General features: G+C 38.5%; 2 protein-coding genes across 5 annotated transcripts in view; one reads left to right on the top strand and one right to left on the bottom strand.

Annotated features, from left to right (window-relative positions):
* The first annotated feature begins 17,184 nt into the window (after positions 1 to 17,184).
* inhbaa (inhibin subunit beta Aa) lies at positions 17,185 to 27,873 on the top strand. The gene is made up of 2 exons (XM_043225681.1): positions 17,185 to 18,019; positions 25,120 to 27,873. Exons 1-2 carry the CDS (start codon positions 17,617 to 17,619, stop codon positions 25,890 to 25,892), a joined length of 1,176 nt encoding a protein of 391 aa, XP_043081616.1. The 5' UTR covers positions 17,185 to 17,616; the 3' UTR covers positions 25,893 to 27,873.
* Positions 27,874 to 71,941: 44,068 nt separating this feature from the next.
* The window catches only part of sugct (succinyl-CoA:glutarate-CoA transferase), an 89,192-nt gene continuing 89,044 nt past the window's right edge, over positions 71,942 to 72,089 (bottom strand). For all 4 annotated transcript variants that reach the window (XM_043226532.1, XM_043226536.1, XM_043226531.1 and 1 more), the window contains one exon: positions 71,942 to 72,089. This exon is cut by the window's right edge and continues 960 nt beyond it. The gene's annotated coding sequence lies outside the window, so the exon portion shown is untranslated.

Here is a 72,089-nt window from a genome sequence, read left to right on the forward strand (position 1 = left end):
CATTCGAAATTGTAAAAATGTCTTTTCCCACCTCCTTTCATTGTTTTACACAGTGTCCCATGGAAATAGAGCACGTCTCTAGCAGGCACTGGCAAAGCACATTAAAAAGATTTGCGATGTGCATGACCTTGTGAACGAGTGCATGTGTTTACACACGGCTGTGTTGTAGTTTAGTCCGTCGCCGGGTAATCTTGGGAAGATCTCAGCAGATGAACTGGAATATGCTCTCTGACCTCCTCGCGTTCCCCCTGAGAAGGATTTAGTGGACCTTGGGTCCTGAGCCTTTGACGTGATGAACCCTTCAGTATTTCCCTGGCCGAGGCGGAGAGTGTCCTGAGGTAATCCCTGCAACTGTGCCAGCCACCAGACAGACGAGAGACACACCAGATAAACCCGCCAATGTTTATTTCAGAACTACTGTAAACCCTGGCCCATTTACGAGAGATCTAGACATGTGCGGTGCCATTACAACAGGGTCACTTAGGGCCACATAACATGATTATTTGGTATTACGAACAAATTTCTAAAGAACCCTGAGCTCATCTGCAAATGTCGAATGACTCTATTAAGTCGATAACCTACAAATGGCAAAATCGTGACTTTTATCCACCAATAAACTCTCAGAAATAAAGGTACGGAAGCTTTCACTGGGGCTGTACTTTTTCAAAAGGTACATTTTTGTACTTAAAATATGTACAATTTGGGGTGGTTTCCCGAACAGGGTTTAAGACTATAACTAGTCTAAACTGAAAAAAAGCTTGCATCTAAAAATACATTAGTACCATTGTTTGGTCTTAAAATGCTCACAGGCAATGTTTATTTGCAAGGCAAACTACTTAAATGTCCTAATTTAACAAAGGCCTAGATCTGGCTAAATCTAATCCATATCCAGAAAACTGCCCCTTTAAATACTAATTTAAACCTTTTAGGTACCAGAATGGACACTTTAGGTACAAACATCTAACTTTTTAAAGTGACTGCTTTTGTACCTTTATTTGTAGAAGTGTAATTCATTTAAACAACCATATTTTGATTTGATACATAGTTTGTCTTAAAATATGTACGAATTGCAGTGAGATCAGGTTGAATCAGAATCAAAAGCTCTGATTTACATTTAGTCTAGGACTAGGCTTAAGCCTCGTCTGTGAAACCGCGGGGGAACATGTTCCACAAGTACAATCAGAAACTTTTTAAAGAACTTCTTAAATCTTTTGGACCCCTGATTGGTAATGACTGAGCTAAATTGAATGCTTAATAATTCCACGTAGGCTGTAAACACGCTTGTTCCGTTTCGTTCAATGGCACGACTGCATGAAGTCAACTTTCACTGCCCCTCATTAGCCGCCCGTGATTCACCGCATGAATCAACTCTTTTTACGGGTTGCCATGTTTCATTAGAAACCCCGCAGAGCTCCAGCGTTGTCCGAAGCAAGCCGTTCTTGATCGAGTCGGCTGGTGATCCAGAGCATGAGCAATGCAGGTGTCTTTATGACAGAAACGCCGAGCTACGCATCTGACAAATGCAAAGCGGGAAACACCTCGTCTGTCCGTGATGTCATTCTTTCATGTTGCCGACGTCTGTTATAGCTGTACGTGTTTAATAAGCGAGAGAGTTTTACGTGTTGAGAGTCTCTCAGGTGCGACACTTCTCTATGCTCTCATCAAAGGGTTTGCGTGAATGAGGTATTGTTAGTTTTAGCACAAACAACAGTGTGGCGACACGTCCAGTGGTCTGTTTGAAACGCGCTCCTTGAGGACGGTGTCATAAAGAAAGCATAACGCCTGCCTTACCACAGAGAGTGCTGTAATTTCACTTGGCATCAGAGTCAGGTTAACTTCACTCCGCTACAATGTTGACACAAAAGCTTTGATGTTCTTCCGAACAAAGACGTCTTTGGGTAACCGTGCATTTCAGATGTGTTTTCTTGAATGGGTTAAAAGAGCTCATTCCCTTGATGTTCGTTTTAAATCTTTGATCCTTCTATAGATGAAGGGCATCGGTCGAGAGCATCTCCGCCATTAAAGTGAGGACAGTCAACTTATATTATAAAGTCATGTTTATTGTGACAAATGGGAAGCCAAATAGTATGAAAATTAGATTAATCTTTGGTAGACAACAGAACAATTGTATATTAATTGGATAAACTTTCAGTCGTAAAAGCATTGGTCATTACGTATAATTCAGAATATTTGCAATGATTAATTATGAAGCTATATATTTTCTATTTTCTTTGTGTGGAAGAAACCAATCATTTTAGCAGGAATTCAATTTCACTTGAGGTTAAAAGATTTCCCATATAGATTTAGTCATGTACAGAAGCTTGTTTCTTCAATAGAATACAGAAATAAAAAGGTAATTGCAATTTTATCTCACAATTCCAACAGAAATTTTCTCTGCTTTTATGCATAGTGGAAACTAGCTTTAATAACCATACAATCTCAACACGTGTACAAACATATATTTTTAAATAATTTCTGCTAATTTCTTGGTCTTATGGCCTTTAATCAGGAAGGTGTTAAATAGAATGCATTAAGGCTTTATAAGGAAAGCGGTTTAAAAAACTGGGAAAAGTTCTTAAGTTTGATGAAAGATTGCAAGACTTATTTTTCTTCGGTCTAACATAAGACTAGGAACATGTGTCAATGTAAATAGGGCCAAATGTATGGTCTAATTAAGAGGAAGCAGTACATTACAAGCAAGCCACACTGGATACCGCCACACAAAGGCTTTAGACTGGCCGTAAATTTGATTCCAGACATGAAATATTCACTTACGTTTATTGCTGTAGTATATGTATGTTTGATGAATGTGGAAAAGTCATACGAGGACTGATTCTGCGACACTGACCTTCTTTCAGTCGGCTTGCCCTGCTGCTTTCAGGCAATAATGCAGTAAATTAAGCAAAATAAAGTCTGCAAATTTGTCATTGTTGGCTCTACTGCATCCAACTTGGCACATTCCCTGAGAAACTCCAGGCTTTTCTCTGTACTTCCGCATCTTTATAGGCTGACAACCCAACGCAATTTACATTTATGCATTTTGGCAGACACTTTTATCCAAATTGACTTTTATCCATTCATTATATCAGCGTAAAGTTAAATGGAACAAGTATGAGTCCTACTTAAAATACACTATTAAAAAGACATTCACACTGATGGCGTTTAAATCGTTGGAGGTCACAATGTCTTTGTGCTTTTGGGATCTCTGCATTACAGCATTATGTCGAGCTCAACTTTCACGTTCAGGTCAGTAGTAAACGGGCTCTGGCGGTGAATTGGACTGTGTTACACAATATGTCATGGTTCTGGATCTCTTTGCTGAATCTTTGAATCATAGCTGCTTCCCAGGCTCGTGGAGGTCCTCCTAATGCTGACCCAGAAGAAAAAAAAATACCTATTTCCACAGATCTCAGTGGACCTATGTTCAGCACAGATATGGAAATGTTGGACTGCCATCCAGTCCTGTCACCTCATTACAGAGGTCCCAGCCAGAGTAAACATAATAAAGGTCATTTATTTGATATATATTTAATAATAAATCTAATATGTGATGTAATTATGTATTTGAAATAATATTTAATAATAAAAAATCCAGCTCCATGAACAACTTTCTGGTGCCATATGCTTGTTCCCATTTAGCTAACGCTGCTGACCTGCTGTACAATGACCTATGCAGTTGCGTTTGCATGTGTAAATGCATTTAAGCCAACTCTGAGAAGCATCAAACAATCTGTGTAAAGACACCAAAATGCCACTTAAGAGGTGTTTCCGTGCTTTGTGCATTTGCTATTATTCTACAAACCCTAGCTTAAAAGTGCATCTGTGCAAAGCCTTTGTTTAGAAGTTTTTACACACAGCCAGGTTAAGGCTGCTCTAGTACAAAATGCAGTATTAAGACGCAACGTCGCGTGAAGTCTGGCTAAATATAACATGCTCATCCCCTAGTATCAAAGTATTCAGTGGTAATTGCATCTGAGCAGCACTAAACTGTCTGTTTTAAGACACCTAAAGTGATACCACTTCAAATGCTCTTCTTTGCAATGTAATTTTCTACCTGGTCTCATGGCATAAACACAAAATACGTATCAGCAAGTACATATCACAGCAGTCTGCAAAAGTGAACACTAGAGGCAGTAAAACTCTGACACCTTTTATTCCTTTTCACACAAATTGACAGAGTTTCGATTAATAAAGTGTCATTTTCGCACAATTGCTTCAAATGAGTTCAAAACAATACTAATATACTGGTAATGTTAGTATAATAATATAACAATGTTTTTGTGAACGTTAGCGTCAAACACCTCCAGCTTCATATCTATGGGTTTTTAGAGACGGTAGATTTGTTCTGTAGCTCACGAAGTACAGAGATGATCTGGAGAAGTGAAGAGCTACCGTTCGAATCCCGTGAAATCACACGGTTGCATCAACAAATGCGTTTTTATATGCATTTTGCATTTGCTACCACTATCAGCTAGGTTTAGGGTTGGATGTGATATAGGGCATATTTCCAACATGATAGAGCATTAGCTTTTAGCAGCAGCCCATGGATATTTCAATTCTGAACCATTCCAATACCTCCCTGAAGCAACGTAATAAAAACACAGCAATGTGTACCTATATCAGCGTAATAAAAACGTGCCAGGGTTTGTGTATTGAAACTGTTTTAGCGCCACTCAGTGGACATTTCTCTTTGAAACTGTGGCGAAACTTTCTGTAAGGCGCGTAAAAAAGGTGCTGCACAACAAAGTGCACAGAGGTACGTATTTTTATGAGACCGTGTTGGTAATTTTGGCATAATATTTTAATGAGAGTTAGCTGACATGCAGTTGCGAAGTAACTTTGCAATGCAAATGATTTTTTAATGCTGCTCATAAGTGGCTTAGATGCATTTACGCAACTTTATACTTTGATAAGAGGACTAAACTATGCACTTTCCTCTGATTTTTTTCTCATTGAATTTTGAGTAAAGACACCTTGACATATACTGGCAAAGTTGCATATAATTAATAGAATGCCTAAAGTGGACTATCAGAACGACGTTTTTATGCGCTTCCACACCCCATTCGTTCCAAACAGGCAAAAAGCTCCAGGAGAGAAGGCTGCTGGTGAGAGAAAGATTACCATTTTATAAAGAGCAATAAAACATGACTTGTGAAGAGCCGTGAGTGTCACTTTAAGCGCTTCGGTCCTCTGTTGGGAGGGCGTGTGTCTGGATTAAAAGCAGGGGAGGATGTCCATCTCTTTAGCTTTGTGACAGATTTATCAGAAGAGCCATTTACTGCCAGACATCGTCCAACATAGACACGCTCACAGACTATTTAAACTCAGTCATGGATGACATTATCACAGGTCAGAAAAATGTTGTCGTAAAAGAGCTCAGGTCAGAGAATCCACAGATGCAGATTAAGATGAACTGTTTATGTGCGTTTGGGAAAGCATCTGGACGGCCCGGAGGCTAAACACCTGGAGGAGTTAAGAGAGGCGTTTAGGAAATCGCTTTGAGGGGACAAATTAAAGCCTTGGCATGGGAGACTGTTAAGTCAGTTTTTGGCAGTTGTGTAGTGTGGATGGAAAATATAATAAATAAATGCAATGATTATTATTGGTATTTGTTGTTTTGTAGCAGCAGCACAGTTAAAGTATTGGCAAGACAGATATTTTTCGAATGCATTAACCGCTGCAATAAAAAGAAATCCCAGGACAGGCTTGGGAACGTAAACGTCAGCAAAATCCAGAGAATCTCGAAATTACAAACAGTGATGAATTATTTCGTGCAGTTTCCAGGAATCTTAAAAATCAAGCTAATAATGCAACGCAGATATAACGCACTTGCCAGCAGAAGTGGATCGCATTAAAAGAAATAACGATTTTAAGTGGCTGTCTAGACATGCTTTCGGGACAGCTTGAGAAAAACACATTCATTAAATGGCATAAAGATTTTCCTTTATTTCTTTAATGTAAAGACAAAAAGTCACACTGATCTTTAGTTATTCATAGGGAAACAGATGCAGATGAACTAAGATTTGCAAGAAGACGTAACAAAGGTATAGAATATAACGGCTCGGTTATATCAGGCCAGTTCATAAGAGACACAAAGCAGTTGACCGCTGCAAACGAATGTGAAAAAAATCCATATTGACAGATGTAAGGAGAAATAAAGAGTAGCTTGGAAAATGATTCCTTCATAACAATCCATCTGTTCTGGGTTTATCATCATATTTAGAGGAAGGGGAATGTTTAGAATAATTACAGCGATATAAATCTATGAGCAATTGGTTAATGTGTTGCAATCAGTTTCAATTTGATAAATGTTTAAGTAAATAAATGTACTATTTGCTGAATATACTGTATGTAACCAACTACTGCATACTGGTAAAGTCATGTTAATGTCATTGTGTGTATGTGGTAATTTTTTATAAAATTATATATAGTGGTCTGTACTGTCCGATCAGTTGATACAATGTTTTTAAAGCAAGACTTTAGAAACTGTTATCTGTTTTTGGATGTGTTATTTGTTGGCATCTACAGCATGTGATGAAATAGAGAGCAACAGTATCCTCCCTACTCTTTATTCCAAAGCATTCTTCTCCATTAATATTTACAATAAAGATAAAGAAAAAAGGTATGCACCAAACCATTTACCGTTTGCTACAAAATAACATTTTGAAACGTAAAAATCTATCATATGTAGTCATTAATAAGTATAACATGCAATAAATTTGAAGCAGTGCTATTTTTAAATGAGTGACTTTGTTAATGATTGAGTTCTTTTAATATTTATTTTAATATTAAAGTTGTAGCAATTTTGTTTTACACACACATGCATTGCTATTTTATTTATTTCTATAGTTATTTTAAAATTGAACTAAATGAAAATGGGAAACATTGTCTTGGTATCTAGCTGTAATATAATTATTTTTTAATTAATTTAATTTCAAATAACACATTTTTTATGGCTTGGTTTTAATTGACAGTAAACGAGTGCAGTAAAGTATGAAGTGCAGAACTGGGGCTTATAATGTTCTCTGCTTTCTCTTGAACTTTGAATTCAGTTTCGTGCCGACAGACAGTTCAAGTGCACAAACTTCAGGTGTGACGTACCTTCACTGTTGACTCACAGTGAGCCAGGAACTCGAGAGGAGAAAGGCATCTGGCGGAGAGAAGGAGATGAAGGACTGGGAATCCATCACCGCGTCACTCTTCCTCATCACTCTCTCCTAAAGAGATCACAAGCGTCTGATTCAGTCATGTTCTTACATCTGTAAAGCCCCGGCCGCGGCTACTGTGTCGACTCACGACGTGAATCAGGACACACTCTCTCAGGATGACCTGGATGGGAAGAATGACCTCAGGCAAGTCATTTGCCCCAAACTTCAACCTGAGAAAAACAACATATCTAACTGGGAAAAAACCCACTTGAAAATGCCTTAGGAGTGCTTTTAATTAGTGGTTTTATCACATATAAAATATAATCAGAAACGTACAGCAACACTTTATATAAAAAAAATACAATTTAAAACATTTGTCTACCAAATCAGTCACCTATATGCAGAAACAACAAAATAAACGCAATGCAAAATAAGATAATCTAATAATGTAATAAAAGGATCTCTGCGGACCTGCGCTCAAGGAGCACATTTTTAAGAAATGGCTTTGGGTTTTTGAATTAATAATTCAGAACAAAATAATAAATCAATCAATTAGGAATGAACATCTGCTTTTTGGAAAATCATTGGAAAATGTAGGAAAACACAACCGATGCAAAGGTGATAAAGTCAAACCGAGATCTCTTTAATAATCTGATTAGCAACAAAAGATCCCGCTCTGAGCGATTCATATTTTCCTTCAGGACCGGACATACATTATCGAATTATAAAGCGTGAAAGTCAAAATTTATATATTTGTCTTTCTTACCTTTTGATTGCGTCCACATGGAACGTACTCTTTAGGGAGTGGCTGAAAGCACTTTGAAATATGAAAGATGATTCTGGTGCGCATTTTTGTTGGCCATACACATGGACGGCTTTCAAAGGAGCGAGGAAATCTGATACTATTACATTCCTTGTGTCTATGGATACGTATGTTTGGATATATAAGTTGACTCGTCAGAGGGTGGGAAACCACCAGCACAGCATATGGTTTTCTTCAGAGAGTTTTAGTGGAAACACGTTCAAGCTTTTAATCATTCAAAGCATGGCAAAGTCGTGGAATGACACTGCATTTAAAGTCTCATCTGTAGTCATCTAAACGATAACTTCTTAGTAATAGGAGTATTTCGGAGTGGAGTCCCACGAAAAGTCGTTCCACCAGGACCAGTGACTGCAAACCGGTGTTGCACAATGAGATAAACAGCTTTAAAGTCACTATTTCCTCACTATGACCTCACTGTGGTGTTTGGAGTTACCTGGAATCCTGTTTCGTCATTACACACAGACTCGGGGGTTGGATATCCGTGATGATATACGCTATTTCCAAAGTAAGATGAACTGTACCAGTCGCGTCAATGTTTATACTGCGCATACAACTAACCACAAAAGGGTTAATAAAAGGTTCATGTTTTGCTTCCTCGCACGAGTCATCTGCAACGGAAGATCGAGTCACTGCTCACTGCTAAATGTGGGAATAGACCAGGATATGCAAGAGAGCTTATGACTTATTGTGGAGCTTAATTTCCCATATAGGAACATCAATTAATGTAATAGTCCCCACACTGTTCTGAAGAGAAACAAAAATAGACTCACATAAGACATGCTGGCACACAGTGAGAGTACAGAGCTATAAAATAAAAAGTTTGGAAAGTTTAGCTCAGAACATTAAAGTTAATAACACTTAGTGCTTCGTGCTTGATCTCCTGTTCTGATCATAAAATAATCCATAAAGGTACACATGTGGGATTCCTCACATGTTTTTGTTGAGAGATTTTAAAATGCAAATTAACCAAAAAAGAAATGTATGTGATTGATCACTTACCCCAATTATACTATATTATATATATATAATATATATATATAAATATATATATATATATATATAATATATATATATATATATATAATGTCTTTTACATCATCAAATAAACAGTTAAAATGGCTGGATTAGAATGAAAAAAAAAAAAATATAAATATATAAATAATACAAGTTGAGTGAACAATTTCTTTACCCTCAAGTGTCCATTCACTGTCAATTTAATCCGACTTAAAAGAAAAATCCATCCTAATTTGTGGAAAATCAGACAATAAGCTTGGTTTTCCATTCTCCGACCAAGAGGATATTTTTCATTTTCTATCAACAGAAGATGGAACACCACAGGAATGATTACTTATAAACAGCCAAGTAACAAGAGAATGATAAATCAGTAATAAAATGCGGTGGATGGATTTTATTCTAATTCGTTCTTTCCATACTGTGAGAGCAGAAGTGAAGAAAAAAAGAAAAGCTCGAGAAAAGACTGCATGTTCTCCATACACCAACCCTGCCGGCCAAATATTGTTTCACATCACACTTTCCCGCCTGCCAAAATGAGGCAAGGGGAATTTCTGCAAGCACTCAGCATATCGGTCCTCACACTCGCACGCTGGTCCAATTAAAATGAAAGAACAACACGAAAGGGTCCCGAAACACATTTTTTACTTTATAACCATTAAAGCAGAGAGCGGAGGCACAGACAGTGCTTTCAGACTCATACAGGAGCTGTACTTCTGTGTTTACCCCTGTCATGACTCAGCCACCAACGAAACACATCAGCCCTTAATAATCTCCAACCTGTGGGTCAGTGATTCAGCTGATCAATGAATCAGTCCAGCAGTCATGTGTCTCGCCTCGGAGTGCGTCTGGACCGCCGGAAGTGAGAAGGAGCCGACGGTCCAGCTGTAGCTTCTCACGGAAAGTGAATAGAGTCGACTGTCACCGCCACAAACTACCGTGTGGCTCGGAAAGCTGACGTCACATTTTTGTGGAAGAATGATGACCTTATTTAGTCTTTGCTCACTGCTAAATATGCATTTGTTTTTGGACGGAATCGGATCCTTTTGTTGAAGTAGAGTAGGAATGCAGGAGCGAGTCGGTAAGGAAACAACGTCAAGACTGTCATGCATACGGCGCGTGTTGTTGTGTCAGATACTCTCTTAAAAGGCACTATAACATTACTAAAGTGTAACCAAAGTACGACTTCATGCAGTCAAACTATAAGTAACTGCAACATTAATTAGCTAACTCACATTAATTTGCAACTACATGTCAACTATCTGACACTGTGAGGTCGTACGATTCTGTAGGATTTGTCAAAAACCCAAGTGATGGGTAGGTTTAGGGGCGGGGTTAGGTAGAAGTCATTCGGACAAATTTATACGAATTGGCAACTCGTACAATTTAGCGAAAATCATATGAACGTGAGGTCGTACGAATTAGCCACCTGATAAAATATTTACAAATTGCTGTGAGATCGGTCTCTCATTAGAATATTACTATACTGTTAGATTAGAGTTAGTACGTGTGCTTGGGATTAATCAATCATTTCAATCATTTTTATTTATATAGCGCTTTTAACAACACAGGTTGCATCAAAGCACTGTACAGTATAATGACAGGGATGTATAATGGCGAGAGTGACCAATTTCTTATTAAATGCAGAGACGGTCTCTGTAATCAATTCGACGTTAAATCACTAGAAGTTAAGTGTCCCCAACCAAGTAAGCCAGAGGCGACAGCGGCAAGGAAACAAAACCCCATGCATACAGAATGGAGAAAAAAAAACCTTGGGAGAAACCAGACTCAGTTGGGGTCAGTTCTCCTCTGACCGGACGCCCAGCACTTAACTTCCAATTAATTATAGATTAATAATAGTCAGTGGATTGTCTGTTGGGGAACCATTAAAATAAAGTGTTAAATGGTAAATTCACACAAAAATTACAATTCTGTCATTAATTGCTCTCCTTTATGTTGTTCCAACCTTCTAAGAGTTTCGTTCCTCTTCAGGAAACAAACTATTTTAGAGGTTTTTTATGAAATCTGAGAGCTTTCTGACCCTCCATAGACAGCAATGCAACTGCAATGTTCCTCGGTCCAGAAACACAGCAAAGATAGTGGTGAAAAAGTCCATGTGACATCAGAGGTTAATTGGTATTGTTACGAAGTCATAATTTTACCCCAGAATGTAATCAACGCTGTTTTCGTCCAGCATGCACACTTTATCTTGAACATACAAAAAGCGTTGATTACGTTCATTACATTTTGAGATACTCTCTCTCTCTCTCTCTCTCTCTCTCTCTCATTGTATTAATATAGATGTTGACTGCTTCGTCATGCTAAGGCTAGTTTCAACATAAAAGCTCAAGAAACATTCAAGTGTTGCCGCTCACACGCTACATGACTGAATTAATTTAGGACACAGATATAGACACGGCATGTCCCAAAGAACTACTTGAGACTAATGACACTTTTCCAAACATCTGACTTTAATTGTATTTCAAACCACCTAAGTGTGGGCTGGAATGGGTTCGCAACACAAACTCTGACTTTTCCTTACCGTCTAAACAAGGTTTTAATGTCAACGTGTATAATATGTTAAGTAATTTGTTTAAAATGTCCCTATTTTTATGTTTTCCCATTCCGGCCTGTGATGTTATGAAAGAACCGTCATCTGGGTCCTAAAATGCTTTACACAAGTCATCGCAGACAACCTTTGTAATGACGATATATGCAGCAGAATTATGAGTGCCACACCCGGATACGTGCCGTCTAGCAGATCCACCACCCTTTTCCAATCACCGTCTTGTCTACACACCCACACCCTCTCCCTCCTATTACCCCTCCAATTGTTTTGAGACTACGTCTTAGAAAGCACTTTGAAAGTGCCAGAAGTGCTGGGGAAGTTTCCCATCTAGGCCAAGTTCATCTTATTCTCCACATATTATTGCGCGTTTGAAGGAAGGCTACATTTCCACAGCCGGCTGAGAAGCAGCTGTTTCTGATCCCTGATTAACCAGACTGTACAATCTGAGCTGATATCATTGTATTATTGCATTAATGATTGCAGAGGCACCATAATGAAACCTCCGGGCTGACAATGATAATTGATTATATTAGTTGATTAGTTGCATTTTTTTAACTGAGCGACTGGCACGCTTCTATAATCCAAAAAAGGTGATCTGTCTTGAGAACAGTGTACAGATATGAATATTTTGTATACATTTAACATCTGGAAAAAGGCATATCATTTTTTAACAGCAGAGTGAACTAATTAACATGCATCAACGTTTTTAAATAAACCTCACAAAGTGTCATGCTACAACTGTTTCTTTAAATGTCACGCTTAGACACTAATGCATATATAATGCCATACACACAACACATTACCGACTGCAATTCCTATTAACAGCTCAGAATGACTTTTTATTTGGCGAAAAATTATCTGTACACACCATGAATTACATTTTTGCCTCTCGCTCAGTGCTCCAACACATCTCATGAGACTTTTCATTCAGAGCCGAATATGCTTGATTTAATCGACAACATTTCCTGCTAATAAATATAAAAGCATAATTATTTCAACAGAAGGCAGATTTTTTTTCTTCTTTGGCCCCGCATGTCATCAAGAGCATCAACTAAAACATTACACAAAATCAATTACAAACCTACCAAAGACAAGCGCTCCAGCAGATATACATATCACGTTATTAATAAAGATGCTTTTCGGTTGGGGGGGGGGTGGTTGGTCCAACTTGAAAAGCTGCCATCGAAGAAAGCCAGATTCGCATTAGACAACGCTCTACATTTCAAAACACTCTGGGCTGTTGAGAATACAAATGTCTTTTCGGGTCAGGTGGGTTGCGGAGTGCTTGACGAATGACTGCATAGCGAACATACATTAATAAAGTCTTGTTTGCATATAAAACAACCAGAACACCCAAGAGGCTTAAATATACTGCTGCAATAAAGCATGGTGGAAGATTCTGCCATGGCTGAATATAAGGAGCTTGACGTACATAATGCATGCGCTGTGCAAGTTACATTTCCACTTAGCTGTTATGCAATGCTTTCCAAAGCCATTGGATATTATATTATCAGTGAGGGTTCGCAGATGCTTCCAGAATCTGATGCATCTAATGTAATAACATTGTTGGCTTGGTCGTTCTATCATGTATAGCTATAACATAGGGAAAAAAGACACCACAAAACACCTCTTCCCATAGTTAGAGTAAATATTACGTAAGAGAATACTTATTGTTTTCCACGTTCACTTCCAAGGCTCAGTTAAAGTCTACGGCAGATGTTATGCTTAAGCGGAAGGGCTGTGGATCTCGCCAAGGCCACGGCCTTCTTTCGAAAAGAAAAAGCCATGGGTGGCTTATAGGGTGGAGAATGGTTAATTCTCTAGGAATAAATCAAAGAAAGCTAAAGACAACGTGAATTTACAACCTAATTCACTTCTTTAAATGTAACTTTTTTGTCAGTGAGGCATCTGGAAGCTTGTTTCTGCCACTTAATAAAAGATTGCAAATACTTCTCACAATTAAAATTTTTACTCAAAATAGAAAAATTTTTCCCCCAGAACTATGTAAAACAAAAACTAAAACACAGTTGTAAGTTACAGGTCAAATCTGTGTGACAAACTATCAGTTGTGTACCACAGCATGTTTCTTTTGTACTTTTTATCTCACAATTCTGACTTTTTTCTTTCAATCATGAGTTTTCATTTCACAAATCTGACTTTTTTCTCTGAATTGCCAATTGTGAGTTACAAAATCAGAAATCAGTCGTGTGTTACATCTTGTTCTGCTACTGCATAAAAATAGAATAAAAGAAATCGGAATAAAACGTTTTCGTTTCCCAATTCTGATTAAAAAAACTAAAAAAATGAAGTTAAAATGATGTGATATGTACTCCCAAACACATTACAAAGTCAGAATTGCCAGATATAAACTGAATTGGGAGATGTAAACGCATGAGTCTTTTCGATTACGTTAAGTGAGAAACAAAAATCATATGGAAGTTGCTTGGAGGTTTTAAAACGCATGAGGGATTGATGACATTAAATGATGACTAAATAACATTTCTTAAGACTCACATGGACAGCTGAACCATGCACAAGAAATGTGCATCAGAAAATAAAGTACATTTTTGTGTTGGCTTTTCAGAGACGATTTCACCGGCTATAATGTGAACATCTTGGTCCTTACAGTGATTTGTTTAACAATTGCATAGGGCTATATATCTTGATTTTTTTATTTTATGACGAGCTTGACACAGCTCAACCAGTGGGGAGTGTTTGGATCTGTCTGTCCAACCAATAGAATTTGGGAAAGATTTTAAGATTTAAGAGATTTAAGCCCAAAAATAAATTTAAATCAGACACTTAAACTTTAAATGACAGCATTTAATTAACTGTAAAAGAACGCAAAAGTTTGGACCTCGTGCCTCCAAGTGCAGTATAGGCCGATATACTAAGTATAGGCCACATGGGAGAATGCAACATAATAAGCATGACGAATGAAATGGTTACGCAGATTGCGCGGGAATGTTTTGGCTCTCATTTCGCATCTTCGCACTTCTCCAAAAGCGGAGAAGGTAGGGCAACCGCCGTTAGCCTATCTGACCTCACGACTTGGAGATTTTCCCTGTGGTCTCCAATGAAACTCACACAGGGAGGCAGAGTCGATTCCGGTTTCAGATAGCGCACGGCCCAGACAGCCTGACCTGCAGCCTCTCTCCAACCCCAAATCCTGGAAGGGATAGACAGCAAGAGAAACACAGTGTGCAGTAGAAAGTTTTGAATCCTGGAAACGCTCACATCTGGAGAAAGATTTACTCGTTCAGTCCATCGCCTTCTCTAGGGCTGAAAATACATTTTCCCTGCTCCTTCCTCTCCCTGTTCTCCATTCACGTTTTAATGGGACGTTGTCTCCCTGCCGTGACGGCGAGGAATCATGTAACCCCGTGTCACCAGACTCTCATCCCTCTCTCCGTTATGTGTCCCCCGATGAGAAGACAGAGGTGGAGGAAGGCAATCCATCACCCAATGGCGGCCCAAATCATCCAGACTGTCCCGCCGTGAGACACGACCAGCTAAAGTTAAGAAACAATTCCTTAGACAGACAGTGATTGCGACAATAGGACTTTGTTGACTCGTAATGTTTGGAGAATTGTCATTGATATCTTTATCTCCCACTTTGTATATTCAACAAGTCGGCAAGTTCTAGGTGTTTACTGTCATGTGAAATAGTGTACGCCAGGTCATTGCCAGTCTGTTGCTTGCCGCGCTAAAGCAGTAACAGCTCTCCTGTCTCAGGTATGAAGCGGAGACTGCTATGGCTCATTTTAACAACCCCAATAAAAAAGTCTCCACACAAACATTCGGCGCCCTGAAGACAGAAAAGCTGTCTTGCTCTATCTGTTCGCCATTCCCTGTGCGAATAACTAGCCCAAATTCAAATAAGAACTATAAAAAAGGAAGTCATTACAACAACTGATACTTTTCGCCTCCTCAGACCACAAAAAACATAACGTCATAATTCGCAAGTATCGTGTGCGAATTGAGTGCGGTCGTGATTTGATGGTATTACACAGCATATTTCCTCTTCTCTGCCGTCAAAACAAAAACCATGAGTATTATGACATAATAATTACGATAATTCTCTTTTCCAGTGTAAACCATGTAAAGGGGATTAGCAACAGCTAATCATATTTAGAACCATCTAGTCCAGAGAGCTTTCCAGCAGTTAAGATAAGTTTCTGACATTTCTAGAAATGAAGAGCAGAATAACATTTAACTTCAAACCAAGACAAGCAGTAAACTAACAGTATATTAATTCTTTGCATGGTATGATCATCAGCATAATGATTTCAAGGATCCAAACATCAATTGTTTATTAATTGAGAATTCACCAAAAACAGCAACAACAACAATAAAAATAAAAGAGAGTGTAATATTCAAAATAATACTCAAACATTTACTATCAAATAATGTGAATCAATACTCAGCCTTTTTACTTCATGAGGGGGAATAAAAAATAGAATTCTCGAATCTCTGCAATGAGCAAGTTTTACCACAAGAGGGACTCCTTACAGTGATACTGTATTTAGTGTTAAAGTGATAGAAATGTGATAAAGAGAAAATAATACATTATCCTGCTGTCCGAAACAAGTTATTAAACATACATACAAATATGAAATATTTAAAACCTAATAACATCTATGTTAATAATGTTTACTAAAACATTGGTGTGAAATGTTATCATTTAATTACTAGGATAAAAAAAATGAAGACTAATATACTCCTTGATTCACTATGCCCCAGACGTTCAAACCAAAGGCTGACTCTTTCAAGGCAGACTTTAGACACTGACTTCAGTCGGCATCACTGACGAAAGGGGGGTCTCCTGAATCAGAACTTTGAGTAATCCCGAATTAGTACATCAGTACGTCTTATATGGTAAAAACGTCTACGTAACCCACAGCACATCATGACTCGTATGACTGCGGGATCCCTCATGCATGTTTTGGCTGATATGCAGACGAACGACCCACACATGCCCTCGACGCTGCCTTTGATGATGTCACAACCCCAGCTGCCTGTCTCACTGAGAATCCCAGACATCTGTCCTCGGCCAATTAAACAGGAAGTTAGCCTTCCAGGCACTTCCTGGTGAATCTGCGCACAACATGTGTTGCATGTTGCAGGGTAAAGGGAAGCGTGGAATGTTTAACGTGTGCTGCTTCAAAGTGACGTCAAGATGCCCTTTCTTCAAGGAAACCGTTTAAATAGGAAGAAAAAAAGAAGTTCTCTGAAATTTACCACTTGACCAGAATTGGCTAATGCACTTCCGAGAAACCGCAAAACTCGAGTACCAGTATTAATTTGGTTTGACAACACTCGAATTTTGCCTGCTGAAATGTGATCGCGTCACACAGAGGTGCGACTGTGAAGACTGAAAACTTACAAATAAATGAACTTAGTCTCTTAACAGATAATCACAAGTCACATCTGTCGAGCAAATTCCACTGCGTGCTCCGTAAATCCTGCAGAGGGAAAGTTGCTCTGCCCTGCAATTGAAAAAAAAAAAAAAACAATTAGAAATAAATATTATAAGCAAACGTAAAGAGAGGGAGGGAGCAAGGAAGAGGGGAGGGAGCGAGGGAAGTATAATTGCTCTGTAAGAGAGGAGAAGGGAGCTAGAGCCAGTGAGAGAGTCCAGCCCACTTCTACAAAACCATTCAACTCCTGCACAGTGAGCAGTCCCAGACCTCTTACGAGCACACTGCTTCCCTGGGGCACATCCAGAAGCCGACTGCCCATCCCATACAAACTTCCCAAGGACCTGGAGAGGGAGAAAGCCACTGACAGAACTGCTCCGACCAGCATCTCTTCTCACAACTTACCAGCAAGGATTACATTTTTCCTCACTTTTTTCCCCCCTCTAGTAGTTTAGCTCTTACTTTTTTTGCTCCCCTTGAATTTTTGGTCCGGTTGAGCTCATCCACGGGCAGACAGACTTTACCGCAAGCTCTCGGCGACAGGACGGTTCTTGTCTTACTTTGAAAGTAACTTTTAAAGCAAGTTGTTCATTTTGCAAGCCGGCGCAAGCACCCTCTTCAGCAACTGACACTTTTCATTTAAGGATGTCCCCTCTCCCCGTTCTGAGCGGGATCTTCCTGCTGCTCATCCAGACCTGCTCCCTCAGTGCCATGGTCACCAAAGGGAGCCTGGCAACGTCCGAACAGGCAGCCACGGACTGTCCCTCCTGCGCCCTGGCTCGGCTTCGAAAAGGCGAGGGTGAGGACGAGGGAGCCCAGCAAGACGTGGTCGAGGCGGTGAAGAGACACATACTTAACATGCTGCACCTGCAAGAGCGCCCCAACATCACGCACCCGGTGCCTCGAGCGGCGCTCCTCAATGCCATTCGCAAGGTACACGTGGGACGGGTGGCCAAGGACGGCAGCGTCCTGATTGAGGACGAGGCCAGCAGCCGCACAGACACCGAGCAGGCGGAACAGACGGAGATCATCACGTTTGCTGAAGCCGGTGAGTGCAACTTTCTAACAAAGGGTGATCTTAGTCTTTAGATACTTTAAAGTAAATCGTTCGGTCTTCCCTCGTGGGATGAAACCGGAGAGGTTGGTTTATAAAGCTGTTCAACTTAAGTCTGAAGAGTTCAGGGAAACCTGTTGCCACCGCACAAAGTCAGAGCAGTTAGAAATAAGCTGCGGCAATTCACTCCCCCTCTCTCTCTCTCTCTCTCTCTCTCTCTCTCTCTCTCTCTCTCTCTCGGTTCCTGCAAACCTCCTGCTGGTTTAGAGAATCAGTAATTATCTGCGAGGGCCCCCCAGGCTTTTAGCCGTAAGCTCTGCACAGGAGCACTTCCTTGGGGACTGACAGTCTCCTATGCAGCGTCCCTATGTGACTGAAGAGGGCTGAGATAGAGAGATAAAAAAAAAAGTCATAATGCATAGGAATAAAAAAAGGACTTCTCCGTATTATAGGAGGGAAAAGAAGGCTGTTCTGTTACTGCCTTTGTGTCGGGTTTCAAAGGCAGCTGAAAGAGCATTGTCGGCAGCAGTGAGAGCTGTTCAAAGGTGCTGTCAAGCCCATGATGTGAGGAGAGATTGGGTTCTTCTCTGAGTCATGCAGCTCAAACGGGTCATGAGTGACACAGAGCCGCGGCGTGCTGCAGGAGCTCTCAACAGATGTGTCAGACCTAAAAAGCAGCAAACAGAGCAATTGGATTGCTTGTCTGAAAGATGAATGTTTCATGATTTTAGCGAGCCGAGACTGTAATACTGCGGCCTTGTGGAGAGAATGATTATTTAGAATGACATTATAGGTATAAAAATGAATTATGCATTTTTAAAATGGAATAATAAGTATACAAAGTAGAGTAAGGAATAAATCCTTTAAGACAAGATGTCGCATGAAATAATCCACTCACTGGAACTAATAAAATATACAATATGCAGGGTTACCCGCACGTTTTTGTTTTTTTCTTCTTTTCCATGAGTCATTTATGACTACTGCAAAAGTGTTCTCAAAATCATTTTTTACCGACTGCATTCACAAAGAGCAATAACATTTACATTCGCTACAGAAATTTCCATGACGTTTTAAGATCTTCCACATCTGGAAATTTAAAAATGCACTGATTTTTCCAGGTTTTTCATGACCGTGAGAACCCTGTTTATGAGAACCATTCCCTGATAATCTTTTGGTGCCAGACTACAGCTTGTCACATTACAAAACAAATTTGACTCATGCTTAAGTGATGACAAAAACCTAGTTATGAGACACAGAAGGAAATCTGTTAATAATCAAATCTATAATCAAACTTTTACCACGTGCATTGTGAGCGCAAGTATTTATCCCATCAACCTCTGCTGGTTATCTATGGGCATTTGATAACTACTGGGGGGAGATGGACTGTCCCTCGGGCTGAATGAATAAATCAGGATTACAAGATCTCCTTCAACTGCTCACCTTGCAAAATGCCAGATTATGAACAGTACCTGGCACAAACTGAGCTCATGGTACATCATAGCTCAATTTCTGTGGACAGCAATCGATCTTTTCAACGATATGTCTGGCTCCATCACTCATCTTTTGACATTTCGAACACACCAGAAGAACTAAAGATATTCGCATAAGTAAATATAATACTTTCCTCATACTTCTCATCATTAAAGCAAACAAGTTTAAATACAAGGCTGTAAATATTACAAAATAAGTCATTTGATGGTCTTATTGTTATAATAAGCAGTGGGTGGAATGTTTGCTTTAATTGAAATTATAGTTTGAGACTGCAGTACGTCCTATCAGGCGGTAATTTCATAAACACGTTTCATTATAAGATCTGACCAAAACAAAACAGCCTGCATACTTCTTCTCTCCGTATGGTCACTTACAGGTTTTTGTTACAAATGAAGGGCGATGGTAAGCGTGCAAAAGCATCCATCAACATCCAGCAGAAACCTCGCGATAACCGTTTCACCGTTAGCTCGTGACTCGTGAGATTTCCCGCTCGAGTTCCATTCTCGTGCATGGCGCGAAATGCCAGATTTAGCTGTTATCAAAAGTATTCAAAATAAAACTGTTCTCTAAATCCACCACAAGGGGGAATGCAACAAAGCTTCAGACCCTCGCAAATAAGCGTGTGTGTTTGTGTGTGTGTATGCTAATTTTTTTTTTCCCAAAAGTGGATACGCAAATGTTGCTTTTTAACAACGTCAAAGCCAATATGGCACGCACATTTTATACATTGTTTTGCTATAAATACACTAGAACTGTCCATACATTTATAATACATTACGATTAACTTGAAAATGTGCTGCTTATGGTCCTACTGAATTGGTTACTTGTTACACATATCCTAATTGCACTTCAAAGTTAGCATATTAATAATTAAATTACTTCAGTACAACAATTGTAAACATTGCAATTATAACACTAAAAGTTTACTGTGGCTCCTAGTTGGGCCCATTCCAGTGTTAGTGTTCAAGCATCATTTAGTCTGCAGTGTGGCACCAGGTGATATTTTTCGGCTTTGGCATCACAAGCAGAGACATAACTGTAATTAGATTGATTTTCTAAATACTTTAATGCATAGTTGTGCATGGTGCTTATTTTATACTTGTTTGATTTTTAAGACACATGTTGCTGCACTGCATCACTGTAATGCTGCGTTAAGTGGGTTGTTTAGACAACTGTAATTATGTGTATGATGTAAGTCTCAGACTTCTGCATACACTATCTGTCTGGAATCTTGTCCAAGAATCTGCTGTCATAATTGCCCCACATACAGGTAGACATATATCTTATAAAGATATTAAATATAGGTATACGAAGTAACAGCATTCAGTAAGTCACTATTCATAAATAAATAGGCTGTTTTCCCAATAATTCAGATGGTTTGTTAAAAAGGAAAGTTATTTAATGGAACTGTATTGATCTCAGATTTCTTTGCATGTCTGTTGTCCTCAAATTATGTGCTGATTAGGTTCAGAAATCACACTTGAGATATCAGCGGACAGACACAAGGGCACCAGAATACTGCATTTATTGTTGGACATTGTTTAAATCGTTATTTTTAACATGCATCATTCTATCTGAATGAGCGCGACATGGTACGACTGATTACTCTCAATTTAAATGTGTAGCCTGAAGACATGAGCAATCAGTGCTTGTGTATGTTAGCATGACTGCAAATAATGAATAACTTTAGTCTGCAGACTTTTAGGCAGTTGCATAGAGTAAGAAATGGCAGCATTTAAGCTAATAAACACCAAGAAGCGCTTTTTAAAGCAACTCTATCTAAAGAACTTGCTCTTTCCGTGACATGTCACTATTACTGCTGAACCTTGAAAGTACACCAGAGGTCATTCATAAAATGTGGCCATCAAACGTTGGATAGCCTTTGCTTACAAACTAAATATAACGATTCAACAAATGCAGAGACTAGTGAATAGTATGCAGTATGTTCACTATTCTTTGTCGCTGAATTCCACTGAAGCCATGTGTAGAACTTCAAACAGAAGGCGTGTTGATGAGATCACTGTGGATGCTGTGGATGTGTGTGGGCGTTCAGTGTTTGGCCTTTCTGATGTCATTCAGGCGTGCAGGTTGCATATGCAAAGCTTGACATGTTCTGAAACAATGACTCAATATTTACTTCGTTTCCTCGTTTTGATCTCCTCCTACTAGCAATTTATCACAGGGAAAGCCCTATAATCACTCCCTGCAGTAATGGTTACAGAAAAGGAATGAAGATGTCCCAATTGTTCATGTGCAAGCAGTTATTTTTGCTAGATCAAACTCTGATTTCTTTGCAGAAAATAATATGAATAATATCTTGCGAAATAATATGAAGAATTACTATTTAAAGGCAATAGAAATAAAATAGCAAGAATCTTATTTTGGGGCTGCCAGCTTGCCAAACCTTACATATTAAAAAGCCGCAAAGTATCGCCTTTAAACACAATCCAAATTCGAGGACCACATTAAAAAGCCTCCTTGTTAGCCGAGGATCTCTTGGCATTAGTGTGGTCAAATAGTTTTCTCGGGTTGCAGGATACTTTGCTGCTCGTGACATTTTGTAATATGGTACTTAAAGCTTTCTTGGCTTCAAGGTACAGTACTGTAGTGAAGAAAGGATGCTGTAGCATCATGCCAACTATGCTCATTTATTACTCTGACAGCTGATGCATCATCCAAACCTGTTCGTGAGAGTGGGTTATTACTTGCAGATGTGGGCAGAAGAGCAGCGAGCATCTCAAACCTGTACCCATCATTGATTCCTGAAAAATCAGTCAGATAAATAAGTAAAATGTGAATTGCAACTATCCATATAGGTTGTCCCTCGTGTTTTGTTAAGCCGCAGTCTTGAAAGTGCCCGTCCTTCAGTTATGCAGCATGGCCTTGAGCCATGTTCTGTGGATTCTTACCAAAGGTTAGTAGGGGGGAGGCAGCAGTAACTCTCCTTGTTACCCTCCTGGTTCCCTGGGAGCTGCGTTGGCCTGCAGGGGCTGTCTGAAGCTGGTGATTCTTTGCCGCTGGATGGGGTGCCTGACTTAGATGGGGGCAGTAAATCAGTTCCACTGTTGGTGCCTGAAATGCCTGTGGGTGATGAGGACCAGATAAAGAGGGAACAAGGCAGTTTGGGAAAGAGCATTACAAGCATGCTTGGCCTTTACGGCGCAAGGTGTGGTATCGTGAAGTGTTAGTGACACTTTCCGGAGAATGTATACAAGACTCTACAGTGTTATGGTTGGGAAATAAGGTTTAATTGCACATTTTTGTTTGTTTGCTTCTCATGCTGGGATGTAGGAAAGGCCATGAATGCCGTTGCAGCAACATGCTGTGCACCGAAAGGAATTTTAGTGGTTTTCTGGTCTGTTCAGCGACATTATAATGTCAGAGGATGTTTTATGATCGCAGTGTAGATCTCTGTATATTTTCTCTTGGAGCACCTCTGCTGCATTTTTTGAGGGTTTAGTATCTGATTTGGATCTGCTTTATAATGCATTAGAGTAGCAAGTGATCGTTATCCACTTGATAACTGGTTATTGTTTGAAATATATGAATGTCATGTGATGTTATGGCTCGCAGTAAGCTCTAGCGCAAGAGTTTAGTCTGTGAAATCCATCCTCGCTGCTGACGGACCTGTGTTTGAAATATGTTGCATAACAGGCGAGGAACTCAAATCATTCACTCCCACACATCATTAAAAGAGTCATATTTCCACCTTCAGACTTTTATTTCTAATTTAATATCTTGTTGGGTCAAAGAAGAAAGTCGGTCAAGAGTCTTTAATTCCTGAAGGGATCCAGAAAGTGTTCTCATGTTAGCACCTAGCGTCCTTCCCTTCTGGTGTTTAATGTGAGTGCTTGTCAGCATGACCTAGGGAATATACATCAATGAATGAATTCCTCGTTCCACCTGATCCATTAAGCACCTGTTAGCACTATGCTCTTTGAACTATCATATGTGATCCGCATGGAAAACCTGTTGCCTTTAATCAGCAATGTCAACAAATTAGTCAAAGATAAATAGCGCATTCTATAAGAGTTAACTAGGAAGAGTACAAACAAACTCCATCCAAAGAGGCGTGTTTCAACAACCTTTCAGATTGCGGACTTCTTTACTGCCAAAGCATTCTTTGAGCTTCAAGCACTGGGGCATTGCAAGCCACACAATATGACAGGAGGCCAACAAGGAGATGAAAGAGGCTGATTCCCCCTAAGGTAAACCAGATAGAAAAGGGGATTATAGAACACATTAACTAAAGCCATGTTTAAAGAGGAGTGGACATCCCCTTGCCCCCCCCACAAACACACTTAAGTTCCCAGGTGATTCTACACTACAGCCACCCGCCCCTTTTGAAGACATGGAAGGGGGAGGGGAGGAATGTGTAAATGTTATTCTCCATCTTTGTGTGCAGGACAGCTGTGCAAACTCTGCCCTTGCGGTTAAATTGGTGTTTATTGTTGAGGGATTACCGCATGGCTCTTTAGTCCTTCTCTTCAAATTTCAAAATTTCTCTTTGCTCTCCGGCAAATATATTCAGAAGCATGCGGAGTTGCAAAGCTCCAGTGGCGATCTTTCTTCTTTGGGCCTGGGCCTCTGTTCTGGAGGGGCATTTTAAGAAGGTTTTACCCAGTAAAGCAAATGCTAACTATACTCGTTTCTTTCACTGGGTGCAGATTAAAAAAGAAACAATGCGTTAGCCACTACTGGAAAAAAAGAGCCCATTATTTTTTGACCGCGTTTGTGTTTGGACAGATGGGTTTGGGCCACACTCTTGCACACATACACACTCGTATCTGAATGCCATTGTAATAATGTCGTAACCCTGTAAATATGTTGTGGTACGTCATAGATTAGATAGATTCCTATTAGCAATGACATACAGGATTTGTATGCCAAGCCTTCGACAAGGTGGCCAGTTTAACAAGAACTCAGCTACAGTATAAGTAAGCAATAGTCTACAAGAACAGCCAACAAGGGTTTAGTAGCTTAAAAACTGGTTAAATCAGTAAATGGAGAGGATTTGTTTAGAAGTACCCAAATGATCCGTGAGCTGAAATTTTCCAGAGGCCTTGCCTCTGTCTATAACACGGTGGGAATCAAAGCCAAAGGGAACAGACTTTTACAATCCAATGAGACAGCAAGCCACATGCCACATCACTGCTTCCAGCTGCACGCTGTAAGTTGTCATGGCCATTATGTGTTACCAGGCCAGCAGACTCTTAATTGCTCAGTTAACTACCAGGAGAGGTGATGAAGTTGGTTTTAAACCCTCAATTATTTCAACTCCAAAGGTGGTGCAGGAAGAACCAAACGAGAGGGATTGTTTGCTTGCGAGTGTGCGTGTAGGAACAGCTGATTCACAGATTTGACGTGCAGGAAAAGGATGCACGACTGCATGAATCTATTCCATTTATTAATAGACGCACAAAACAGAAGAAGATTGTTCTGTGGAAACCTTGAAAGACTGGTCGTTTCTGGCACAGAGCTGAAGGGCTCCAGCGATGCCACCACTCCCAGCGCAGCAAAGTCAACTAGAGCCTCAGGCTACAGTGAAACACAATAGCTCATTTGACTAATCTCTGATGTGTCCTTCTCTTCCTGTCTCTCAGGTCAAGCTCCAGGGTTTGTCAACTTTCTCATCTCCAAGGAAGGCGGTGAGATGTCTCTAGTGGAGCAAGCCAACGTCTGGCTCTTTCTTCGACTGCCAAAGGGCAACCGCACCCGAGCTAACGTCACCATCCGGCTGCTCCTGCAGCAAAGTGCTGGGGAGAAGGTCCTGGCAGAGAAATCGTTGGACACGCGGCGCAGTGGCTGGCACACGTTTCCCGTCTCGGCCAGCGTGCAGGCGCTGTTGCAGCACGGGGGAAGCACACTGAGTCTGCGTGTCTCCTGCCCGCTGTGCGCCGATGCTCGAGCCACACCGGTGCTCGTGACTCCGGGAGGCGGCGAGCGTGAGCAGTCCCACCGGCCATTCCTCATGGCCGTGGTGCGACAGATGGACGATCTGTCCCAACGGAGACGTCGCAAAAGAGGCCTGGAGTGCGACGGCAAGGTACGCGTCTGCTGCAAGCGCCAGTTTTACGTAAACTTCAAGGACATTGGCTGGAACGACTGGATCATCGCTCCCTCTGGGTATCACGCCAACTACTGCGAGGGCGACTGTCCCAGCCACGTGGCCAGCATCACCGGAAACTCGCTTTCCTTCCACTCCACGGTTATCAATCACTACCGCATGCGAGGGTACAGCCCTTTCACCAACATCAAGTCCTGTTGCGTGCCGACTCGTCTGCGGGCCATGTCCATGCTCTACTACAACGAGGAGCAGAAAATCGTCAAAAAGGACATCCAGAACATGATCGTAGAAGAATGCGGCTGCTCGTAATTCCACTGCGGGAAGAGGAAGGGTAGGAGGGACATGGCTGGCTGGTAGGGGCGAGAGCCGCAGCTCCAGAATGAATGAAAAAGAAGAGATGTAGAGAGAGGAGAGGAGAGCTCCTCTATCTTTATCTCACTGCCTCAAGACAAACTCTCACGTAGACAGGCCTCTCTTTCTCTCGACCACTTGTGCGTGGTCATCTTAGAATCCAATGGGTATCTGTAACTCAGAGTAATCTCTGTGGCACTTTCAAAAAGAGAAAAGAAATATAATATATTTTTGTTACAAAGCAAAGGGAGCGAGGTCGGAGAGTATTTATGCGGCCTACTTTGCAGCGCAGACGTGCACTGCGGGAAGAGAGATGACGTAGATGAGGTGCCTGAAAAAGAAAAAATCTCAAAACTATGCAACTTGTCAAGTATTACGATATATTTTTCATCGAGGTGTTGTTTTATTTCTTAACTATTTACTTTTACAAACTAAAAAAAAAAGAGAAAAAAAAAAAAAAAAAAGTTAACGTTGTTGACTTTTTTTTTATACCTTGTACGTATGTTTTACGTATATGTTCGATGTGTGTGTCCGTGTACAAAAGTGCGTGTATGTACAGTGTGCCTCTACGGGAGTATTTGTGTACGTTTGTGTGCATGTCTGTTCGTGTGTTGTTGAGAGATACTTGAAAGAAGTTTGACGGGCTGCTGGAACCAAACATTTCTCTTTATTATTATTCTAATTATTCTGTTAATAATGTTATTTTGATTTCTGTACATTTTTTTGTTATCTTAAAAAAAAAAAAAAAAAAGAGACGTTAAAACGTTTACAGTTTTGCACTATATCAACATTTTGATCAGCGTAGCCACATATACAAATATGTTTATAGAGAAAGACTAGAAGCACTTCAGAACAGACGTACCTACATAGCATGAGTCTAACAAATGAGATTGTTAAAAATAAACAGGGAGGTTTGAGGGGAAGGCAGAGATGACTAGCACTATATCAGAGGACCATGTATACACATGCATTTTACAAAATAGTGTTTTGGTTTTTTACTCAACACCAAAGAATTTAGGTTAGCGTTGCCTACCATATTAGGCTGTCTCTGAACAGTTGTTCAGAAGATACCAATTTGTCTTTCAGAAGATTGCTTTGTTCTCCCTACAAAGATGTCCAGGTTAGCAAACCGAAAGACCTTTAAAACCGTTTCTCAATGTCCCACAGCGGCTCACTCCTGTGTGTGCTTTTGCACTGCTGCACAGTCCAATGCGCGACTGGCCATCTAAATGGTTAAAACAGCACTTAAACCAACCTTTTAAAGTTTGTTTTTAATTATGAATTGTTACAAAAGTGAATGTGCAGCATTAATATTTAATGACTTGTGTAATTGGGAGATGAATAACTATTTAGGTATTTGCGATTTTTCTCACCAAATGTTAAAAGGATCCGGAGTGATCCCAAAAAGAAAAAAAAAAAAAGCTTTTGTTTCGCAGATGTTAATATTTCCGCTTCCCGACATTAAATATTTTTACCACTGTGCAATGTTGAAAAAAAAAAAAAATGAAGCAATTTGGGAAAAGAAAAGAAAAAAGAAAAGAAAAAAAGATTTTGTGTTACATTTCGGACTAAGAAAAGTTTACTATTTTAAGTATGATCCTGATGGGAATGCATACAAAACGACGTAAAAGAACTATTAAAATGGAAAAGAAAATACAAATTCAGAAAAAAATATATATAAAGAAAGACATGTTGTATATGTTTTTGTTTGTTTTTGTTTGTTTGTTCGTTGTTATTAAAAAATAATTGACACTGAAATAAGTGGACTAAGAATAAAAAATATATTTTTTATTCTGTATATATGGAAATCAAGATACCAATATGTTGCATTGCTTTGTTGTACAAATCAAAAATGTGCTTGTGGCTATTTTTTTTTTATCTAATTTATTCTACAGTATTTTGTCCTTTGCTTCACCATTAAAGTTAAAATGTTGTACACTAAAACATGAGAAAAGTGTTGGTTGTGATTTCTTTGTGAACTAAAACGATGCTAACAAAGCACAAGCCCTACAATACACAATCACGACGGAAACAGAAGCAACCAAAAGCCACCTAAGAGAAGTCTAGAGCAAAAAAGGAAGACGGTTTGCATGCTAAATTATGATTATCAGGACAGAGAACCAGATGGCGTCTATATAAAGCATGTTGCATGCAGAGGTTTGAGTTAAACCACGGTGGTTTTGGAGGAGGTGGACCAGCCATCATGAACCATTACTAGTGTATGACACATAACCACAGCGCCCCAACACACACACGTGCAAGAAAACATCAACAACCTCGCAAACTCCAGACCCTTCAGAAGCATTTCACACACCTCCTCTGTCCTAAAATGAAAAAGGTGCTAGTTTAGATGACATGAAGTAGTGTGCCGGAGTTCCTGGTTAAATCAGGGCTGTCTCAGGCTAATGACAGAGAGGAGCAAACGGCTGGCAGTGATAATAATTCAGTAGCGAGCCATCAAAGAGCAGCAGGAGCTCAGAGTCTGCGGCCAGACAAACAGAGGATGCTCCTTCATTTATAATGCATTTAAAAAAATTTAATAAAATAAATTGTGCAAGTGCAGCATGCTAAGGTAAGCATCGAGGTGTCATGCCTTTTTTTATTTATATATATATATATATATATATATATATATATATATATATATATATATATATATATATATACCTTACCTTTTTTGCATCCTTACCTTATTTTGCATCCTTAATTCTACCCAGTACTTAAAATTAACAACCTTACTACCCATTAATAAGAAAAGTTGTAGTGAATAATTGTTCACATATAACGTATGTAGTTCCATCTCATAAATAATCTTACCACATCTTGTGAGTGGTTAGGAGTGCCTGGTTTATTTTGATGATATGTTGATATATAAAAAGAGTTGATATAGATATATAAAAAGAGTTTTTTAATCACTTTTATACTTTTTTGGGACCAACCTGTGCATATAATTACCAAAATTAGATTTTTCTTTCAGCTTGTTTTGAAACCGACGTATCATTTATCAGTGCATGTATTGGTCTAAAATTACCATACTTTGCATATGATGAACAAGATTGACAATAAGAGAAACGTTTAGTATTCAGGAGCCTCTGGCCTGTACATGCATGGATACACACATACTTGTGCCAACACACACACACACACACGTTTGTTTTTGTGAATTGTGGAGACATTGCATGGGGTAATCCTTTTTATACTGTGCAAACCGCATGTGATATTGCCTTACACCAACCCTACACCTTACCTTAACTTAGGGTTACTTGTGCACTTTTACTTCAAAAAACATTCACTCTGTATGATTTATAAGGGTTTTGAAATATGGGGGCATTGGGTAATGCCCTCATAAGTCACCTTCCCCTTGTAATATCTATGCCTTATCCATGCCTTCATAAAAAATGGTGTCCTCGTATATGTCACAAACACACACACACACACACACACACACACACACACGTACACCAAAGCACTATTATAGTCTTTATTTTACACTGACATGAACTTTTTCCTCAGAACAATTAGGCCTACAATCAGTTTTAAAAACACACAGAACCATGTCCTAATTGAAAGAAAGCAAGTTGACCGATTTAAGCTAATATTAATAAAAAAAACAGATTGAAGCTCAGATCAGCGTGAGTCCTATCAACTGGTTGCAAAAAGAAATACAAAACCTATCCATATGGAAAGAAAACTACTGACAAAAATTTAAATTACAAGCGATTATATAGCAAAAACAGTTACGAGCAATTTTTGACCTGAATTGCAAAAGGCGCTTTGGGTTTTTTTAATAGCACAGGGGAAATTGAAATAAAAAATAGTTTCGGTGTACAATTTAAGCAATTTCAAATGCATTTTAACATTATTTAACATGCATGTATTCATTCTAGTGAAAAAATATATAGAGCAAAGAAAAGGACTTGCAGCTAACTGATGATGATCCACATAAATACGCTTGGTGGGTTGTGCTGTACACAAACGACTGGTGCATTTTTGATTGGCTGAAAACAAAAAGCGTCTAAAAGTCCTTTAAATAAGCATTTGCGATTGTGAACTAAGTGTAGTGCGCGCAAAGCTCGAGAGGGAGGGAGAAACTAGTTGCGCAAGGTGTTGTCAAACCTAAAACTAGATTAGGATGTCAACTGAGCTCTGCAAACAGAAACGCTGATTCCTGCACACATGGGACAACGGTGCTAATTGACTTGAATAGGAGAATGAGCCACTGACAAACATCTGTAAACACTGCCACCCTTTAAACGGACGACACACCGAACTGCTTCAATTAGTACTTAAAAGTGCGCATGGACAGCGAAAAAAAGTTGTACATTGTACGTAACTAAGAAAGTACTGGGTAACTGCATGGGTTTAGGTTGGTACCTAGCAAATAAACAATTACTATAAGTGCTTTAATGTGTAAATTAGGAACAGGACAGTAAAATAATATATTACATATATTACAACACGCACACAGTGGGACCTAACCTTGTAAAAGTATTAAGATCTGCAGCTTCATATATATTCTGGTGGAATTTGAGCTGCATTTATCTATAAAACACAGCTCAAATATATATTTTTATAAATGAAAACAAGGTTTGGTGTGAAGGAGCACTCGGAGCGAACAATTAAACTTTAACAGATTTAATTCTCTTCAAACGGAGAAAATAATAATATATAGGCAGGCAGGCAGAACATAAAACCCTGACGATCGGACAAAGGTGAACTCAAGCACACACAGGACTTAAATACACAACGTAAATGACTAAATTAACAAGAAACAGCTGAAGACAATGATACAATTAACAGGAACGGAGGGGTAGGGCACACAGAGCACATGGCACTAGACGAAAACGACAACAAAAGAGTCCAAAGACGTGACAGTTGTGACTTTATATCTCACAATTCTGACCTTTTTTCTCATAATTTGCAAAAACGAAGTCAGAATTGCAAGCTATAAAAGTCAGCATCCCAGAACCTTTCCACAGGATTGTAAGTTTATATAAGCTTACTGTAATTTTAATTACAGCTTTTAAAATATATTTTTAGCTCATAACAGCTTTATTGACTAATTAGCAAAAACTGTAAATAAAATACCCAACATTTTATAATGCAAACCCTGGTGAAATAAGGATAAACTATTGATCATCGCTGTCCGGCTGCCTCACGGAAAAGTCAAAGGTTAAAAGAAGCAATGAAGGACGTTTTGATATGCTGCGAAAAATATTAAGGCAGGACTGACCATGACCTTGATCAAACATGACTGAGAACATACTGTTCTTTTATTTCAGAGAGGAAAAACAAGCCAAGGCCAAAATGCTTAAGTGAAGTTACCGTCTGGCTCATATACCAGTGTTTTTATTCATTTAAGTGAAAGCGTATCGCTGATACGAGAGCTTGAAAAATACTTTATGCTAATTCAAGATGACTCTTCAGCTTCCTTGAAGAACAACACATATGATTTCATTTTGAAGAGGAAGAGTTCACGGACGCAGATTCAGGCGGAGCCAAAAGTCTGAGAACACCCTGAATTCGCTTTTTCATTTAGAACCGGTAAATAAACGAATTCATTTGAGACGCGCAACAACAACTACGTAAAACGGCTAAATTAAAAATGTTATTAAAGCGAAGCCAGATATTGATGTGAAATCGAACCTTTCCAGTCCAGTGATTCAGTGGAAATCAGAAGAAAAACATTCATCATCAAAACAACGGGATCACCAGCGATCCCTTCACTTGACATCCAAGATGTTTTCTCAGCCAGAAAGTAAACAGCCTACAACACATTTGTCAAAGCACTTTGCTGATGTCTGATATCAGCCTCCCCACAGTCTGAACTGGACCTCAGTCAAATTCAACAGCACCGCAGAGCTTTTCATGTCGTCTTATGTTACTCCTGCAGAAGAACAGACAGATGTGAAGAACGCATTCCACTGATTCCAGTTCAGCTCATTCCTGACAGCATCGCTGTGATGATCCAGTCTGTCTAAACTGATGGTCTAGGGTTCAAAAACAGACATATTGATTTAACACACACACACACACACACACACACACACACACACACATAAAATAACTGTTACCAGTTGAATATTGAAAATGCAAAGCTGAATTTTCAGCATCAGTCCTTCAGTCTTCAGTGTCACATGATCCTTCAGAAATCATATTGTATCATAATATGATGTTTAGCTGCTGAAATGTTAGCAGTATTTAAAACAGTTGCACATTCATTGTATCAATAAAAAATATAAAAGAACAATTATTTATAACACTATAAATGTTTATAACCAATTTGTTATATTATGTTAAATTGCTTTCTGTTACTTTTTCCCCCAAATCCATCGATACACCATGATGACTACACAAAAAGTAGATTTGCAAATATATTAAAAGCATTCAAATAAATACAAATTACAGTGCATAATTGCTGACCCATATTTAGTTCAGGTGCATTCCAGTTTTTCTGAATCATCTTTGAAATGTTTCTACACTTTAACCTTCAAAACTTTAAGTCAATTTATGGCAAATTAAATTCATTGGACACGATTTAGAAAAAGGCACAACTGTCTATATAAGGTCTAACAGCTGAAAACGAATGTCAGAGCAAAAGCTAATCCTTGAGGTCACAGACAGATTTCAGAAAAAAAAAAATCTGCTGCTTTGAAGGTTCGTATGTGACCCTGGACCATAAAACCAGTCATAAGTAACACCAGTATATTTGTAGCAACATGGCCAAAAATACACTGTATGGTTCAAAATTATAGCAATAATCATGTTCCATAAAGATAGTTTATTATATCCTTATATCCATTATATCCTTAATGGAAGACCGAGCAATCGATGGAGAAGGGTCATGGTTAGAGCAGTGACCAGGAGGCTGATGGTCACTGTAGCTGTGACCCACAATCACTCAGATGGAAGAAGCTTAAAGAACATTTATTGAAATGATAAAACATACAGGTACAAACGCTGCAATACTCCACTGATCTGGGGTTTATGGAAGAGTTTCTAGTCTCAGTCCTCTCTTCAGGGAAGAAAGTCCACTTGGAAAAGAATCATTCAGAATCTCAGACTGGGAAGAAGGTTCACCTTTTAAAAGAGAAATGACCCCAAACATACAGCTAAGACAATGCATAAATGGCTTATAACTTTGTGATTGTCCTTGAGTGGCCAAGCCTGAGCCTCTGCTTGAACCCAACGAAAATAGCTCTCCACTGATGGTCCATCCAACATGGATCCGTTGAGAAGAATAGCAAAATATTTCCATCTGCAGATGTGCAAAGTTGTCCAAAAAAAACCCACACAAACCTTCAGGCTGTAACCACAGCTTCAACTCAGTATTGAGGGTATGAATACTTATGCAAAGTAATTATTTCAGTTTTCTCCTTTCCAAATACATTCAGATGCATGCAGTTATCTTTTTTTCTCATTAAGTGTGTATTGATGCAGGGAAAGGGTCAAGAAACGTAACATAAGGAAGCAACGTAATACAATCAAGTGAAACCAACTTTCTGCAAAAAATAAAATTAAATAAATAAATTAAATTAAAGGCTGTCAGCTGAGTAACACTGGCCAGATTTACTGCACCATTTTAAACTGATCATATTACTACAAAATTTCAGCAAAGTAACATGTTTTATCATGTGAAATATATAAAAGAGACACCACTTCCTTTGACATCGTTATCAACAAAGCATCGGATTGTGTTCATCAGATCTGTCTTGACACAAAACAGCCTTATCAGTTCAGAAACCGGCCTCAGCCTTCAGAAAAAAAAACACTATCTGTTCATTGCTCGGAAGTGATGCTTTCACAGAAAACAGTCATTTTGTGTGATACAGCCTGCAACTTTAACTTTATCTCAGCATTTTACTTGGAAAGCATAAAATATCAGACCTTCATTTCACTGCGCTTCAGCACAATGTGACAAAAATCGTAACAAAACCGATTCTGAGAACAGCTCCAAAAGAGTGTAAACCGTCAGGATTTTCCAGCTCCACTTCAGGTTTTCCTTTTCACACTTTCACATCGCCTGCACGCTCTGGACTGGAAACCTGTGAACGCAGTGTGATGAAACAAGGAAAGAACCCAAGTCCTGTGCTGTTGTACTAAATATAACAATTTGGGAGCAGAGTTCAATCACGCAAATAAGCAATGACTATAGTGACCTTGCTAGAGAAGTGCACATCTTCTATATGTAATCAAATTAATTACATAATATGAAAGTGATTCCAGTTGTCACAGCAATCAGTTAAAGGTAGGATAGGCATTTCTTTAGAGAAGCGCACAGATAGAGCTGTGCATTAAATATGCTAAAATAAATAAATATTGCTCTACCTATCTTTCTATCCGTCTATCCATCGTTGTTAATCTCTGCTCACAATGTGACCTTTTATTACCACACTTCTCCACATTTTCTTTTTTTTTTTTTTTTTTCTCCCCAGTTCTATCAAGAGATAGAGAACTGCACATCAAATAAAGCAAAATGTCACAGCATATTTTTAGAGCGTGTATCTGTTAAGAACCTTTCCCTCAGCCTCACTGTAGATATAATGAGGCACGGTCGCTTTGCATATAAAGTCAGTTGAGCCAAGACACGAGGCTACACGACTGCGCACTGTTTTTTTATCCCATATCCCATCTTTTGTTAATTTAGAAAATGATCCACAGAAAGCGTGCAATGCAGCAAAAAATGTCACATGCTACAGTTGAAGATATTCTCTACAGGACACGTGCATATTTATATTGGCAAATTTGTATATTTTGAGAACCGTTACCTCATTGTTTTAAGCGAAGTCTATAATCTTCAGAAGCACAGAGTGATTTTATGAACTTATTAATGACGTTTGCTTAGACTATCTCTCTATCTTAGATTTTTTTTTACATTTTCCTATATTTCATTGCCAGTTTTAGCAATTAGCTACGTAAAAAGCTGACACAATGTACTGAAGATAAATCTTCTTTTGTGTTCCACTAAAGAAAAAAGTCATACAGGTGTGAAATAAATTGGGGTGACTATATGACTACAGAATTTTCAGCACTCACATTAGTTGTTTTTGTAGCTTTCCTTCAGCATGTGGGCTCATAATGAAATAGTTGAATGCTAAAAGTTAGATTCCACCAAAAAGCTTGTAATTTAGAATGATAGATGATTTTTAAACGCTCTCTGTAATGCGGCACGCTTTTCCTTCCATTCCTTTTCTGTCTTCCAAACACAGGCCAGCTGGGTCACTTTCACACATCCACGGCCACACAGCCTCAGCGCTCTGCTATCAGGTAGCTGGCACTTGCCCCCGTTTTGAGAAAAAGACTCAACAACAGAGGCACGTCAGCACCTGACCCTGGCCCAGTGTTACCTCTCCACACAAGCATCATGGGAAATCAGAGAGAGGTCAGTATAGCTGTGAATTTATTGTCAAAACACTGAGAAAAGATCTGCTAATCCACGTCTCATTTGAGGATGTCTAAACGTTTTTCCTAAGCAAATGATTTCGAATCGCTGGGAAAGCGGATAGTTTTTTGTGGCACGAAGCGCTGGATTCCTCGCTTAACTTGATGTGTTGTTTTCAAGGCCGAGAAAGGCATTTATACATTAGTCACATTTTATGTATGTGTGTGTTTATCTGAAAAGAATTCATTCATGATTCTTTCAGAACAGTTTGAAAATTATAGAAATCCCAGTTATGTAACGCTGATATCCGGACTGCAACCTCTCCAACACAAACCAAGTGCATTTCATGGCTGAGAAATGCCTGATTAAAATCTTTTAAGTCTGAATTACTGAATTTTTGCATGCAACTCCGGTATTGCAATCCAAGGACAACCAAGTAGAAGCATTTTATTATAGAAATATAACACAGTATATTGGAACAGGCAGAAGCATGACATAACTCAGAATACCTTTAAAAAGCATATTACATAATACTTAAGTATATTCTTACTATTAATGTATTATTTAAGTGTATGTTTGCAGAGACATAAATGCATGTTGCAGTTTTGCAGTTAAATATATATTTAATGCATTTAGTTTTTAGAGCATAAAGAGTAATGGATTTAGTTTTAGTTTTTTTGACACACTTAAGTACATCTTTTATGTAATAGTGCTTGTTTCATCCTTGATGTTATCATCATAAGCTAATTTTTCTCAACTAAAATGTACTTTAATGTTTTTTCTATCGAAACATGTATGTCGTGTATTTAAAATATTTATTTACCCACATGTATTGATGGAGCTGAAATGTTTTTCAAGTACATTAGCTTCAAATGCAGTATCGTATTGTGTTTTACATATGCTTTATATGTTAGTCACCACACCAAAGTACTTCTTTTAAGCAACGCGATATTAAAACATAATGATTTAAATGATACACAAAATATAATTTGATTAAAATAAAAGGTAAAAGACTTTCAAATCACACAAGACAATATTTTATTCACAACAGAAGGTAGAGAAGATAACAGATGTTTAAACTGAGAGATTTATACTTTTATCCACTCAATGCGCATGAGGAGCTGTAAAAGTGAAGTCTCAGAGAGGCAGAGGTTTTCCGATCTGTGAAAGAGTGTGTAAAAAACGCACCAATTGCAAAGGTCAATGGTGCACAACATCATCAAAACACAAACTGGAGAAATTTCTGTACGTAAGGGACCAGGCCGAAGACCTTTGTTGGATGCCTGTGGTTTTCAGGACTCTTAGACGACACTCATCACTCATCACATGATTCTGACAAATGACTAAATGGGCCCAGGAATACTTCCAGAAACCACTGTCAGTAAACACGATCCTCCATACCATCTGCAGATGATGAGTAAAGCTCTATCATGCAAAAAGGAAGCCATATAAACATGGTCTAGAAGAAGAACATGTCCTGTGGGCTGAGGATAATTTACTGATAATTAACTGTTTCAAAGTGGAAAAGTGTTCTATAGTCAGACGAGTCCAAATTTGACTTTCTTGTTAGAAATCACGGACGCCGTGTCTTCTTGGCTAAAGAGGAGGAGACCTTCAGCGTGTTATCAGCGTTCAGTTCAAAAGCCTATGTGCATACGTATGGGCAGCTTGCATGTGTTGGAGAGCACTATGAATGCTGAAAGGTATATAAAGGTTTTAGAGTAACCAGATGACATCTATTTCAGAGAAGGCCTTGTGTATTTCAGCAGGACAATGCAAAACCAACAACAGCATGGCTTCGTTGTGGAAGAGTCTGGTGCCGAATTGATCTGCTGCGGTCAAGATCTATTACCTATAAAGAACATTTGCCACGTCATTAAACGAAAAATGCGCCAAAGACAACAACAAACTCTTCAACAGCTAGAAACCTATCAGGGACCAAATTCCAACACCAGAAATCTTGAAGTCCAGACATCTTCACACTGTTTAGAAGAGAAGAGGAGATACTATATCATGGTAAACACGGCCCCATCTCAACTATTTTGAGATCTGTAGCAGGCATCAGATTCGAAATCAGCTTACATTTTGTTACAGTGTCATCTGGTTTATTGTGAATAAAATACTGGCTCATGGGATTTAACACTTTAACACTTTTACAACACAATACAAGTGCGCATTCGGTACAGATAAGTACACATCTTTTCACAAGGTAACTCTTGGCAGTTTAAGTAATCTGAGGTCCACATTTGCAATGTGGAACAATGTAAGATCCTTCCAGTTTACATACATCATGTATAGCTATTTACTTCAGCTGTCTTACAAAATGATCAACCCTTAACCAGTCAAAAATCAATAAATAAGTCAAATAACTTTCCTTCCATGATTAATGTCTGATATTTGACTTGACTGTGGATAGTATTTATTGTGAGGAATGAGGCTGTGGCTTGGAATGGAACTTTTTGTTTCAGGTATTTGGTCTGTGGTCTTCTTTTTTTTTCTATCATGCTCAAATATGAAAAATTAGATATGCGTTATTACTAAAAATGTCTTGGGAAAATACAAATAGTTTTTTAGTAATCTGTGATGAGTTGTTGAGCATGTCCGCACTAATTTTGCAGGTGTTGCAACAATGTCCTCCTGCGGGCCAAAACCTGTCATCAGATTTTATATCTCCATTTACATTGAGAAACCAATCAAAACAAGATTAAGATTCTAATAAGTTACAAAATTCTAAGTGAAGCCTTTCATTACCCTAAAGGATGCGTTTAGTGCATCACTTCAGTGTCTGGGGTGCATATCGTAATCCCTGCCATAAACTGTAGCGATGTCTGAAGCCAACAGAAAAGAAAGGAATGTCTGGGAGAGGAATTCTCATTTTTATCTGGCTGCAAAGTGTCTTGAAAGTATATTTTTCATCTTGATTATAGTTCAGTGGAACGCAAAATAATTCATTCTTTCTGAAACCGCGTTGTGTTTTGATGTGAGTACCTTCTAGTTGAAGCCAAACACTTCCTATTAAGATCACTGGTCATCGACCTCATTTAGACTGGGGCATCACGTAGAGCTGCACTAAACCAGAGTAAACCTGTTCCTGCCTCAGAGTCAAGAAGAAGAAGAAGAAAAGATCAAAGTCACTTCACCTCTCACTTTATAGCTCACAATTATAACAGTATTTATCAAATATTTTGCTTTCACAAATACAACTTTATATTTTACAGTTGACTTTATTTTTCATAATTATGACTTCACATATTCATTTTCCTTAATATTATGAATAATAATTCTGTTAAACTACATATTACTTTTCCCCCTTAGTTTAGGATTCATAATCTGACAGCTGTGACTTTATTTCTCGTAATTGTGAATGTAATTCACATCTCAGAGTTTTCATCTTATTTTTTACAAAATCTAGTAAAATAATAATCTATGTCATTTTTATATCTCATATTATAAATTCACTATAATTTACATTAGTTCCGACATCTTGTACTGTGACACTGTTTTTCATAATTGTGACATTAAAATTGACATCAATTTTCAAATGAGAAATGTCATAAATATCTTTCGTTTTATTTAATATTGCGTTAATGTTTACTTAATGTTTTGATTCATTGTTCAGTTCTTTGACTTAATATCTTAAATTCTGATAACTGTAACTACAAGTCAAAGCTGTGACTTTATATTTTCTCAGTGGTGAATAAATCTGGTAACTGTGACTATATTTCTAACAATTTTACTATAGGTTAATATTACTCAGAATATTAACTTGATATCTCACAAATGCAACTTAGTTTTTCTCATTATTAAATCGTGAATTTTCCTAATTGTAACTTATGTTCTCTCAGTGGTGACTACATCTGTTCACTTTATACTTTTTTATCTCTCGTAATACTTCATTTCTAAAACAAAATTACAATTTCTCATAATTGTTACAATATATATATTTCACAATTATGACTTTACTTCTCATAGTTTTGCCACTGCCACTTTGTATTTTCTCAGCTGTGACTACATCTGATAACTGTTAATTTACATCTAATAATTTTGACATTAATGAGTTATTGAAATTTCAACTTTATATGTCACAAAATTAAAAGCTTTATTTTGACCTTGTGTAACTTTTCATAACTGTGAATATTAAAAAACTCTAAATTATGACTAAATATCTCATTTGGAATTTATGTCAACTAAATGTCCATCCATAAGATCTCTAGTAAAAATTACAGTAAAAATTGCATTTTGAGTTAATACTGCACCAACATCAATTGTAGAGAAAACAGAAAGTGTGAAGGAAGGAAATGAAGGTAGTTGGAGCGAAAACAAACCTTGAAGTATAATTCTTGAAGTACCACTGACATCACACAGTCTGATTAGAGCGTGTTAAACGGCCGTCTGATCGTGTTATGTTTGGAGTACTCCCTTCAACCATTAGCCAAACATAACCCTAACCCTCTGTTCTTTCATCAGGACAATGACAGTACGCACTTTCAAAAGATCAAATGTTAGAAAGGTCCAATTGTTTTGAAACACCACCAAAAATAGTTCTCATTAAACATCTAAAACAATAGCAGTGCCAATTTTCAGCTAAGAATTAACTCGCGGCCTCTAAAACTGACATGTAAATGATCTGGCGTTGGTTTTTGCATAATGGCAGCCTGAGACACTGGTGGAATATGATAAACATAACCCTGAGTGGCAATGCCAAGCTTTGTTTGGGTTTGACTGAGCTGAATTCAAAACACAAAGCTGGGAAAAATAAATGAACTACTGTGTGAAAAGACTGATAGCACAAACCACGGCAGATATCGGTAGAGGAGGAGTGATGGAAGAGTCTTGTTTTCTCGTTGACATGTTTGTTGGTCTTTTAGGAAATGAGAAGACATGCAGGATTGATTTAAATCAGAAGATCATCTCCTAATGGAAGCATGTGTTGTTGAGGAGCTGATGCGGATGGTTTGAGGTGGCCTCTGCCTCACGTGAACTTGACCCCGGAGTCTCTGGGTAACTGTATAAACAGAGACGTCAAGTCCAGGCAGATTTATTGTGCTAGGGAAGCCTTTATGGATCGTGAAAGATTGAGGGCCTGACACTGCCCTTCGGAGAGCGGGAGCTGGAACATCTGTCTAAGAAACTGGACAGCTCAAGCTTTCACAAACGCTAACATGATACAAATATGTTTCTTGTGTGAATGATAGCAGGTTGCCAGGTAAACGGAGAAAAGTAGGGCTAGGAGCCCAGAAATAATCCATTCTTTGATCCCGATGCCTGGGGAGAGTAAAGTCTGAAATGTCCAGACGTGACATGAGTAAAGGCCATCACTTGAAGTTTTAATAATCATTGTAATTCTATGAGATTAAAGAAAGTCTACAACACAGCTACAATGGTTAGGATGCAATTTTGTTGGAATCTATTTTGCAACAGATGGGTTCCAGGAGTAAAAACAGCATTCATTTTCTCCAGAGGGAAATATATATATATTTTTTACGGTAACTTAAAAACCTTTAAAGACAGCTCTACTGTGAGCCCAAAGGTTGTTAGTCAATGATATATACATTTCTTAAAGCCATTAGATTTGTTATTTCAACTTTTTGTTTGGGGACCAATTCTCACTATTGACTAGTTGCTTCTTGGCATGCATACTAGCATACTCTCTGTTTATGTGTGAAAAAGTACTTGACCCCTAAACTTAATAACTGGTTGGGCCACCCTTAACAGCAACAACTGCATTCAAGCGTTTGCGATAAAGTGTATACTGTCTTGATGTTGTTACTACATTAATTTGAAAGTTTAATGTGGAATAATTGCAATATAAAAGTTCATTTAAAAAATGTGTGATTAATTAGTTTTTATAGATTGACTGCACTAGCTGTAACACAATGCCTCTGTAATGGTGCAAGGGTTCTAAGCAACATCAAAACTAAAATACTCGCAATTGCACACAACACAGCTTCTAACAACTGTTTTTCTGTTAAATAAGCCAGCATCAGCAGCAGCAACAGAATGCATTATGTTCTTTCGTCATTCGGCCACTTTCTTAACCGTCTATATCATTTGCAGGAGACCATTATCACGAAAGGTGTCGAGAAAATTGGATTTAAAGCGTAACAGCGAGATCCGGTGGAAATAACCCTTAGTGATGAGATGACACAGCTCAGATGGTTCAACCTGCACAAAGTCAACCTTTCGGCGAAGCTGCAGTCACAATGTTCGCTTCCGTCTCGTGGACCATAACACCTATTCCAGCAGCTGTGAGTCACTGCTGTAGCCCTGGTGCCAGGCACTGATTGATCGGTGTAATGGGATTTCATACATGTGGAAGAAGGGGGGGTTCGGCACTTGATCATTAGCATGTTGATGAGCACCGTTCACTCCATTATTCACCGCTGTGGAGTGAGAGCTTGAAATGAAGCTCATGCTCCGCGGGCCAAATGGGACCCGTCTTAAGATGGGTGCGAGACGGAATTGGAAATGGCAATGACGTCAAAAGGCATAAATGAGGCCTTGTGACTGTTCGATGCTATGAAATATGTCACTTAGGGCACCTGTCATCATTAGTGCCAATGACTGTTTTAATGGAATTTCGCAGACCAATCCGGATGAAGCGTGACATTTAGTGCCCACTGTGGCATATTTTCTCCCCAGAGTCTACATACAGCTCCCGGTTCATTGTGTGCTTTCTCTAATTATTATTGAAATGTCAAGTAAAAATGATTGGAATCGAATGAACTCCATCTATTTGGGCGATCGAAATTACAACCGACCACCCACATGTTAAGCGTCACATGCTATTTCTTTCACTGGAGTTTTAGGCCTAATGATCTGAGAGGAAAGTTCGGCGGTGTTTTCGTTAAAGTAAACAGTAGGAATGAGGTAAGCAGCGAGTGAAATCACCAACAGTCCTCCAGGCCTACTTTTATCGAGAAGAGCTTTTGTTCAATGAAATACTCTTCGCCTCCTTGTTTCTCCTCAGAGATTTCTCTGAAGCGGCGCCGTTTGGCAGCCTAGGAAGGAACAATTGTACATCTAGGAGCTTTGATGTGGAAGAAAACGGCTTTATTTGAGCTCGCATGGTGATCAATGGCTGCCCCCCAAACTAAGACATAGTCCTTTTCCCTTTTTCCCGTCATCCTCAGCAGCCAGATGGCAAAGTGATAGATTTGAGACAGGCTGTAAATTTCCCTTTGAATTTCAGATTTGGCCACAGTTACAGATTTGACCAGAGCCTTGACCCTCGATCACCCTTGAGTCATATATTACCTAGCAGGCCGAATCTGTGCTTTCCTGGCCAGATCCGCCACAGATGGTTTATTTTTGAAATCCTACAGACCGCAGGACGTTAAAAATAAAACAGAATACTGGGACAAGTCCGTTGTTGGACTTGGGAAATCTCTTAAACGTTTTTCCGCAACTAGCTGCTTTTCAGGCTTGTTAGTGGTTGTTACTAAAGCAAATTTCAGTAGTTATTGGTCATGCGTTACTTCCACGAGCCCCTAATCTTAACCTTAAGTGTTACTTACGTACATAACATGTCCCATATATTTGGTTACAAACAAATGATATATAATATAATATAATAGTGAGGAAAAAGGCAAAAAAAAAAAAAAAAACATAAAAAACTGAATACATAAAGAGTAAATGATACATAAAAATGGTATGTATACTACAAATTTTAATTTAATAATGCATTTAAATAAATAATTTATTGGGATTTATTTATTTACTTATTCTCACTAAATTTAAAACAAAACAAAAAATAAAATAAATTTTTTATGTATGGATATATATTGATTGACTGATATTTTCTTTTCTAAAATGATATTGACTGATATATCAGTAAATACAAAACTTGAATAAATAAAAAATTTAACCTAACAAATAAGCAAATAAATAAATACAGAAATGAAGTGTTAAATAAAGAAAGATATATACTATATCAATTAATCCTTTGACATATGTGTGAAAATTAAAATACAACTTCATCAAATAATCAATCAATCAATATTTGTTTCATTTATTGATTGATTCATGTATAATAATATAGCAATGAAAATTCAGAGCAAAAATCTGTTTAAAAAATCAAAATGATTCCCACCCAAATGTAACTTTACTCCGTTTCAAAGGTTTTTCTTCTCTGACGGGGGTGTGGGTGATCCATTTGTTGTGGAACCACCCTTATATTTAATGTAACATAACAACCTGTAGCTAAGGACTGCTCCCAGACTGGATGTGGGAGGACGAATCAAAAAAGACCTTTCAAAAAGCATCAGCCCTGTTGCGCCCCAGGATATAATCACGCTTGCATAAAAAACGTCGATTGTTGTGCTCCAGAAACCTCGTTGGCGATACAACACTCTAATGAATGGCTGATTGATAGCGAGGGTTAACGTTAATTTGCTTCCAGGATTGGATTCACAGTTTGACCTCCCTAGGTTCCTGTAGCTCGGCTTTTCCAAACCTCATTCACTTCCAGCTGCTTTAATTGTCTCTCCTGACAGTAAGTCAGTAAGAAGTTTCCACACTGTAATTAAGTGTAAGATCCTCAAGACGGGCCACGGAATCACAGCGCGAGTTCCTGTCAGAGACCACAGGTGGGTGGTGAGATTAACCTCCAGAAGACTATTAAGGAAAACCGTGAGCTGAACATCCCGGAGAAATCTAAGAGAGGCATATTACGGTGTGTGTGTGTGTGTGGTGTCAAAGGAAATCTCCTGCGGGCGGGACGAAAGGAACAGCTTGATCCTGTGTGTTAAAAATGGAAGCGCTGGTTCCTAAAAGAAGGAAGAGGTAGAGCCATCGCACGACTGTTTTCTCCATCACGTTTCATTTGGGGGTTTAGCTGTTGGAGCTGTTTGGTGTAGTCGATATTAAAACTCTGGAAAACTGGAGAAACACCTGCTTTTGAAAGTGAAGACAAAGTGGAGGGCTCAAAGGATATTAATATTTTTGTTGCGCTTTTTCACGGTTCTGGGAATGATATTAAGATGTCAATGGGAGAAGTGTGCTCAGCTATTGGTAACGTAATCATATCCAGCGCAGAAGCCTCGTTTCCTCTTACACCGACACATTCGCGTTTCTGTTACAGCTTTGCGTGACCTGCGCTCACAAGTCGCTGGCATGAAACACCCCACCTCGTCGCGTCTCCCTATGCGCCGAACCAAGGAAATCTTCGACTATAAGCCCATTTAGCCTGTAAGCAATTCATACGTCATGTAAGCCAGTATGCGTCTGTGAAAATTGAAAAAAATTGTACGTTTTCCAAGCTTTCATTATTTAAATCGGCAGCCTAAATGTGTATAAATTGCTGTTTGGCTAGTGGTAAGATTAAATAGATGACGCCAGACAAAATATAAAGTAGTTTCAGAGGCAGAGGATGTGATTACATTTTGATGAAGACAAACATGTTTTCTCTTTGGAGTGACATATACGGATGAATCATGAACCATAGGAGCAGAGAGTGTATTAAGTATATATGGTCAGTTTGGTCTCGTTTAGTAATATTTCAGTTTAGTCGCTGACTTGACTCTTAAGGGTTAAATGCTTCTGCTTGGTGTGTGTGCCACTGATGTCCATCCCATATTTCGAATTTAAGATTTTACTACCATAATTATTTTAAGTATATTTTGCACACATTTCTATGAGTGTGCTTTATGAACGTAGCAGGTAAGAAACAACAGTACACTAAGAACGAGACACCTGAATCATCCTTAGACTCGTACATTGTTAGTTTCTTTTATCAATACTTGTAACATCAGGATTAATTAATGTACAGGTTTATTTGGATCCTTAAAAAATTTGGATCACTAAAAATGCTGCAAATATAGCACACAGGCAAAATATCAAACTATCAAAGCCTTATTTTGGTTCCATGCCCTTGAGACACTTCATCACAGCTTCGAAAACCATAATATTTTCAAACAAATATTTAATATATTTTTAGATATAGTTTCCATTTAAAAGTAATTATGCATCTTGCAAATGAATACACCAAAATAAGTGTATCCTTTAAAGCAGAGAAAACAAAAAGAAAAGTTTATTTGTAGTAAATATAATTTATTATAATGTACACTTGTTAGAAGTTATATTTTTTTGTCAAGCACAGCAAAGTCGCTTTTTATTTCATTAATATTATACTTTTTTTTTTAATATAATGATTTGAACATTTTTCACAAGGGTTTAAATGTCTCTATAATCATGAAGCTTCCAACTTAAAAGTATGGTTTTTACACATTGGAAAGTAGTTTTACGTTAATTTCAACATTACGTGAACCACCATTGTTTCCATTGTTACTCAATAAAGGATGACATTCTGTACTGGCAGTGCTAAAATTCACAGAAAAAAGTATGTTTCCTCTTTTTTTCCTTTCGTAAACCCTTTCTGAAACAGCCCTGTGATTTAGAGGTTATGCTACTGGAGCTAAAGATGTTAAATTGTTGCCATCATTGTTTCTTCTTCACAAAACAATGCTACGGTTATGTCAGCCATCACAGTTTTTTCACATAGTGTCAAGTATGAATGAGGAAAAATCGACTTGTCAAATGTGGTAAGTGAGATTAATTTATAAGTTCTGAAAATTATGGCTCATGTAGAGAGAATGAAAAAGAGTAGGAAAAAGGAGGAGAAAGCCAAAGTATGAATGAGAGATCATAGGTGGAAGTAAAAGAGAGCCATAGAAGGTGATGAAAAGCATGATGGACATGCGAGCGCGAGAGGCAGAGGAGGCAGTGTCTCTGAGTAGATGATGAAGGAGATGGGCTTGTGTCTCTTTGTGGGAACAACAGTCAAGGCCTGCTCCAATTGTCTTGGTCCTCTCAGATTTCCTTCCACTTCCTCTTTCTTTATCCTCATCACAATCCTTCAAGATAATTCCCAAACCCGGCACACCAAGTTCTCTCATGACTGCAAGTTCGCACTGTGGGAAACTGAGCCAGAGAGGTCTCTGCATGTATGAAATTTGTAAGGACATGCTAAAAAAAAAGGAGATAAGTCATGAGGGAGAAGATGATTGATGGTGTTTCGTGTTGGTGGTGGCTTTGGATCAGAGACAGTGGGAGTTGAGCAAAAGGTCTGTAGACAAAGATTTAAAGCACTGATTCAAGACTCCTAAAGTCTGATGAACAAATTAATAAAAAGCAGATATATGTGTGTGTGTGTGTGTGTGTGTGTGTGTGTGTGTGTGTACTAAGCTACTTCTAGTAAAGCAATTTAGCTAAAAAAAAATTTACAAGTGAGTAATTCGTAAATAGGTAATTAGTTTTTACTTTTAAATAAACAACTTTTTTTAAACAAAGACTCTTTATTTGACCCAAAAATAAAGATTTTTGGTTTATTACTAAATGCATCAGTGTTTTAAAATGAATTATTTGAGCGAATGACACACCGACAAACTTTTTTTTTATAGTTTAAAGGTAGGGTAAGTAATTTCTAGTCAATTAATTCTGTGAACAACACAAAACCAATGTTACAACTTGTCTACACCGGACACAAGAACTCACATAGAATCATTATATATCAGTGAAAACTTCTATTTATGATGTACTGACACAAATGTTTCTGAATGAATTGGCTGTGCGAATGATTCAATGACTGACAAATAAAAACTTTTGTTTCGTTACTTAATGCATAAGTGTTTTAGAATTAATTGGTTGCATGAATGATTCACTCACAAAGAAAGATTTGTTTTGTTTCTAAATGGATCAGTGTTTTTGAATTTATTGGCTGAGCTAATGATTCAGTCACTCATGAATAAACATTTGTGTTGCATTAATAAAGGCATCAGTGCTTTTGGAATGGATTGGATGAGTGAATGATTCAGTGACTCACACACGAAGAGATAATTCCTAAATGGATCAGTGTTTTTGAATGAATTGGTGGAGTGAACGATTCAATGACTCACAAATGAAGGCTTTATTTGATTCCTAAATGAATCAGTACTTTTATATTAATTAATCAAGTGAATGATTCCGTGACTTACACAAAATAGACTTTGATTTCATTTCTAAATGGATCTGTGTTTTTAATGGAATTAGTTGAGTAAATGATTCAGTGACTCACTCAATATTGTGGCCTAAAATAAAGTTATGGAATAGTTTTACACTTTAAATCCAATAAAAATCCCAAAACAAGCAGGCACTACATTTCCCGAAATGAATACCCAAAAAATATCATCACTTACTTTTTCGACTGCCCTTCAACCTAACATTGTGTTTCTAACCTCAGCAAAAATGACTTTAACATAACTAAACAAACAGTTGCAGTGAAGGAAGTCATATAATCTCTATAGACGGAAGTCAGCCTTCGTCGCCATGGTGTTATTTACCTGTCATCTTGGAAACCCAGGGCTTTGGCCCCTGCGAATATCCTTCCAGGAAACCCTGTTGAAAACATTATAGGGTGCAGGTAACCAAACCACAGTATGGAAGTTCAAGTGTGGCTTTAAGGAGCAGTTATGGTTATGGATGTGAAAGTATACTGCTATTTGAATCACTTGGTTTGTTTGTTTTAAGAGGACCACAAAGAAACAGCACAGCTCAACTGAGGGCTTTCCTCGGAAAAGCATCATTTATTGAGGTAAAACATGTGAATCACAATGTATGATTCACAGTGGGATATTAGTCTGAAAGAAATGAGAATGGAGACCAAGGATGGGAAAAGTGATGTGGCAAAGGACAAAGTGCTGTGAGCACAATGCGTGTATAAAAACCAGAACTAAATAGACAAATGCCTTATAACCTTAAGTGCACTGTACTTTTCTGGAATGATTTCAGGAGTCTGATGGAGTTATCACTTCAGTCCATTTAAAAAGAACCAAACTCAGACGCAAGAGTGAAATGAAGTCAGTTATCTTTGCAGTTACTTCACCAACGACCTTGAAATTACACTTGGATTTTAGGACCATTTTAGGATGTTTTCACACTTGGTTTATATCAGGGGTCTGAGAGAGAAGTTCACGTGAATTGAATCTCCTTAAAGTTACCAAAGCTGAAAGCTAAAATCTATATTCTCATATTTAAGGTCTTAAAATACAGGATTGTCAACTGTTTTTTTTTTTGCCTCTGTGTGACATTCACAATGCGAGGGCTTTGAATTTTAGTCTACTTCTAGTATTCATGTAGCTTAAACAGTAGTGTATGATGCTTACAGTACCAAGAACATGGGTTTGAATATTCTTGGATGTCGCCAGATCAAATATTTCAAATTTAGCCAACTTCTAAACCGTTCCCAAAATGTATCTACATAAACCTAAACACACATACACAAATCTCTATGTAAATGCCTCCGAGAGCCAACACACTCGCATTAAACACTGAGCAATCATGAAAATCGGACATTTTAAACAAATATACAGCGCATGTACCTACACCAATTGTTTGGACATCTTCCCACACATGCTTGGACATGCTTATGGGAACGCTTGCTCCTAAGTATAAATGTTCAAATCCGTGGAATGTTAAAAATGCTCTCGTTTATATGCCTCCGGCAAATGGCGAGGCTTGTGTTATGTAGCCATTTCCCAATGCCACAGGACAAAGTGCTTACAAATTGCCTTTGAGTAAGTGGAATGCAATAAAAAAGGTTCTCTGCTTGATTCATACAAAGCATCTGGAGTGCTGAGGAGAGTTTTGATTCAGCTGCATAATACGCAGTGCTCAGCATTAGTGCCTCAAGACTCCTCAGACTGTTTAGCAGATGATGGCTTTTCTATAGCACTCGAACGTTCGCAGAGAAGCATACATACCCATGCGCACTATCTAGTTCTGATGCAGCGATGTTTGTTTAAAAACAGACTTTCAGGCACACTTAGGACTGGCCCAAAACTCTTGAAAATTATGCAATCTCTTTCTGGGAAATAACGGCTGTGTCCAAAGGTGTTTACATACTGTAAAATACATGAATGCTTGTGCTGGTAAAAAAAAGAAAATAGCAGAAGAAAAAAGGCTGACGCACAAAGCAGTTTTTGTTACACCCCTGATACATCCATGAATGCAACATCACGTCAAGGAAAAGAATTCCACCGTTTGATACCTTAACTACACCATCTCTCTTAAACGCATGCTATTTTCAAGCACAAATTGCATAGAATCCTGAGAATTTCGAATGAGGCAGAGCGCTATAAAAATGACGTAAATGTTAGGGTCAACCCAGAAGTTTGCATCACCCAATATCATTTTTCCCATCTGCTTTTAGATTATTAGAGAAAAGAAGATATGTGACCAGCAATTGTTTATGATTCTTAAATAATTTGCTCTTAAATCTTTACAAATGAACACTTCAAACTTCGAATACAAGCTAGAGCGCTCTGTATTCAGTCACTCTAGGTAATAGAGTTATGTTTTTTTTTACTGAGAATTGGACAATTCAATGAATATGGACTAACAACGACAAAAACTAATTCTAATGCCCCATTGAGGAATTATTGAGTATGCTAGTGTCATTTAATGTCAACTTGTCATTTATAGTGTAACTAATTATGTTTTGTTGAGCTGTGTAATTAATGCGGCCTATATATATTGCCTAATTCCATGATCATGCAGAAGTGTAATCATCTTTCATTATGTACATTTAAACAGTATTTAAACCATTTGACGACACTGTAGAGTATGCTACAAAATTCTGTGTATTTGTGTGATGGATGTTGGTTCGATTCCTGGTCTGACCAAAAAATAACTTTATATATTGAAAGTGAAGAATATAACTCCTCGATAGCAAGGGTATCACGATCAAGGCACAGAAACTTGGTAAGAACATCTTCAATCGTAATTTTACAAAATTACAAGACTACTTTTAATGCACAAAGACAACTTAATTTAACAATTCTTCTCTTCTTCGTCACTATTTTAGGTCTTGATGATAGAATTTTACATTTTTGAATGAGCTATCCTTTTAAATACTACTGTCTTACAGAACTACACTCAAAATACTTTAATGATAATCAGTCCTCAGTGAAAATAAAAGCAACTTTGTTGCATACCACAGTGATTAATTCAGATGAATTTACCTGTTTAATGTGATGGCATTTAATATTAACACAAGCTCTAAAATTGTTAACAGTTTATTCCTATAGTCCACTTTAGACATTCTACTACTAGTAACTTTGTAACTACATGTCAACTAGCAGTCACTAGACTATGTCTGCTTAATATCTTCTAACACTTTATTCTGATGGATCCAAAACATGCAACCTATTGTGTTGTATATGTTAACTTCTTCTACTAACTCTAAACCAACCTTAACAGTGTACTCTGAGATCTAGTAGACATGTAGTTACTTACAGTTATAGAATGGCTATCAATATAAAGTGTAAATAAATGTAAATAAAACATGAAAATATCTTGATATTGTGTTAAACAGACCTTATATCCATCCATTTAACCTACAATCACTTGACTGTGGGACAGTATGTAACTTCTTTCAGTTTTTGGTTTACAAATCCCCTCATCCCTGGAGCGCTCCATAGGGGTTAGTCATATAAAGTGAGTAGTTTCAGTCATGTGATCTTACTTTGGTAGCTTTAGTGTAGAAAACCACATTCCTTCATCATAAGATTAAACATTACTATTGTTTTTGTAAAGTATGCAAGGGCAGGTTTGTAAAGAAACGCCATGGCAACCGTATCCATCTGACAAGCAGAATCAAACATTCAAATCAAGCTTCGCTTTGTTATAACTAAAAAGGGATAAAAGACACTTAATTCGTCAGGTAATCCAGATCTGACTGGCGTACAGGCATCCGTGTCAGGAGTTGATGGAATCAATGAGGCGTTCTAATCACCGATACTAAATCTGTTCAGTTGGCAACACATGAAACATTCTCACCTGTTAAGCTTAAGGACCGTTTCTTCAATGCCATTTATTAAGGCTTCACTTGGCAGATGTTCTTGCAGGTTCCAGCCTGTTGTTATTACCGGAGCGATGGCAACTATATGAATATTTACCTTCTCTGGTGTCCCTGCTCCGTTTACATTTGCACCGTGATTAATGTAGACACAGTCGCTTTCGATGGATCAAAACTAATTCGTCAATCAAGGGCGAAAATGAAAAGGTAGTGGACGCCGGACTGGAAATATTTCGTGATTGAGCGTGAAGCGATGATTAAAAAGCCATACGTACCGCTTACACATCCTGTCTGCCGTATAAACACGGGCCCTGGGGCTGTGAATATGCGAGGAGAGGATGAGATAATCACGCACATGTCTGAGCCGAGTTCATAAGTCAGACATAAAGTGAGGCTGACATTGATCACGGCTATATTTAGCAGCACAGACGGGTATTTGTAGGTTTGTGGGGTGGGGCGGGTGATGATCTGTTTTGGGAGTGTTTTTTCTGTCAGACCCGGTGCGCGTAATCGCCGTGACTCAGTAAAATCCACCCCACCGTTGTCTGAACGCGACTTATGCCCACTTAAGGAGAAATAAATATCCATCTTCATTCCTCCGTGACGCGCCGTCTTTTGTTTTGTAATCAACCTTTTGACACCGATGTTAGGAATAGCCCATCCGAATATTAAAATGTCACAATATGGAAAGAGCACGGTGACAGAGCTCATAAAAATGTCCGCCACAGACAAAACAGATGGAGTCATGTGCGCAAATGTAAACAAACATTTAGTCTGAAATCATCCGAGACACTACAATGCGAAAGGTTTTGCTTCAGCCCTTTTTTCGTGATTCATCTACGCACTGTATAAATATTGCTATAAAGGCATATCAGATGTTATGAACGCCCCAATAAGCTCATAATAACCTTTAAGGATTTAAACATGTGCACTTGTGCATTCTCGAAAAGCCACAAACGACATCTCTTAATATCTTAATTGTTTCTCCCGTCAGCGGTGAGATACAATAGAGTTTACTTTAAAAATCTCAAATGCCTTCTTTACGGATTCCTAAAGAGATCTTCTTCAATAGAAGAGGAGTCGGAAATTTCTAAATAAACACAAACGCTAACACTTTAGATTAGACACGCACATTACTAGCATGTAGGCTTATTAGCTGGTTATTGCTACTTGCAAAGCACTTATTGTCACATGACGATATTATAGTTCCCCTAACCCTAACTACCCGACCTACTAACTATTAACAAGCAGCAAGTTAGGACTTCATTGAGGGGAAAAAAGTCTAGGGTTTATAAGGTTTATATGCATCCATATACATCAACCATTGTTTACATTTATTAATTTTATTTCCTCTGAAAACAAATTTCCAATTGTGAAAATAAAACATGTTGAAAAAGTACTGAATGTGCACTCATATATATATATATATATATATTTTTTTTTAGATGTACTAAACTGCAACTTCATTATGGCAAATCGGTAATTACTTTATAACAATAAATTATATACAAGGCACACAAGTTTAGCCGAAAATAACATTTAAGTATATTTTAGTTACAAAAAAATATATGATTGTCAGTATGAGAAGCACACTTTAACCATATTTCAATAGAAGTGAATTTACATATCTACTAAACCATGTCAAACAAGCATTCTAAAGTTCATCTAACTGCTTTTGATATGCATTTAATTGCAATTATCATGAAATGAAGTGCCCAGAATCATACAGTATATATTTTTTTATAAAGATATGTTCTAGGGTCCATTATGTCTCCTGAGCTGGGAAGATGTTTATACTCTGGGCTCCCAGCAAAGCATAAAGACTCTGAGACAGCGCCACCTTGTGTTTAAACTGAACCCTATTCCAAACACCTGGGTCATCTAAACACACATAAAAAGAAGAAGAGAGCATCAGGGTTATTAGAGGAATATACAATGACATGAATGACACGGCTGTTGGAAATAATGCTCATGAGTCATCATGACAGGGAAACCCCAAACTGTCATACAGAGATGTGACTGGATACATCTGGATTCGACTATTAATCATTAATGTCGTCATGGCAAGGAAACAAAACAATCACGCCAGACCATAAAACGATGGATCGCTCATGAATGGCATGTCTTTACCTGCTCAAACCAGGTGCTAACACGGAGGTTTTTAATATCATCGGAGATGGAGATACAGTCTATCTGATTCTGCGATTGAATATCACCCCGGATCTAAAAAATCGTGAATGAACCAACACTGTTTGAGAATCACGAATGGCCAGGTATAAAAATCTGCTTTACATGCTCTAACAATAATAAGGGCCATAAAACATGTTTTATATTCGCGACATAGGCTCTTTGGCAGCTCTTCTGACTGAAGAGTCGTTTGACATAAACGCTCGCATCGGATGCCTGCTTGGAAGCCCATCTCTAGAAGATTGGTGTTTACAATACTGCACCATTCCCAGGCTGAACAATGCGCCTCTTGTGAACGGAGATCCTTTAATAAAGGCCACATTGAGAAAAGCAAATCCTGGCCAAAGAAACTCAAAGTTATCCAATCTATAACTGATGATCCTTTGGAGACCATATAGACGAAAAAATAGTTTTCGCAGGTTTAACATACAGCTTCTTGAAAGCTGCTTTCCCTGGTGAAAAAGTAGTACGCTTTAGTATCGTTCAGAATAAAATCAACTAACAAAATAAATGTGTTATTGTTTAATATTTAAAATAACAAATCTATTTAAAAAGTATATATATAAAAAATTAGCTGAGCTGTTTTATTGCCTTTGAAATATGCTTTAATGTTTTCTGACGCTTAATTGCGTGTTAAATACAAGTAAATTATTAACTGAACTAGTGCTTTTTAACTACTTAAATAGGACTTAAGTACATCTGTATATGCATTTTATTAATTACTCGTATTATCTTTGAAAAAATATAATACTTTTCTCGAAGCCTTTATGTATAATGCGCTGAAGGGTTAAAAAGGCTAATACCTTATAAATATTTATAAAGTCCGCAGTAATACTTTGTGCCTATAACCGAATTTAAAATGCACAGTGTAACAATAAATTAATAAGTGTTATAATGTATTAACTGCGGCTGAAGTTATTCGCGAGGATACACAATGCATTTTAAGGTGCATCACAAAGCATAATTAATGCATTAAAACTACTTTTATAATTCATCATACATAAAAAGGCTTGAAAAATAGGGCACAATGTATCGTATTAACATGAAGGAATGCGACATATTTTAAAACTTTATTTGCCAAAGTAACTCAAAATCATAATCTTGAGATGATCATCAACACTTTACATGTGCTTTAGTCAACACATCAAAATAAGTGCACTTCTTTGCTACTCACTTAAGTGTCATTTTATTTCAGCATTATTACGTTTGCAACCGCAAGTACATTTTTCAAACGTACACTATTAAGCTTTGAAGTGCTCTACAGGCGCTCTTCTTAATAGTTTCAAGTATCCAATAAAGACAAATCACTCCCATTCTTCTTACATATTCATTAAGTTGCAAACAACTACTTGGGAATGTTTAAAAAGTACTTAAAAATAATAAACGGGTAGATCGAAGCCTCTAAACGACTGTAGCGTTGGCTGATAAATGGATGAGATCGCTTTCAGCATAAAATAAAGATGTTTACCGCTGTATTAATCGAGGCAGCTCACTTCGCCATTGACATCAACAGGACGAGGCGGATGGAGTTACGGCCTCCTCCAGATCGTTTTAAGCATCCAGCGAAGCGTGTAAGCTACATGATATGGCCAAGATGGTTCGCTTTTTATATGCAACCCCTTTATTTGTTGCGCTCTAAATCCCAGGTCTTTAAATATCTAGACTTCACAGAGAGAGAGAGAGCCGAGAGCTCTGATGAGGGTCGACTTCTGAGAATCTCCTCAAACTTCAGACCTCGGGCTCCGGTCACACTGAATGACTTCCTAAATCTCGCTACTCCCAAACTAACAGAGCAGAGTAAACAAAAGGAGCTCGTTTCTGATGATGAAAGGAGCCTCATCGTGCACGTCGTGAAACACGAGGCAGACTCCGAAAGCGGGATTTGAGCTATTATTATAGTTAAAAAACGAACAGTTTCCTAACTGCTAGAGGCAACATTTGAATGCAATTTGCTGTTTGGAAGGACTAACTATTAGTGGTAACGTCGTCAACAACACATGCGCCGCTGCGGACCACTATCCCAGTAAACATCTATCATTAACCAGATGTCAGATGGGTATTATTCAATTGAAATCTTTTGGTATTGTGTTGTGATGTTTCAAAGCCAGTCTTTCCATGGTGTAAGCTGTTGAATGATGCACAATTTAAACAAGACTTAAAAAGGGAAGTGGCCAAACCACACCGAGGATTGGATTCAGTTTGTTTTCATTGTGTTAGTCCTTTCAATGAGCACATCCTTCTGGGACAAGAGTTGTGTGCATTTCATTACCTCATGAAAAAGAGATCGATCTTTCTGAAGCTGCACGGGGATATGAAAAGTTGGAGTATGTGACTGGATACACCTATAATTCACAAAGGTTATGCTGTAAGGAAACACACCCTCGATTTCCGACACATGTGTGAGTGTTAAAGACCGATTCGTCAAGGAGTTGCTCAACTGAGCCGGTGAACTGTTTGACTTGAATCGGAACAAATTATTTCGATGCATATTGGATTGATTCAGTTTTGTTAACTCATTAGTTTGGTATTTTGGTGAGCTAAGAACTGGTGGATGTGGATGTAGATCTTTATGCTTTTTTGTTGTTGTTTTTTTTAATACCCGCGTCTAGTGATCCATTTTATTTCACTTAAATTTTTAACAATTAAAATGTTTCGTAGACGCCATGCTTTTTGGAATTGTTTCACTACGCTTTTGGACTCTCTCAACAATTATAACATAATTTCAATCGACCACGAACGGTTCATTTTATAGTTCTTGCGTTTAATTTGACTGAACTTGCTGCAAATGCTGGGTAACCATATTTGGGAACAACTTTCAAAATAAGTTATCATTATGCGCTAATCATTGCAAAAAAAAAACCAAAAACAATAATCAGCATAAACAAAATTAAAATGCAAAAATAATATAATAATAAATCATATAATAAAAAATTATAATAATAAAGGTAACACTTTAGAATAAGTAACACTTGCTAATTATTTACTACAACTTTGCCCTCAAGTTACTGCCTATTAATAGTTAATAAGGTAGTTATTAAGCTTAGGTATCGGGTAGGATTATGGATGTAGAATAAGGCATTAATATGTGATTAATTAGCACTAATAAATGACTGATAGTCTAATAATATGCATGGTAATAAGCAACTAATAAGTGTAACCGTACAACTTCTGTTTTAAGACCAATTTAATCTAATAACTAACTATTAACTATGCCTTTTGCCTGAATAAACTGTTAATTAATAGTAAGGTAGATGTTAAATTCAAGTATGATGTAGGATTAGGGGTTTTAAAATATGGCCAAGCAGTATAAGGCATTAATAGGTGCTTTATGATTATTAATAAACAGTCAGTTAATATGCTAGTAATATGCATGCTAATATGAAGCAACTAGTCAATAGTGAAAACTGTTACGATTGTTGTTGTTATTATTCAAATTGCTTCTTAAATACTTTATTCTGATTAGCCAATTATGATATTCTGCATTTATATATTTTCTGTACAATGACTGCCAAACTATGTACACTCTGTAATAATTTCCTATATGTCTTTTGAATCAACTCTTTTTTTTCACGCTTAATGATATAATTCCAGTCCCAATCAATCTTTCATCTCCTTTCAGTTTATTTATTTGGTAGGTAGCCGAGGTTATGTACAGTCAGACGGTCATTATCGCAAAATTAAAAACCCTTTAGGGTGTATTTTTCAACATGTAACCCTGATAGTCTCAAACATCAATCTGTTGAATTTAGGATAACATTACATCAGACCCGGTGAATAATTGAGCATAACAGCGATCGGTCACTTTATCAGTGGTCTGGGTTCAAGTATTTTCTCCATTCATTTTCTCCATAGGCATTTTACAAATTCTTCGATAAGGAGTCACGAAGCAAAGCGACCAGCTGTGAGATGAATCACAACATTACAGAACATTTCAATCAAAACATTACAGCATTTGACGCAAAAAACATTACGTAATCAGAAATGTGTATACACGATCACTTGAAAAATCTATTTCTTTCTAAAGAAAATCGACACGTTTAAATTTCAGCTCTCGGCTCTGAATAGTAAGACACTGTAAGTTGTGCTTTCAGAGGCTTGCGCTTTCCAAAGGCATCTAAAATAGCAATTTAGCCTCCCTCCCCTACCACAAAACACAACTCCCCAGCGTCATCTTATAATTACTAATGATTTGAGGGAAAATGCACTGTTTGTTCTTTCCAGGCCTCCATGAAACAAATAATTTTCCATGCTTTACAGATCTTGCTACCTGCCGTGTCCCACAATGTGAAGCGATAAACCATATGCTCCATCCAGACGCACTGTAGACTCGTGCACAAACACGTTCAAGCACTGAAAGCTAAGTTGGCAGCCCAATTTCTTGCATTTACTTTAACGTGGCACTTGACATTACAAAATGACCCTTCGTCCCTCAGCTGAACCCATTTATATGTTATTTGGTGAATTAAATGGGCAATTCTTCCTCTCTGTTTCTTAGAGATGTCTAAGCAGGCTTCCTCGAGAGCCTCTCTGAGTTTGCAAATCACTGTGTGAGAGACATGCGAGATTTCACAAACTGTTGTGTGTTAGTATAAGTTCCCAATTTTGATGTGACACGGCAGAGAGTTGTAGGCCGCAAGGTCAAAGTGGAGAGAGAATGTTTGAATGTTAAAACAGTTGATGATACCTAAACATGACTGAAAATGTTTATGTTTTCTCTTTCTCGTACGCTTTCTACTTTTCGGTTTACACTGAAGAGCCATTTAAAAGTCCCAGCTTCTTTAAATAGGTTCTTTAAGGAGTGGTGACAGGAACAACAATCATCATCATAATAATAATGGTAGTACTTTAGTTAAAGAACCAATTCACAGTATTAAACAGTTGCTTATTAGCAAGAATACTAGCATACTATTTATTAGTAGCTATAAAGTACATATTAGTGCCTTATTCTTTATTAACATATTTTACATCACTTAATCCTACCCTATGCAAATGAGGAGTTTCCTGAGGCAAAAGGCATAGTTAATAGTTAATAGCAATAGAAATGGTCCCCAAATTAAAGCGTGAACATAATGAGCAATCAACCAACAACAACTTAATTAATTGTTGAAATGTTAATGAAATGAAATGTACTAAAGCATGTAATCATACAAAGTTAAAACGGCATAAAATAAACATGCTTATCAATAAAGATATTTTGCTTAAAGCTGTGGTTAATTATTTCAATCTGATTTAGGTTCCAACACACAAGGAATGACTCTGGCCGTTTCTTTGTATCTTATTCTTCCACACACAGCACAGGATGTATAAAAGTGGATATAGATGCTGGTTCCTGGAATCACTGGCCAGAGCAAAATCAGTTCTGACAAGCGAAAAACCAGAGGAAGACCTCCACAGACATATAGACCATAGATATACACACGCATGCACAACAGAGATGAGAGTATACAACGAGTGAGAGCGCTACAAGCTCTTCCAATTGAAAACTTTATAAGATGAGTGTCTTATCAAAGATGAAAGCCTACGGGTTGTGACGCACATGAGCAAAACAAAGCCAAAAGCAATTGGATGAAATTGAACAATGAAATCTAGTTACAAGTCAATTACACCTGTTCCCGGGTGAGGATATTGACGAATAACGACAAAGAAGCACTTTCATCTTGTGACCAATTCCCTGGCAACATTTTTTTTTTGCTTTCAATTACACTTATGGACCATTTGATGCTCATTATTATATGAAACATCATCTACAAAGGTGAAATAAACTGTCTTCATATGATGCTCACTTCAAGTACTACTAAATTCTGCTCTTTGATGACTCATTTTGTGCATTTGATATACACTTTTTTTTTTGAAACACAACCGCAGTGGTGCAGCATGTCAACAAGCACCATATTTTTCACTATCTAGTATTTCCTGTACTTTCCTCCTGAAGACCGCAGTCTTCTTGTTGATGAATGGTGAACATGGCAGGCATGATCTCCCTCAGGTCCTGTTTGGCCATGGAGTAAACGCAGGTGCTGATATTTTGACTGTCTCCATGTCTCTGTTTCGAAGAACTCTGACGTGGAGATACAGAACGTCTGGAAGCTTTATGTCAACAGTTGGGCAACACCGCTGCCATAAAACACGTTTCGCAAATCTTGAGCGACATGGGTTGGGGTCAGAGAAGGAGACTGCAGACTCTGTATACTTGTTTATGGGTATTTGGGTGTGTGGTCTCCACTTGTGTGCAATACTTACGAACAGCCTCAAAGCCCATATAATATTTATTTATAAGCAATAACACTTTCTGCACATTCGCTTCTTTGCAAACCCATTGAGGAATCCAGTTGCCCGACCTGTAATGAAATGCATTATTTAAATAAAATATATGATTTTTTAGGCAAGGGAGAGTCAAAGAAAAGAGGCTATATTCATTAAAATGACAAGTTGATGACGAAGTGCGCGCGTCAAAATAAGCTTCTTGGAAGCTCTTCTCATCTGTTTTGCTGCTATCTTCGGTTTGAGATGTCAAAACGGTGTGAATCTTTCAGCTTTATGATTCACAGTCCACCCTTAGCCCACGTTCATCACTAGGGGAGAATGAACAACAATACACGAAGAGCTTGCTTTTCTGGTCTTTCCTCATTTCTACCGTCAGCGAGATCAAGGAGTTCTTTTTATCTACCTTCACACTTCACACTCGTACATTTCACACTTCGTATAACCTTGCAGTTATCACCTCCTCCTCTTTGCTCTGTCAGTTTGTTTGGGCTCTGTGTACATGTGAGGATGCACCCATCTAGAAAGATCTTCTATGTGCACGCATGCGTGTATGCGCTGTGTGCATCCGTGCCAGTATCAATGTATACCGGCCAGTGAACCCGTTCACCCTGCTCTGTCTTGCTTGCACTATATTGGATACGCTGACAGGAAACATAGCTCATTCTATTCTCTTCTATTGTATAGCCAGCGGTGTGGAAGCTCTTCCATGACAGCCGTTCTCCAGCTAATTAGCTAATTAGACAAGTCGCATAGTTCGGCCACACTGATTTGAATCATTTCCATAGGGCTGCAACAAAGGCCACGCAGAGAACGTGCTCTGGCTGTAAATTATCTAGCAGAGCTGAGCTGTAAGGCTTGTGTGTATGGACAGAGTGACAGATAAGTGTACAGTTGGTGCGTAATGAGGTAGGCAAAGAGAGCACGGCAGAGTCATAGCTAAATGGGTCTCATTCATAACACCCACATATATGGATGTGGCCATGCCTAATTAATCCCTATGCCAAACAGTGACTTGGCGCCACTCAACCTTGACCAGCAAGGGCCTTGAACCATTTATCATGGGGCCACTGATTGACTTCAGTGGAAGTGAATAAGGCTCACAGTGTTTCATTTTAGACGGATTGGGTAAAGAGAAAGCCTTTGAATCTCATGTACTGACAGTCCATTCTGCATTAGCGATTCTCTCCTCGGCTATAATAAGAGTGCATGATATCAGTACAAATTACTTTGGATTTCTACCACACTTATGGAAATTAATGGCGATTAAAAGCACAGTTTGCTTGGCCACTTTGTTCCTTAATCTGGACGTGCAACCTGGTGTCTTGCATGCTTGGTGAACCTCTGACAAACAGAAAAAGTCATAAAGAACAAACAGTAATATCTCTCGTACCTGAAAATATTAGTCTACCCTTTGTGCAGTGCATAGTAATTTTGCAGAAGTGTTTATCCAATGCTACTTTCAATGGAGTAATCCCATTGGAGCAACCTGGGGTTAAGTGCTTTGCTCAAAGGTCCAGCGGTGATAGCTCATGGCTTGCTTCTTTGTGGGAAACTAGCAACCTCCCAATTACCGACCCTGAGTCAAGCCTACCCCCATTTAGCTTTGCATTCTCAGAAAATGTAAGTAATGAAACAGAAGTAAATCCCTTTCTAGCGCATAGCCAAATATATCAGGAGATGCATCTACTTGTTTGACACTAAGCTCGACCTGGACAGGTCTGGAAACCTTTGCCTAGTGCCAAATTGACAAGTGGCCCATCTAAGGTGCACATAATCGGCCCTTGCTGTGCCAAGGAGCCACACAAGAAGAAAGTGGACTTTACCACACACAAGACACCATGTCAATAATGTGTCACTGCTTTGATCGATGGAGTTATGAATGGCATTTGAGATGCTCACTGGAACAAGGCGAGTTGTTTAGATCTTTACTCAAGATATCAAAATTCAATCTGAAAACGCGACCTTGAAAGATTAGTCCTAATTGAAAAACATTCTGGTGCATGTCAGTATTTTGAAAAATAAGTGCAACAACCCCTCTCCATAAATATATCATGTTTTGTCATTTGATGTTTTCGTAGAACAGTATATTTTATTGCAGTAGCTGCTTGTGAGTTATCCCGCAAGTATTTGGTGAAAACAACAAGCAGCCAAATGTGAACCTCGAGGAAAAACAGCTATAAGGACAGTTTGAATCAAATGTGCAAAGGTAAAAATGCAGAGATCCAGGAGATAGGTTCCATTCGTTGTACCAGAAGTAATAAAATTGCTCATAGGAAGTGTCAGTGTCTGACAGAATCACTTAGGCCCCTGCTGCCTTTTCCTCTGTTACTGTGCTCAGGGGGTGTCCGGTATACTTCCCATCTGGTCTTCCCTCTCTGATTGGAAAAACACACGCTCCCTTTGTGTTTTGCAGTTGTGTCAAAGGAAGCCCTGCTCATTAGCTCCAGTGGACGTTCAGGTATCAACTTTCAACCTTCCCTCTCTGACTTCATATGACCAGCTAATTCAGATTTATCCTTAAGTTCTTGCTCTGGGTGTGACCTCGAGAGTTCGGTAATCACCTCACCGGCCGCAAATTGGCTTTATGACCTCTGGAGCACACCAGACAACGACTCAATTACTGTATCTTGGCGCCCTCCAATCGTTTGCAAACCCAGTAGACAAATATTTGAATGGCTGCTGTTCTTACATGCACTGAAGTGAGTGAGAAGTGTCAGCATGTGCAACTGAGGGACCTGGGACCACTGACTATGATATAACGAGGGGAGCGCTGCATTCTCTGGCCCAAGCAACAGGCCAAAGCAGCTGGACTGGGTGTTTAGACTGCAGCCTCTCCCCCTCCTCCAAGAACAATTTCCCACTCCGGTTCCACCCCTCATTTCCCACAGCTCCCAGTAAACAGAACACACCCATGGCAGGACTTCAGACACTGCGAACAGACAGTCGAACTTCCAGTCCTGGCTCACAAACACGTATACACACACACACACACGTGTGTGTGTGGGAGTGAGAGAACGGACAGTCATAGCTGCAGTGTGAGGTCTGCTCAGACACGGATAGTGGCAGTAAAACATTCTATCTTTCCGCAGCAAATGTAGTGGCGAAGCAGAAAGGAGCAAGTTCTAGGCCGCTAGGCAATTTATCATTCTCAAAAGCTGCAGCACTTTTAAACTAATGTAAGCACGGGATATCTTCTCCATTAGTAGAGACAGTAGGGAATTTACAACGTTTACAGAACACGGTGGAGGAATTTTTATGGAGCCACCTTCAGAGACAAACTTCGGGAGACGGTGAGAGATGAGAAAGGTGCAGGATTTGTTCAATAGCACTTTTCCCGACACCACATGAAAGACTTCAGTGCTGTCTGTTGTCCTATCCAAATTACCCCTAAACCTGAACCATTGTGGAGCATTTCCAGTGAAGCATGCCGTAACCCACAACGTGATTAAGTCTTACCTCTAAGTCGACAGGTAAATGAACTACTGATGAACTAAGCCACACACTCCCTCTCAGAGGAACATCACACATGGACTAAGTCACGTCAGTCATGGAGACCACCCGGCTGAAGCAGCCGTCGTCTAAATGAATGATGACAAGCACAGGTAATTGGACATGTGTGGACTAAGTTAAGTGTCTCATCCAGGGGCCCATGTCATGATGGATAGGAGAGGGTCTAAGGAAGAGTGCAGAACATGACAGACAATGTTTGGGGCTGTGGATTTGAACTCCCTAAAACAATCTGTCATTCCTGCCCAACCCCGGAGCCCAGAGCTGAACTCCCAGATTGCTGGAGGTGCAGCCCAACATGTACAAACATTTTTGGATAAAGATACGTGATTAATTACTCTGGACACTTTCCATGTCGTCCGTCCCTTCAAAATGTATATAAAACAAACACTTTGTTTTATTTTTAGATGATATTTAGAAGACACACGCTGAAAATAAACAAACACAATAAACACACACAAAAGTAGAGAAAAAGCTGCCATTTAAGACAGAAAGAGGAAATCGATGGTTTCAATTGACTTGCAATTGTATTGCAAAAGTCTGCATTTTACTCATACTAAAAATGACACGTTGAAAGACTGCCAAAAATTAAAGAATATCTAATATGTTTGTGTGTTCTCTGGGAATCAAACCAATGACCTTGGCACTGCCATGGACTGAGCTCCACAAACATCCTGACTTATTTGCATATAATGAAAGGTGGATTGCATATACTGCAAGTAACATTATATTCAAATGGGTCTGTTCACATATAATAGAGGAAGGAAACGTTTCCTGGCTTGAACTCTCCAAGCGCTTTGAATTTGCTTCCTACATCTTCAGTTACATATCGGAAAAGGTTTTGGAGGTGTTGGCAAGGAAGGGTTAAGCATTACGAAAGATGTCTGCAAGATGAATTCCCCCTTTTGTGGACACGGGGCCATTTAGCAATCAGACAAGAGCCCAAGGGAGCACCTGTGTACAATTCCATTCTGAAATAACATTGATTCAGTCATATCCACTGTCTTCATGTGTGACAACGCTGTGGCATTGGATGATCAAGTGCAGCTGGAAAAATGTACAAGGAGTCTGTTTTTCTTCCACTCTTTTATGTATATGCAAGACTTGTGACCAGATGTTCATGCCAGGGTCTTACTGAGGATCTGTGTGCGGTGGAGTTTGGGGCGTATGTTTGGCGTGCCATGTGTTATGGTGTTGATGCTGGGGAAAAGCAAAAGGGTACAATTTTCTGAGTAATAAACATGGGGAAGGCAGTGGAATTAAGTGTCAATTACATTCTATACCATGAATGTGATTTTACTGTGATCTTTCATGTTTCAATGTAAGTCAGCTTGAGTCGGCTAAACATGCTGAGTTTAATGTCCTTGGGAGCCTGAACTACCCTGTGTAAAAACCCACATGAGACTTACAATATGTCATACACTTGTTTTCATGTACTGAGACCAGTGCTGATGTGCAAACAGAAGTGGGTTTAATTCAACCAGAACCGATGTCAACACTCTCATGGGTTTTCTGTTATGGGAGAGACGCGTGCAAGGAAAATTTCCAAAACAAAAGTTTAACTCTGAAGTTTTCTGAGAGCATCTACAGCACTCCCACCTAGTTTGAGCAGTGTCTATAAAAACTTGGATCAGCTACTCAGAAATGCTAAGTGTACTAGCAGCTAGCTACAATAGAAGCAGTGCTGGAGAGATAACTTAGCAAATATTGTCTGTTTGTGATTATACATTCTGTGATTAAAATTGCAGTCAGCAATATGATTGGATTACTAATTTTATTATTTCAAGTAATGTATTTGACTACTTTTGGATTACTTTTAGATTTGCTTTTTTTTTTTTTAAATAAAGAATACAAATAAAATGTTAAGCTTTTGTTATCAACATCATCAAACTCATTAAACATTACATTTCTGCAGGGTTTCCCAAAAGGGTCTGAGTCAAAAAAACAAACAAAGTTTTAGAAATTAATTCAATCACAATAAAAGTCAAGATACAATTTGAAAAGTTTTATTTGGTTACCTTTTAACATGTGAATATGTTGTTAAATTCTTAAACTATTAATTTTAAATCTCAGGGAGACTAGCAATTCATAATAAGTAACTGTAATCTTATTATGAGCATATAAAGATGTAATATAATCCAATATAAATACTACATTTTTGGAATCTACGTAATCCAGATTAAATGTAATCGGTTACTAAGATACTAATAAAAGTAGATATAGTGCTGCAGCGATTAAATATTTTTGTAGGCCAACTTAGAAGTTCACGTCACACTGGTTCCTTTGACAAAAACCCAACAGAATTGTAGTTTGGACTTTTGGATTATTGTAAAAATAAGCTTTGTAGCAAGTGAAAGTTTTTGTTGGTGTTGTTGTTTTGTTTTACATCATTTTAATGTTCTATAATACAACTATCATGCAATTTAGAGGGCTACATACAAGTAGCAGAAGTAAATAAATAAATAATGGGGAAAAATACAGTAGTAAACAACAGTATCAACTGCATCCCTTAAAATGAAGAATACCACTGAGAGATGAGTCAAACGAATAAGTGAATCTATTTTTTAACCTGAATAGAACCAGCTGAGTCAACAAATTCCCTAAAAAATGTATCAGACTTCCACAAGCTATTTGAGGACATGCTCACAGACTCTGTTTCATTTCTTTCAGAGCTCGGTCCTTATTGCAAAAGTAGTTTTTAGAATGATAATAGGTATGGTTTGGCCACTGCTCTCCCCTGAACCATTTTCTGGGTTATCCTTAGTTCATAAAAAAAAAAAAATCACCCAGACAAGCAGCCCCCTAGGATGTACAGAGAGGTCAAAAGTCAAGTTGTTTAGCTTGCCAAACCAAGTGATGACCCCATAACCAGACAAGCAGGAAAAAGCCTCGCCGCAGAGGCTCAGGGGACGGGGGACCTTTTTATTGGAGGGGAAGTTTGTGGTATTCATCTGAGTTCAGAATGACCAGTGCAAGGGAGGACGCCAATGTGCGCTCTGGGACAGCATGCAAAAGCCGGCGCAAAACAACATGCCTGTTTCATTAGACGATGAAGGGAGAAGCCACAATAAGGACGCAACTGATTCGAAAGGGAATGAAAAATACATGATTTAACTGGCAAGCCATGAAGGAAAAATTCTTCTATGCAATGCATCTCTGACAGGCAAAAGTTTTAAAGTACACTCAACTGAATGCAAGATGATCGTTGGAGCGGCAGGTATCGTGGAAATGGTCACAGTGGTCAAAGCATGCCGATTTGCTTTGAAAAACAAAACTGGGTTTGTTTGGGTTTATTCAGACTCTTTTCATCAGCAAGGGAGGTCGCCCTAAAGAAGAGAAACAATTTAACTGCACTTGAACCTGTCAGAGGTTAACATGTTTATGAGAGCGGCCGACGCTTCTCTGATTGGCTCAAGTGGAAGCTTTATGAAGACAGACATAATCTGACTGGCTCGAGTGGAGACCTAACGAAGAGCGACATAATCTTGTTTTGAGTCAATTCACTCAACCTGACTCGTAATGGTCGAATGTCACAACCTCACACAGTGATTTTAAGCGCCTGGAATCTCTAAAGTTACATGATGACACAAAGAGAAGGTCTTCGCTCAGTAGATCTCATTCAAATAAACACTAGATATCTGAATGGACTCTGTCTAAAGAGTGAACCATTCCAGCTGCTTCTCATGAACTTTCTGGGAACGAGTATATGAGGTTCAAAAAGAAACACCTGTCAAACAGAAAATGCAAGTGAAAATTGGCTTTGCCGAGTAAATAAAACAGCCAAAACATTCGGAACCACAACAAGGTTTAACGAGCCAAAATGTCAGAAAAATAGCCTGAATGTTTGATGATGAAAAAAACATGCAATTCAGACATGCACAAAAAGCCTTCATAGAAAGCATGCGAGTACTTTAAATAACGTTTGTGAAAATGAAACATGATTCAGTGTATCAGATATATTGACATATATAAATAAAACATATTTATTCTAACCTTACTAAAATCTATAAAGGAATAAATAATGATTATGAGTAAAAACTAGTTTGAAGGATAGTGGCAAAGATTGGTAAAGACTTTTAATCACATTTTATTAGTATTCTAGACCTGCACTGTGATTCTTAATTGGTGCTAAGCCTTTTAATGTCATTTTTAATGATTCTTGTTCGAAAATTGCCTGGTGAGATTTTAGGGTATATGAGCTGCTGTCATAATTAATGCCATTTTTTCTTTTCTTTTCTAAATGTATGAATAAAACTATAAAACACTTTAGAATAGGTAACACTTGGTAACTATTATTTACACCTTTTCTTTTAATAAATTTTTTTCTTGCTTAATAATCGTTAGTAAGGTAGTTGTTAAGTTTAGGTATCGTGTAGGATTGGGGATGCAGAATAAGGCATTGATAGTTGCTTAATTAGCACTAATAAATGGCTAATATTCTAGTAATATGCATGCTAATAAGCAACTAATATGTGTAACCGTAAAAGAAAATGTAAGATCAAACAAATATGTATTGTATATATACATATTACAATTCAATTAATAATGAATTAATGTAATATTAAATTATTAAAAACTATTTAAAAATTGTTTTTGAAAGAGATTGAAAGATAGATAAAAAATAATAATAATAAAACACATATCTCATATTCATTTACATGCATGCACATAAAACACATATAAACCCCCCCCAAAATTGTATATCTTCTGTCTGCAGGATGGACTTTCCTGAATATCTTGTTGTGTGTGTGTGTGTGTGTGTGTGAGATTGTCATCAGCGCTTCAGTGCAGACCGGACCACAGCTATTTCCTCTCAGCACTCCCACACTGTTCATTTGAAATCACACACACACACACACACACTCAAGGTTACTCACCATCTCACGTTCTCGTTCTCTCATGAGACTAAAGGCTGCGGAATTCCTAAATCATTAGATATTTAAAAACAAAAGCATTATTGTACTGATTTTGTCTTTTATAATATAGCTTTAATAATTGGACCGCTCTACTGAGTCTCTATGGGAGTTGAGAGAGGTTCACGCAGGGGATTGTAGATGGACAGCGGACTGGAGGTAAGAGAATCCTAAAAACATGTGCAAATGGTAAACTCTCTGTGAGATGAAAGCATAAGTGTATACAGATTTGATTTAACTGGTGATGAACAGTGGAATCAATGCCATTGACTTCAGTCACATCTAAGCACCACAAACTTATGGCAAGTCACGGAATTCAGTGCTAATCCCAACTCCACAAAGGGATACTGAAGCCAACCTGGTACCTCCGAACCTAAGCAGCGCCCGAGAAGTTCACGCCTGCTCCGGGCTGCCTTGCAGATGGTTTTCCAATCCTTATCTTCATTTTCTTTGTCCTCTGTACTTTTCCCATCTCTAAAACCGCAGGTTCACTCTAGGTCTGCTTAGTTCATTTCGGCGCTCGCCGGTTGCTCCAGAAACCATCCGCCGGCATAGCAACGGCCTACACACGCAAAACTGGAAGTGACGGCGGCATGGGTCACCTCCCATTGGCTGAGGACTGAGAGGTGCAGCGTGGGATGCAGGGAGGGGGCTAATGTCATGTGCAGCTGGTCGGGCTGGATAACCCGTTTCCTTCTCCGAACGTGTCAGCGGAACACAAACTGAAAACAGGAAAGCACTTCCCAGCGCTCTCCCCGGACTTCATATCCGGGCATCCTGAGATTCGGCGTGCTGAAGAAGCGCGGAGCGATGTCAAACATAAACAAACAATGGTTTCGTGGCGATAGGAGAAGAGATTGAGGTCGGTTATCGTAACCTTCACACCTCCACCAGCTTTCATTGGGAGTAATTGGCTTCTTTGCATTGTTAGACTTCTGACAGTCAGATTCTTTGGGTTTTTGCAGCGTTCTCCGGGGACACCGCTGACCTTTGCCAGGTTCTGACCTTTACAGTTACCAACACTCTCCGTGGCTGTCATTAAGATGGCCAACTTAAGCTGGAAAGTCTTCCCCGGCAAAGCCTTGGAGAGCTGACATCTGTTTCTTCATAGACATTCTGGGATTTGATCACACCATTATTATGTCAGCAAAAGGTTATTGGTTTGAGTCTTAATTGTCCGTTCTAACTAAATGGAAGGACCTTAGGGCTGAGTATGCGACCTTGTGCAGATTATGATTTGAGCGTTATTTCATCCAAGGGACTTATTTAAAAAAGTCTCTGGTGAAATGAACTGGAACAGTATAAACAGATGACTCATTGAGGAAAACTCTCTTTAACTCCGCACTGAGCTGGGCAGATTTCTCACAATGTCGTCAGAAAGAGGCTCAGGACCTCGATGCTTTCCAACCTGACAGAAAACTATCCATCAAAACACATTCCCCGCACCTGAAAATGCATACCTGTCTTTCGCATTCGTTATGCAAACAGTTCCAGGTAACATACTTCATCTGTGGAGATTAGGAAGTGTGCAACTCTCCCAAAATCTCACGGGAGCCATTAGATTCTTAACAGCTTGAAGAAGAAGGGCAAACTGTCACCTGATATTAGGGAATGTCCTGAGCTGATCTCAAGGATTGGGATTGGGCCGATTAGGCCTTTTTTAAACTAATCAGCATCAGGTCTCTTAAGAATGATTCTTATTTTCCATCAGGTGTCACACCGGTGTCATGCAGTATGTTCCAGTAGGTTTGCCAGCCGGCATTAAAAGAAAACAGCTCAAATGTCCATGCATGATGCGCAAGAACCAATGGCCCTGTCCTAAATAGCATGCTTCATGTGCATCTTGCAGACAATGACCGCCGCATATGCATGTCTGTAGCGTGTGCCATTCCTCATTTCTGCAAGTCCGCACGGGTGTAGGGTGCTGTTTGGGACAGGCCCAGTGAGGTATTTTCAATGTAAATAGCCATGTTTCCATTCACTTGTTTTTATGCACATTTTGGTCGAACGCATAAAAGAAACGCTGGATGGAAACACCAAGATGCGCATAAATTCTGGAAATGTGCATTATAAAAATATGCGCATAACAAATGGGCATAAAGTATGATGGAAACACCAAATAAATTCCACCATGCCCATCAAAATGTCAATGTGATTTCGCTTTTAATGGACTAACTATTTTTTCCATATTATTTCATTGCACAGCATCTGAAATGTTGAATTGGTCACTCTAAAATGCCAAAATCAATCAAGAGTGGTTCAGCATTACCTCCATCTGTCTCCCAAAGAGGACACTCCCGCCTGCGTTTTCATCTACGTGTTCTACGATATTTCAGTTTTACACAAATGAGTTTAATTCGCATCTTTGGATGGAAACACAGCTATTGATGCACACTGTAGTAATGAATATCTCTAAATATATTTTCTGTTTGCTTTTATCTGCCATCAGACAAAGACATGGCTGTCATATGAATTGCTTCGTTCTTGACCGAAAGAGTGGCATTCAATAAAATGAATGCTTTCTAACCTTATCTACGCATTTCTCCTTTATGTTGCAATAATTATGCTTATTGCACATCTAGAATGCAAAAAGTTGATATCAGTAGTCCTATATTTATAACTCTGACCACACAGTCTCTTTCTTTCGGTATCTATACATGCATACATACAGATATAGGTTAGGCACTTTTGATTTATATGCCGTTTAATTTTTAATGATCATAGTTTACATATGGATGTGCTTGCATACATGATCGCTTCTGCCTCTTCTTCACCTGTGTTTTGCTCGATAGATGCAGTACTTTTTTAGTAGATGCGTAAAAGCGCCCCCTACCAAAACAATGAAAACCTAGAAAGCCAAATATACCGTTAGTGGCAGGAATCCATTCAACCTAAACTTATGCTAAAATGAACTTCAGGCAAATCACATGACAAATTACACATCTTCAACATCTTGGAAAAACATCTTGGAGACTATAGAATCTATTCTAAGAAGGTCTGAAGCTGTATTAAAGGCACATGGTGGTAAAACACTTTTATAATGAAATCATTGCCTGGGTGTCCAACCCCTATATGAGTTAAAAAAAGACAAAACTCTAGATTCTACAAAATTCTACAGCAGGGCTAGATTCTTGCAATGGTTATAGGTTGAGTGGAAGCTTGTGTGCAAGCTTTGGGTTAATTGTATAAAAGCATCGGCTTTAAGTGGTCAAAGCAATTGGAGAAGTCGGGGTAAAAAAATAAAGCTGAATTGTTTAAAGCAAGATCAACAACAAGCAGAATGCTCGTTTCATGCCGACTATAATGCTTAACAATAGAAGCTCTCGTGCCTTGCTCTCTGCGTTCTCTCACGTTGTTCTGTCATGAGTCAGTGTCCCAAGTCGGAGGAAATCGGACATGAAAGATTTGGCAGTTACACATCAGAAACGGTGCTTATTCCACTGCACGGCTAAACAGTCCCACCATGCATTAGCGCAAAGCCAGAGGCCTTGAGAAGACAGTGAAGTGACCTTGCGCCTTCAACTCGCACCTGCGACGGCTCACAGCGCGCAGTGACGGGAATAAGATACTCTACGGAAGATAACGGCACTTCTGGACCATTTCAGATCTAACAAGCCTCAGATAAGACATATTGTAATTTCATTGAACATGGAAAATATACTTTCTGTAGATGATGAATTAGACTAACCTTTCGGCCCAGGATAAGATTTTGTAGAGCAACGAGAGTTTGATTGCTTGCTGTGCTGTTAGCCTCTGATTTTAAAATGTGAAAAATGTAAGCATACAAATATAAATAAACACTGTCTGCAATATTTATTATGAAATGTACCATTTGGATGTCATTTGTGGGTCACATATCTGTAGCAAAAACTTACAGGCAAGAAACATTATTGATGGCAAAAAAGAATTGATGTCAATTTTATACTGTATAAGAACTTTGTATTTATTTGAGATTCTTGACCATACACTTTGTAATGAACAGTATTTATCTTATCGAATGTTTAAAACATTAATTTAAAATTACCATTAATTTGGATGATCCTGTTTCATACAATCATCTCAAACGCTTT

This window comes from Puntigrus tetrazona, chromosome 24 (assembly GCF_018831695.1).
Source record: "Puntigrus tetrazona isolate hp1 chromosome 24, ASM1883169v1, whole genome shotgun sequence".
Classification (NCBI taxonomy): domain Eukaryota; kingdom Metazoa; phylum Chordata; class Actinopteri; order Cypriniformes; family Cyprinidae; genus Puntigrus; species Puntigrus tetrazona.

Coding starts and splice junctions, on each gene's coding strand:
- inhbaa (XM_043225681.1), top strand. CDS start 17,617: ATGTCCCCTCTCCCCGTTCTGAGCGGGATCTTCCTGCTGCTCATCCAG. Junction 18,020..25,119: donor CATCACGTTTGCTGAAGCCG/GTGAGTGCAACT, acceptor CCTGTCTCTCAG/GTCAAGCTCCAGGGTTTGTC.